At 46.3% G+C, this 72,089-nt stretch overlaps 3 protein-coding genes and 2 pseudogenes across 3 annotated transcripts; 2 read left to right on the forward strand and 3 right to left on the reverse strand.

The window, feature by feature from the left end:
- Positions 1-933: 933 nt before the first annotated feature.
- On the reverse strand, positions 934-8,131 carry LOC125518210 (bisdemethoxycurcumin synthase pseudogene; annotated as a pseudogene).
- Positions 3,328-6,651, forward strand: LOC147957363 (uncharacterized; annotated as a pseudogene).
- A 33,647-nt stretch (positions 8,132-41,778) lies between the features above and the next one.
- LOC125521084 (aspartyl protease family protein At5g10770-like) lies at positions 41,779-43,826 on the reverse strand. The gene is made up of 2 exons (XM_048686136.2): positions 43,527-43,826; positions 41,779-43,432 (listed from the first exon to the last, which is right to left on the reverse strand). Exons 1-2 carry the CDS (start codon positions 43,663-43,665, stop codon positions 42,147-42,149), a joined length of 1,425 nt encoding a protein of 474 aa, XP_048542093.1. The 5' UTR covers positions 43,666-43,826; the 3' UTR covers positions 41,779-42,146.
- Positions 43,827-55,806: 11,980 nt separating this feature from the next.
- On the reverse strand, positions 55,807-56,707 carry LOC125522396 (uncharacterized). The gene has a single exon (XM_048687457.2). The coding sequence runs from the start codon at positions 56,609-56,611 to the stop codon at positions 55,973-55,975; it is 639 nt and encodes a 212-aa protein (XP_048543414.1). The 5' UTR covers positions 56,612-56,707; the 3' UTR covers positions 55,807-55,972.
- Positions 56,708-58,420: 1,713 nt separating this feature from the next.
- LOC147957364 (uncharacterized) lies at positions 58,421-59,370 on the forward strand. The gene has a single exon (XM_087536617.1). It carries the CDS (start codon positions 58,606-58,608, stop codon positions 59,182-59,184), a length of 579 nt encoding a protein of 192 aa, XP_087392743.1. The 5' UTR covers positions 58,421-58,605; the 3' UTR covers positions 59,185-59,370.
- Positions 59,371-72,089: the final 12,719 nt, after the last annotated feature.

Raw genomic sequence — 72,089 nt, forward strand, 5'->3', positions numbered from 1 at the left:
GAGGCTTCCTAGAGTGCCTAGTTGTAATGTATCTAAATAAGAAAGAAGGTTCATGGGGCCTATGGATCCTTAGCAATTCATGCAATGTTGAACACCGGAAAATACAATTTCTTTTTCTTTTCTAGAGCTATAGGGGATGATACAGAGTTACCGAATAAAGCAGATTCATTAACAACTGAATTTACAGATACAAAATAAAAAAGGCATTGCCTTAGTATCTTCTAGACATTTTCTAGAACGATCCATGTTTCAAGGAACATGGAAAATTTTAGGATATTGTACCCTGGTTTTTCTCCGAGACAACAACTTTGTCTCGACTCCTCGTAGAGTCTAGAAGACCATGAAAGGTAATTAGATGTAAATTTTTTATTACTAGGAAAAGGCTTATAGTCGGGGTCGTATTAGTGGCAGACATAGCCTAGGACCCGCCAAAATTATATTGTGAAGGTTCTAGTGGCGGGTAAAACAAGCGCACATCACTGCTAAATGCTCAGCAGTGGTGGGCAGTAATTTTCACCCGCACTCCTAAGTTCTCACAAATTATCCGTGGGATAGAAACACTACAATATTTCCCAAACTCACGCCCAATTTTTTTCTAAACAAATATCGAAGTTATCAGTGGCAGGCATAAATAGGCGTCTGCCACATATCTTGTAAATAAGGAAATTGCTTGAACAAATCATGTTTATTAATTCAGAATAGTCCAAGTGCGAGCATGGTGCTATCAATGGTTTATATTCAACATAGAAAAAGTTCAAAGGGAAATGCTGCAAAAAACTTCAGTTCTATGTGGAAGGCAACTATCTCCGTTCGCTGGAGAGTGTTTAGTTTGTACATGAAGTTCATCCGTTTTCCCATAATACTTTGAAATTTTTACTGTGCCCAATAGGGATCATATGATGAACCCATGCCAATTTTCGAACATCTCATAGCTCATTTGTATTCAAACAGCGGGCGCTCGTGGACGTGGGGGTCGGCACCCACGATGACGGCACCGGCGCCGTCACCGAACAGCCCCTGGGGGATGAGGGTGTCGAAGGTGTCCGTCTCGTGGGGCGCGCAGAAGGCGGTGACAGTGAGCTGGACGCAGGCCACGAGGACACGCGCGCCACGGTTGTTCCCAGCGAGGTCATTGGCTAGGCACAGGGCTGTGCACACGGAAGCGCAGCCATTGAGCTGGAGCACGGTGCGCAGGACATCATGGCGGAGGCCGAGGAGGGAGACCAAGCGGACATCGGTGCCCGGGGCGTGCGATCCCGTGTTGGTGTTGACGATGAGATGGGTGATGTCGCCCGCTGGACGGCCCCACTCGGCGATGGCGTTCGCAGCAGCCGACGCGGTGAGCTCCGGGGCGGCGGTAGCCACGACGTCTAGCCGAGCGTCGAGGGACAAGTCCGGGTGCGTGGCGAGCAGTTTGTCTATGTGGTGGAAGAAATGCCTGCCGATGCCTGTCATCCCGCATAGCTTGGCGAAGGTGGGCTTGAGGTGGGTGAGGTGGTCGCTGTTGGTGACGCGGAAGTAGTAGTCGGTGTAGTCGCCCTGGGGCACGCAGTGGGGCGGGTTCGCCGTGCCGATGGCCAGCACCGACGCTGGCTCATCCGCACGCTGCGCAACACGGATCTCACGGACGGCGGTGTTAACCTGCATGTGTGTATGTATGTGTATGAGGTGTACTGCATGTAACGTTGTACTCTAGTCCTAGTCTTCAGGATCATAACCACCACTCCACGCACAAGGCCTGCATGCCTATGCATGCGGGAGGGCACTAGTAGAAAAAGGGTCAAACGTGAAGCACATTAGTGCCGGTTTGAATTTGAGCCGGCACTAATGATACCATTAGTGCCGGTTCAAACGGCTATGCATTAATGCCGGTTCATGTTGAACCTTTAGTACCGGTTCGAACGGCTATGAATTAATGCCGGTTCGTGTTGAACCTTTAGGTTCGTGCCACGAACCGGTACTAAAGGGGTGATGGCAGGCTGGCGTCAGGCCGGGGCCCCACGATCACCTTTAGTACCGGTTCGTGTCACAAACCGGTACTAAAGGGCTAACCTTTAGTACCGGTTTGTGCCACGAACCGGTACTAAAGGGGTCTGACCTATAGTACCGGTTTGTGACACAAACCGGCACTATAGGGCAATTTTCAAACTCTACCCCCCCCCCCCGGGTGTGTCGCCATTTCAGTTCTGAAAAAATCAAAAGAAAATGATAAAAACTTCAAAAAATAAAATCCTTCGAGAGGTAGTTATATTACTACATCTACTAGTTAGGAAAATTTGAAAACTTAAATTTGGACATGTTTTGCAAAAAGTGTAGGGAAAATGTAAAACGGCTATAACTTTTGCATACGATGTCGGAAAAAAAGTATAATATATCAAAAAATTTAGCACGAAAATCCGCATCCGATGGAGACCGCCTCGGCCTGTTTGCAATTTTTTAGAATCCTAAAATTCCAAAAGGAAAAAAGATATGGTCAAATTTAAGTTTTTTTTAAAAAAATTGTTAAATCTGGTCAAACTACTTATTCAAGAAGTATTAATGTTACTACATAATTATTCAAGAATATTAGTGTTATTAAATAATTATTTCAATTTTTTGAATTTTGGTCAAATCTGGTCAAACTATGGTCAAACTATGGTCAAACTTATTCAAGAAATATTAGTGTTACTAAATAATTACTGTTTTTTAGAATAATAGTTTCAAACTCAAATAGTGAAATGTGTGACTTCATGCTTAAGCTAAACTCCTGAGGGTTAATAGGATTGGCATCTTACTATTGTCAGGAAAACAACAAGTGCAGACTTGGAAACGAAGGAGAATAGAACCCAAAAGTTAAGCGTGCTCGGGCTGGATTAGTGAGAGGGATGGGTGACCGGTCGGGAAGTTAGATGATTTAGAATGAGTGATCCACACTTGAGCAGTTAAGAGAGGTGATTAGAGACTAAATCACCAAATAATTCAGAAAAATTAAAAATTGAAAAAATAAAAATAAAATCCAAAATTTTCAAAAAAAAACCTTTAGTACCGGTTGGTAACACCAACCGGTACTAAAGGTCCCCTATACCAGGGCGCGAGCTCACGCCACGTGGTGGCACTTTAGCGCCGGTTCGTGCCGAACCGGTACTAAAGGGGTGGGGCCTTTAGTGCCCACCAATTAGTGCCGGTTATGGAACCGGCACTAAAGGCCCTTACGAACCGGTTTTAAAGCTCCGTTTTCTACTAGTGGGGCATGGCTCACGGCCTATATAATGTACCTGTAATCTCTCTGACTGAATATACAGAGTGTGTGTGCGTGGTCATCCGATCTCTATCTTGGTATCAGTCGCCATGGCCTTCGAGGACCTCTTTGGCGATCTCCCCCTCCCGGCTGCTCACTCCTCCACCCAGTCTTCTCCTCCGGCGACCTCCCCTTCCCTCCCGGCTCCCGCTGCCTCCACTGCCCTCGCCACCGTGCTCGCCCCCTCCTTCCCCCTCCCGCCGATCCCCTCCTTCATAATTTCCACAACGACCACATCTCCAATCACATCAAGTTTAAACTTGATCCTGCCAACAACAACTACATCAAATGGCGCACCTTCTTCACCTGCGTCCTCACCCAGTACCGCCTTCAGGACCACATCGCCCATCCTCCTCCCCCCAACCCCGACGCGGCCTGGCTCGCCATCAACCAGCGCCTCGTCCTCTGGATGCTTTTCACCTTGGCGGATTCCCTCCTTGAGCTCATCATGGGTGGCGCCGTCGACATGTTCACGGCCTGGCAACGCATCCGCGACTACTTCCTCGCCAACTAGGGGGCGCAATACCTCCACCTCTTGCACCAGTACCGGAACCTGAAGCAGGGCGATCTCACCGTCATGGAGTACGCCCGCCGTCTCAAGGCGCTGGCGGACGGCCTCACCGACACTGGTCACAAGGTATCTGCTGATGATCTTACCATGCAGTTTCTCCATGGCCTTGACGCCCGCTTCGACACCATCGGCACCATCCTCGGCGACACGGTGCCCCTTCCTCCCTTTGAGGTCGCGCGCTCCCGTGTGGATCTCGCGGAGTACACCATCAACCTGCGGGCTGCTGAGGCCAGTGCCGCTGCCCTCACTGTCTCCGGCGGCTCCTCCACCACCAACGACCGCACCGATCGCGGTGACCGCGGTGATCGCCAGCCTCCGCCTGGCCACGGCGCCGGGGGTGGACGCGGCTCTGGTGACCGTGGACGTGGCCGTGGTCGCGGTGGCGGCCGCGGTCGTGGTCGTTTCGACTCGGCTGGCCGCGGTTCTTCATCTCAGCAGCCGTCCCCGTGGATGGGCTACTTCGCCCCGTTCGGCATGGCTCTACATCAACCTCGCCCTGGCTGGATCCCTCCCAACGCTGCCGGCGTCATTGGCCCTCGCCCCGGCGTCCACTCCCAGGCATACCCGCTGATGTTCCCGGGCTCATCGTCTTCGCCTCAGCCGCCACCTCCCGTGGCGTATGGTGCTCCTTCCTGGGATCATGTCGCGCTCTTCAACCACGCCTACGGCCAGCAAGGTTTTCCCGGCACCAGCGCTGACTGGATCCTCGACTCCGGCGCTGCCACGCACGTCACCAGCAACCCTGGTAATCTCTCCTCGTTTTGTCCTTTACCTAAGCATTTTCCGTTGAGCATCATCGTTGGCAGTGGTCACCGTCTTCCCATCGTAGGCACTGGCACTACTTCTCTCCCTCCCACCAATCTTTCTCTCCGTGATGTTGTCATTGCACCTGGCATTATTAAAGATCTTATTTCTGTTCGTAAACTTTCTTCTGATAACAACGTTGAAGTCGCTTTTAACCCTCATGGTTACTCTGTGAAGGCACTTCCCACGCGGACACCTCTTCTGACGTCCAGTAGCCCGGGCCCGCTCTATCCATTCTACGGCACCTCCGCCTCCACAACCTCCGGCGTGTTCGTCACCAGCTCCGGCGACTTGTGGCATCGACGGCTCGGCCATCCTAGCAAAGCCACCTTAGCTTCTTTATCCCGCACCCTTCTTCCCGATTGTAATAAACAACTTAGTACCATTTGTAGTTCTTGTCAGCTCGGGAAGCAACCCCGTTTACCTTTTTCTTCTCCAAATAATTGTACCACTGCACCATTTCAATTAATCCATTGTGATCTGTGGACCTCACCGATTGTGAGTTTTTCGGGCTACACCTATTATCTCATTATTCTTGGCGACTACTCTCACTATTCCTGGTCCTTTCCCCTCCGCCACGAGTCCGAAACGTCCTCTACCCTACAACGCTTCTTCACTTATATCTATACCCAATTTCACACGTTAATCCAATGCATGCAATGTGACAACGGTGGCGAATTCACAAAACCTCCCTCCGCACCTTCTTCTCTACGTACGGCATCATCTATCGCCTCTCTTGTCCCCATACGTCTCCTCAAAATGGCAAAGCAGAACGCATGCTCCGCACGACCAATGACGTCGTCCGCACACTTCTTCTTAACGCCAAGCTACCTCCCACCTTTTGGGTTGAAGCTCTTCACACCGCTACACACCTCCTCAACCGTCGTCCCTCCACCACAACGGCCTCTCTCACGCCCTACTTTCTTCTCACCGGCGTGCACCCCTCGTATGATCATCTTAGGGTTTTTGGGTGCCTTTGTTTCCCTAATCTCTATGCCACAAGCCCTCACAAACTCGCCCCTCGCTCCACTCGGTGTGTTCTTCTTGGCTATCCTCTCGAACACAAAGGTTATCGGTGTCTCGATCTCCAGACTCGCAAAGTTATCGTCTCCCGACACATCATTTTTGATGAGTCCACTTTTCCCTATGAGCCACCCACACGCTCGGTCACTTTGCATCCTGCCACACCGGATCCCACCACGGATCCCGTGCCCCACCTGCGCGCAATCCCCTCCGGGATTCCCCCTCCCTCCAACGGTGGCCTGACGACCCGATCCGCCTCGCGCTCCGTCCCACCAGCCACCCCGCGCCGCGTGCTCCCACGCTCCCCCACTTCCCCGACCAGGCCAGCCCCGAGCCCCACCTCGCCCCACGCGTCGCCCCACGAACCACCCAACCCCGATTCCCCTGGCCCGTCTGTTCCCGATCCGCATCAATCCCCACGAGATTCGCCTGCTGTGCCAGCTGACCCGCACCGATCCCCACCAGATTCGCCTGCCACCTCTCCTGAATCCACTTCGCGTTCTGCACCCACCACTCCTACACCGCCACGTCGCCCAGTTGTTCCCGTAGCTCCACCAACTAACTCACATAAAATGACAACACGTGCCAAACGCGGTTTTGCCCAACCACGCCGTCTCTTTTCACACTAACCTCCTCTGCTGATATCTCCCCTCTACCTGCCACATATAAATCTGCTCTTAAGGACCCACATTGGCACGATGCTATGCTCGACGAGTTTAATGCTTTGATAAAGAACAAAACTTGGTGTTTGGTTCCCAGACCTGCAGGTGTCAATGTGGTTACTGGAAAGTGGATTTTTCGGCACAAATTGCATCCTGATGGCTCCTTGGCTCGTTACAAGGCCCGCTGGGTGCTCCGGGGATTCACTCAAAAGGAAGGCATCGACTACACTGACACGTTTAGCCCCGTGGTTAAACCAGCCACCGTTCGTGTTGTGCTCAGCATCGCCACTGCCCGCTCTTGGCCCATCCACTAGTTGGAAGTCAAAAATGCCTTCCTTCACAGCGATCTTGGTGAAACCGTATATTGCGCTCAACCAGCAGGCTTCATCCATCCTTCCTATCCCAACCACGTGTGTCTCCTCAAGAAGTCGCTTTATGGGTTGAAGCAAGCACCCCAGACCTGGTTCTTGCGTTTCCGGTCCTTTCTCCTCTCCTTGGGGTTTATTGCCTCCAAGTGTGACACATCACTTTTCATCCTTCAACGCGGATCCTCTATGGCCTACCTGCTTCTGTATGTTGATGACATTATTCTCACCGCCAGCACCTCCTCCCTGCTCACCTCCGTCATCGCCTCCCTCAATGCCGAGTTCGCCATGACTGACCTAGGTAACATACACCATTTCCTTGGCGTCAACGTCGCTTGCTCTGCATCTGGCCTCTTCTTATCCCAACAGCAGTACGTCCTTGAGATACTCGATCGGGCCTCCATGCTGAATTGCAACCCGATCTCCACTCCCATCGACACCTCCGCCAAGGTTTCTGCCTTTGATGGTGATCCCCTCCCCAACCCCACACACTACCGCAGCCTCGCCGGCGCCTTGCAGTACCTCGCCATCACCCGGCCTGACATCTCTTACGCTGTCCAACAAGCCTGCTTATTCATGCATGCTCCCCGCACAGCTCATGTTTAGCTCGTCAAGCGGATCCTTCGGTACCTCAAGGGCACTTCTCACTATGGGTTGCAGTTCTACCGCTCTCTGTCGCATGAACTCGTTGCCTACTCCGACGCAGATTGGGCCGGGTGCCCAGACACACGCAAGTCCACCTCTGGCTTCTGCATCTTCCTTGGGCCCAATCTTGTCTCTTGGTCTTCGAAACGGCAACACACCGTCTCCCGCTCTAGTGCAGAGGCCGAATATCGGGCTGTGGCCAACTGCGTTGTCGAGGCCACTTGGCTTCGCCAACTTCTCCGAGAGCTTCACCGACCGCCATCCCGTGCGACTGTTGTTTACTGCGACAACATCTCCGCGACATATCTCTCCTCCAATCCCGTGCAGCATCAACGCACCAAGCACGTCGAGACTGATTTACACTTTGTCCGGGATCGTGTCGCACTGGGAGAAGCCCGTGTACTACACGTTCCCTTTGGCTCTCAATTTGCAGACATCTTCACCAAAGGACTCCCCTCGGTCGTCTTCATGGACTTCCATACCAGTCTGAACATCCATCCAGGCGGTGTTCCGACTGCGGGGGGGTGTTAACCTGCATGTATGTATGTATGTGTATGAGGTGTACTGCATGTAACATTGTACTCTAGTCCTAGTCTTCAGGATCATAACCACCACTCCACGCACAAGGCCTGCGTGCCTATGCATGCGGGAGGGCATGGCTCACGGCCTATATAATGTACCTGTAATCTCTCTGACTGAATATACAGAGTGTGTGTGCGTGGTCATCCGATCCCTATCTGGCGGTGGCTGGGATGCTGCTGCTTGCCATGGTGACTTTCCTGCATGCAATATTAAGTAGAGTCAGTTTCCTTGAAAAGCGATCGATCTTTAGGTTCCAAAAAACCCTTACCTTCTACTCATATTCTACTTGATAGATAGCTGAACCCGAGAGTTGGATGAAGTGGAGACGATCGAGGGATAGTAGTAGTAGTAGTAGTAGTATGTAATCGGTGTCTCTGTGATGTCAAAAGATTGTGCGTTGGTGTGGATATGGTTGTGGTTGTTGTTTGCCAATCACTGTTTTGATCGTTTTAGTGTTTTCTCTCTCTTAGGTATAGATTTGATCTTATGTGACTTTGCTCTTTGCCGTCATGCTTTTTCCTTTTTCTTTGTGTATGTGCGTTGGTATTGATTGTGGGCATCCTTGCTATGGAGAGGTTGGGTGTGTCTTCATTGTGTTTGTATCCGCTCGATGCTTCATTTTGAGTCAATAAAATTCATGTAGTGTTGAAAAACGGATGTGGTGCTAACCACGCTCTTGGCTGCCGAGCCACTCAATGTCGCGCCTTCCGACCAGCATGATGTGTTGACTGGTCGCGTTTGCTCCGGGTCGACATGAATGTGTTGCCAAAGGCAAAGATATGGTTGCAAATGACACATGGGAGAGGGTTTCCGATGGGACAGTGTTGTCGGACATGTATGAGGCGGAGGTTCGGAAGCCAACAAGTCTCTGGTTTGGTACTGGTTTGCTGGAATTCGGATGCGCGGATGCAGCCGCTGACGTATGTGGCACCATATTGGATGGTAGAAAACATTCACACACTGTGGTCCGGACGTTTATGATTTGATGCACTGCGGAGGTCCGGACGTTTATAATTAGTTAGGCCAACACAAGAATTTTTGTACTCCATCAATCTCTCTACTATTAAAGTAGAATCGAACGTCGTGATGGTTCGACCTCCTCCTTCCCATAGACACATCTTCTCCCGCTACCCTGCGATCGCTACTCCCCCATGGCCCCACCTCGTGCAATCCACGTTGCTTAGAAACAAAAAAACCCATGTACCCACATCCCACACCCATCGCCCCCAAACCCCAACCCCCTCAATGCCCATGCCGCCTCTCTCCCCAGAAAAATCGCAGCCGCCTGCCTCGTCCTTCCTCGCTCGACTCGGCTGATGCGACGAGGACGGACGACTCCTTCTATCCTCTCACCCACGACCTCCCACTTTCTCGCCGTCGACCCCTGCTCCGTCTCCGCTTGCCATCCTTCGATTTCTCGCTGGCAAACCCTACGCCGTCTCTGCCCGGCATCCCCTTTCCCCGAGATAACTTCCGCGGCAGCCAGGGAAGTTGGGAACCTCACCGATCGATGCTCATGGCCTGACTACACTTGCCGACCAAGGCCGTCGACTGCTTACAGCAGCCCGGCTAGGTTTCTGGTTTAGGTCATGATTTAGTACTACTATCTTAACATCCCTGCAAGGCCATGGGCATGAATGTCTAGCTCCACCTTGACCACTTCATCCCGCAGTCGTCGTCGTTCGCGACCATGCCAAATTCCGCGATTTGAGTCTGTTGCGGCCATGAACCACCCAAGGCAAGGTTGTCACCTTGGGAGGAGTATCTTATTGAGGACGCGATGTTACAGGTGCATCAATCTCCATCCTCTCCTTAGTTTTCGCCATGTTTTGCCCGTGCCTGCAGCGCGTGTTGCTCTTGCATTCTAGAATTTTTGGTAAGCTATGCCATTCTTTCCCATTACTCGGATCTTACTTGTCTTGTCCATTGACACAGCCATGATTCATTCGGTGTTTTGACTTCTGAGTTGTGTTGTGAGATTAATTTGGTGCAGATTACAATTTAAATGGAGCATGAATGATTTTTCAGATCAAGTGGAGAATAAATGATTCTTTAGATTTTTTTTGTTGTGACACAAATATATGACGTGGGTCTGATGGCAGATTGATTAAAACCTTTGTAAAGACTATACACTGAGAATTGCTATATCAATAATTCTTTCATGGGAGTTGAAATAAAATCCTTGGTAGTTATGAACCTGGAAAAGGCTTGCTCATTTTTATTAATTTACTTTTTCAAGTTCTTGGACAAAATGTTCGGAAACATGTTTGTGTTATCTGAAAATCTAAGGAGAGGATGATCCTTGGTCAAGATGTATAAACCACTAGCAGATACTGAAACCAATGTTTGAGTTGTCCCTCTTAACAAACATGGTAATGTCAGAGTATAAAATTCTGAAACCAATATTTCATCTAGCCATGCCTTTGGCAGACAGCAATACGTACACCTAGGAAATCTCACTTGCCTTGAGATGGATTGAATCTTATAAGTAGCTTAGGTAGCTAAAGCTAGCTCGAATCACTGGATTGATTGATGGATTAGCAAGATACACATATATGAAAGCTGATTGGATAGCCATGAAGGTAACTAAGGTGCCTTATATTCATATTTCTTCAACTCACGGTGGTTACAAGCTATGTTTATGTTTCTTCAACTCACAGTGATTACAAGCAAGGAGACACATGCATTTATATATGCTTATATAGCACCTCACTAAGTGGAATTAGGATTTCTATACTACTTGGGTAAGCAAACCGTGCTTACCTCTAACAATCAGTGAGATCTTGAAGCACCAAAAAGAGAGGACTAACTGATTAAGTTGTCTCTTTCTTGACACCATTATCTGCTGCAGGTAGTTCAATATATAACATTTTTGCAAGAGAGGAAAAAATGAATTGTGTTCGGGTGAGCCCAGACACAACACATGACACATCCCACATTTTGTTTTTCATATGATCTCTACTTAACTACAAGGTAACCAGTTGAAGGATGCTACATTATGATGTTTTTGCTTTGTCACTAAGCTTGAGGACTTCAACTTTACCGGCATTAGAATGAAACTTTAGTTATAGTGTTATATATGGGATATGAGGACTGTAGGAGTAATGTGATTCGTTTCTGTAGGTTGTGGTAGCAACTTGGATGCAGAGGAACAGTAATTTAATTTGGCTGCTAAGGTTCAAGGTAAGGAAAAAAGAAATATTGTCCCATCGTTTATCTTTTGTCTGGTTATGGTCATAGTGTATTTTAAGCCCATATGATTTTCTATGGTCGTGAATTATATATTCACATGTATGTAGAAACAGTAAGATTAAGTTTGTTTTAGCCTACAAATGGGTTCTCCAGTTTCTGCTTATGTTTGCTTGCCTATAAATTTTAAAAGACATGCTATTTTATCATTAGAAGCGTCCTCTTAATATTACTCATATTTGAATCATTTACAGCAGATAATGCCTTTGACATTGAAAGATATTGCATCTTATGAGGCTACTAATAGGAGAAATGTCGCTTTCTGTGTTGGCGAGCTATGCAAGAACGGTGGTGCTACTGCACTGAAGTACGTATATATCTCTATGCAAGAACGGTGGTGCCGCAGCACTGAAGTATGTATGTATCTTATAATGACAGACAGTCCATGGCCACATATATAGAAGCTCCTCTCTGGAAAAATGGGGAAATGACTATTACTTGAAACGTGTTGTGCATGATTTTTTTATTATGTTTCAAAAGCCTAGTTGCATAGAAATGCACATTAATTGATACATGTATCACTTTCTCCACTGATTCATATTCCATTATTTATATGAAAGGCAAGGGTAGATGCCTGGAGGTGAGGAGTAGTTGATGAAAACAATTTGGTTACCACAACTCTTATTAGTGGCAGGTTGTAGTATATGAATTGCTGCAGTGTTCTTTCATAGTCTTTCTTATTAGCTCTGTTTATTTCTCGTGGAGTGGTTGACCTATGTAGTGTTCTAAAATACAAACTGCCGGTAAGCATATTAGCATCTGCCGGTATTTCCATTCATCTTAGAAAGACTAGAAATGATGAAGAACTGTCATGCAAGCATATTGGCACCAGACTTCAGGTGAGACATCAGTTTACATCATCGAAGTGTTAAGATAGTTAGGTAGATTACTTGAAATTGGAAGAAATTGCTTTATGGAACAACACTCTACGTGTGATATGCTAATTAAACAGGTACATAAGTTCATTCAAGGGTTCGCCATCAAATTGCTATGGTTGTCTTAAGTCATGGACTACTAATGATATATAAATCTAGAGGTTGAACTCGTATTATACGCTGAGTGCTGTCAATTTTTTCGAGAGAATAACGAGGCACGGTACGTGCTCTATTCTTCGTGCATAACTACATATGCATTTGTACCTTATCATATACGGTTTTAAAAAGCATACCTTTTTTCATTTCTCATCACACTGATTTATACGCTGTAATTATGCTGAAATCGGTTGCGCCAAAGAGAGCCACCAAATTGGGCCAGTGGATAGAAACACATATTGATGTTTCTGAGTCAGCTGAGAGGTAAACAACATGGACAAGCAGTAATTGGGCCAGGCTGGTACTCGCTGGGCTGAAGAGCCATGCCACCCTTGCTGCGTATAATTTTGATTGCATCGACGGGACTCAACGGTCACCGCGCTGTGATGATTCTTCACTAGCCAAATTCTTTGAGATGCCCGAGTATCTGCTGCCTATCAGCATCGCGAACGGCATAGCCAAGGAGAACAAGAAGAAGAACGAGAGCATGAACACTCGACAAAGTGGCTACGACTGTAAGGTGACAATAGTAAAAATATTGTATGAGAATTTTTAGTAGACATATGAGTGAGAAGAGCTATGGATTTGGAGCAATATTCACATTGGGTCATGTAGCCATTGTGAAGTGTGATGATGTGTATTGTACCCACCAGGAGGGAGGGAGAGGGGAGGGGAGAAGGGGAGGGGGAGAGAGAGAGGTTTGAGTGGTGAAAAGATGTTCCATTCGTACTCTTGGGGACTTCGACATTTTGTTCTTTGGGTATCCTTTGAAGAGTTATGCACTTAACAATAAATGCAATGTCAGTTTTACACAAGTTCTTAGTTTTCCTTTTAAAACTATATATATCTTTTGAAGTCAAAATTGAATGTTAATCACAAATAGGAAGCGGAACACAACAACTTTCCTACAAAAATGATGGAAGGACCAACGATTTGAGATGGTATGAGTGCTTGGGGCAAGAACCGGGAAAGATGGCAGCCATGCGGACATCGCTAGAGAGGGTCGGGGAGGATAACAAAAAGGAGGGACGATAAACATCACACTCACATGTTCCGCGACGATAGGGGAGCACGGGGACAAGATCTCCATCATTGAAATCAATTGGCAATCAACTAGTACTAGTAGTATGTGCAATTTTGAAGTAATGGCCAACAAATAACCGCTTCGGGTGGAAACAATAAATGGGGCGGTTGGGCGACTTGCTGTCCAGAAAAATCTCACATTGGTGAGATGACCTAACAATCCAGTCCGGGAGAGTGCAAAACTAAACGGGCCTTAAATAGGACTTCACAATTTTTTTTAAAAAGGCTAAGGAGCATCTACAATCGGAGTCGGGCGCCCCAAACCCTTCTCAAACGCTAGGGCGGCACGCCCACTCACCGGTCGGTCAAGATTTTTCGACCCAGACGGATACCTCAAACGGGCCTCAAACGCCCGGGCTGACCGGCACCCCCCTCATATCTAGCCCAAATATGGGGTGTATATGGGGGCTCCCGGGCCTGGGCACGCCCGTCACGTCGGGTCCAGCCCATACTGGCCCACCCGGCCCCACATATATTCGTCCCCATCTGCTCGCCAGAGAAAACCCTAGCCACTTCACTTCACTCCCCTCCGCCACCCGAGCTCACCTCAGACGGTTTTCGGCCTTCTCCGGCATGGCAGGCAATGAATCGGACTTCAACCAGTCCAAATCCGTCGCGTGTCATCCCGAGCGAGTTGGAGGAGGCAATGGCAGTCCGCATTGCACTCCGTCGCTCCCGAGAGGACAATGCCCGGCCGACGGACGGATCTGTTGGCTGGGACTCCATAGCGTCGGCTCACTAGGCGCTCGGGTCCTCTAGGGCTAGATCCTCGCGGTCCCGGCAGCCAGAACGCGGACTATGAGTTCCATCGAGAATGGGCAGCCCACCGTGGGAAGGAGAGGATAAGGGCCGCTGAGGCTCGTATCGCGGCGAAGGAGGCGGCTGATGCAGCGGCGTGGAGGGCCGCAGAGGAGGAAGCTATTCGCGCCCGCATTGTGAAGAAACAACAACGGAGGAACACACGCGCCCTCCCCCGAGAGCAGAATTGGGTGGTCCGTGCTAGTGGCCGGACTGCCACCGAAGGAGGAGAAGGCGGACAGTGACGACAAGGACAGTTCCAACAATGAGCAGATGTGGCTAGATCCTTACTGTGTCTTCGACCGGTACTTCCTCAAGAAGGATGGCAAGGGCACCGGGAAGGGCAAGGACGGTCGTGGATGAACTCCACCATAGCCAAACATGCTAAATTTTGGTAGTCCGATGCCATGTTTAGTTAGTAGTGATGGAGTACTCGGACGATGTGTGTGCATCGACGTAGTTGCATGAGTTTGTATTGATTTCAGATATGATAATTGAAGTGTCAGGATATGGATTACATTATTTGAAGGGTGCCCAGCCAGTGCTCGCGGCCGTGCCGAAGCGTGTCTGCAGGCGTTTGAGGGGCCAGATCTACAACGTATCTATAAAAAAATTATCGTTCCATGCTATTATATTATCCATCTTGGATGTTTTATATGCATTATTACGCTATTTTATATCATTTTTTGGGACTAACCTATTAACCTAGTGCCCAGTGCCAGTTGCTGTTTTTTTGTTTTTGTCTTTTATAGAAAATCAATACCAAACGGAAGGAAACATTTTGACGATTTTTCTTGGACAAGAAAGACATCCACGAAGCTTCGGGAGGAGGCTAGAAGAGCTACAGGTGGGCCAAAAGCTCACTAGGCGCCCTAGGGGGGCCTGCAAGCTTGTGGCCCCCCGTAGCCCCTCTAACCCGAATCTTAGCTCCATAAATACCAAAATATTCCCCGTATACCATGGGCACACCAAAAATACTTTTCCGCCACTGCAAGTTTTTGTCCTCGTGAGATCCCATCTTGGGCCCTTTTCCGGTACTCTGCCCGAGGGGGATTAGATCACGGAGGGCCTCTACATGAACCTTGCTGCCCTTCCGATGACGTGTGAGTAGTTTGCCACAGAGCTACGAGTCCATAGCTAGTAGCTAGATGACTTCTTCTATCTCTTTGATCTTCAATACAATGTTCTCCTCGATGTTCTTAGAGATCTATTCGATGTCATCTTCTTTTGCGGTGTGTTTATTGAGATCTAATGAATTGTGAGTTCATGATCAGATTATCTATGAATATTATTTGAGTCTTCTCTGAACTCTTTTATGCATGATTAAGATAGCTTTGTTTTTCTCTCCGATCTATGAAGTTGGTTTGGCCAACTAGATTGATTTTACATGCAATGGGAGAGGTGTTTGTGATGGATTTAATCTTGCGGTGTCCTCACCTAGTGACAGAAGGGGTAACGAGACACATATTTGTATTGTTGCCATTAAGAATAAAAAGATGGGGGGTTTCCATATTGATTGGATATATCCATCAAAATCATGTCATCTTGCTTAAGGCGTTATTCGGTTCTTGTTAACTTAATACACTAGATGCATGCTGGATTGCGGTCGATCTATGGAGTAATAGTAGTAGATGCAGACTGGAGTCGGTCTACTTGTCATGGACGTGATGCCTATATTCATGATCATTGCCGTAGATATCGTCATGATTATTTGTTTTTCTATCAATTGCTCAACAGTAATTTATTTACCCACCATATTCTTTCTTTTAAGAGAGAAGCCTCCAGTGAAAAGTTTGGGCCCCGGGTCTATTCTTATCTTATTATTTTCAGATATATAAAACCAAAAACCGAAAAACACCTTCCTGCAATTTATTTACCTTTATTTTATTTTGCATTTTTATTTATCTTTTATACCTATCTCTATCAGATCTCATCCTTCCAAGTAACCGTGAATGGATTGACAACCCCTTTTATCGCGTTGGGTGCAAGTATTTGTTTGTCTGTGCAGGTGCTATCATGGAAAACACGGTGTCATGGATCATTGTTATCTCATATAGTCTTTGCTCCTCATAGACACTAACACTTGTCACCTGGAGGTCATAGATTCCCTAGATAACCCGGTGTCAATACAAAATAAGACTTACACATCCTTCTATAACATGATGTTGTCCTTGTACTTGCGTATGAACGGGTACAAGTCCACGGAGATGTCACGTCTGTTGTTCTGCTTCGTTGGAGAACTCTAGTTTGCATCCATGGCATAGTTGAGCTACTTTAGTTTGGACTTGTTTTGAATTGTGGCACGCCAATGGCTTCATCTCATGGGATTTTACAGGGAGATTTTCTTCATCCGCACATCCTTTACTAATTAGTATATTATACTTGATTATATTGTATTACCCCTGTTTATGTCTTATATTTGTTTACAAAGTGGGATTACTTGCAACCACGTAAAAATATGCACCATTAGATACATATATGGGTTGTGCTACAAGTTTGTATGTATGATATCGTGGTTTATTAGTGGAATACTATCGTAGAGAAGATACAACACAGACACATATGTGAAGAGGACACCGTCGAGGTTGTGTGTTGGCGTCATTGTCATCAGTTGTCCACAAGCAAGCAACTCTGACTTTGCCGCCGAAAAAGCACACACCGCAAGAGCCGTGAGTTGCACACAAATATCCAAGCCATGCAATCAACCACACGCCAGCGGTAGGGCAACAATGAATCTGCAAGTCTAACGTCGTGCTGGATCACCGAGTTGGGCCACCAGCCTCTTAGCATCGTTTCCATATGGACCTGGCTCATAGAGCGCCAAATCGTTGCCAGGAAAAATGCCCCTGAAACATATCGCATGAGCAATGATGACATAGCTGCTCAGGAGAAAACTGAAGGAGCCTAGCTACGCAGTCATCATTCGATCCGGTGAAACAAGGATATGAGGTTTCCCAAGCAGCCTTGTAACACCCCGGATATGACTTTCCCAATATGTATTCCAACTCTTGCCGTTTCCGGCCTTAAGTTATTTTATTTTCTTGGGTTCGGGTCTTTGTCTCCGTGTGTTGTTGTCATTGTCATGCATCTCATATCATGTCATCATGTGCATTGCTTTTGCATACATGTTCATCTCATGCATTCGAGCATTTTCCCCGTTGTCCGTTTTGCATTCCGGCGCTTCGTTCTCCTCCGGTGGTCATTTCTACCTTTCTTTCGTGTGTGGGGATTAAACATTTCCGGATTGGACCGAGACTTGCCAAGCGGCCTTGGTTTACTACCGGTAGACCGCCCGTCAAGTTTCGTATCATTTGGACTTCGTTTGATACTCCAACGGTTAACCGAGGGACCGAAAAGGCCTCGTGTGTGTTGCAGCCCAACACCCTTCCAAAGTGGCCCAAAACCCACCAAAACCCTCTCCATTATCTAGAGCGTTCGATCATGATCGCGTGGCCGAAAACCGCACCTCATTTGGACTCTCCTAGCTCCCTCCACCTTTATATAAAGACCCCCTCCTCCAAATTCGCGGATCCCCTCTCCTAAACCCTAAAAAATCGGATCTCGCCGTCGCCGGACACGTCCGGACGAAGCCGGACATGTCCGATCCGCCCGCCGCCGACCAATCCACGGGCGCCACCTGTCCCGGGCGCCCCACATCGCCGTCCCGCGCCCGTCAGGCCCGCCGGGGCCCGAGGCCGGCCCCCGCGGCCCGCCTCCCGCGCCCTTCGCCACCTCGCCGCCCTCGCGGAGCTCCGCCACCGGAGCCGCACCGCCGCCGCCGCGCCAATGCCACCCCGCCTCCTCGTCGCCGGCAGCTCCTCGCCGGACGGCGCCGCCGCCCCTCTGCGCGTCTCCATCCGCCTCCTCCGGCCGCCGGCGCTGCAGATCCGGCCGGCCCCTTCCATCTCCGGCGGACCTTGCAACAGTAACTCCGGCGAGCTTGCTTCAGAATCCGTGCAAATCTCAGATCCAAAAATAACTCGGTTGACTTTCTCCCGAAACCCTAATCCATATGCCCATGTTCATCGTGCCATAACTTTGCATCCATAGCTCCGTTTTGGGCATATAGCATATCAAAATGTTCGTCTCAGAGAGTACATCGTTTCATCTCATTGCATCATTTTAATTTGAGTTCATCTTGATGCCCGAAATGCTGTTAGAAGAGTGCTACTTGAGATAATTGTCAGATCTGCTACCCCATTTAGATATTTGTCATTTTTGCCATGATTATTGTGTGCCTGATATGCCCTTGAGCTCTACATATGTTTTGTTAAGGGTTTTGCCATCTTTCTAGAGGTGCAACCCATGTATTTTTGTGATGTGTGTGGTGACTAGCACAAGCTTGCAAAGTGAGGCACTTGGTAATGCTGATTTCAGGGACTTAGCATTTCCACTAAGTCCTTGACCTGTTTATCTCATATGGCCATATGTTCATGTTGTTTCTGTTGGGTTTCATAGTAATTTCAAAAAACTTCCTACGCACACGCAAGATCATGTGATGCATAGCAACGAGAGGGGAGAGTGTTGTCTACGTACCCACGCAAACCGACTGCGGAAGCGATGACGCAACGTAGAGGAAGTAGTCGTACGTCTTCACGATCCAACCGATCAAGCACCGAAACTACGGCACCTCCGAGTTCGAGCACACGTTCAGCTCGATGGCGATCCCCGGACTCCAATCCAGCAAAGTGTCGGGGAAGAGTTCCGTCAGCACGACGGCGTGGTGACGATCTTGATGTACTACAGCAGCAGGGCTTTGCCTAAACTCCGCTACAGTATTATCGAGGACTATGGTGGCTGGGGGCACCGCACACGGCTAAGGAATAGATCACGTGGATCAACTTGTGTGTTTCTGGGGTGCCTCTGCCTCAGTATATAAAGGAGCCAAGGGGGAGGGGGGCGCCGGCCAGGAGGAGGGCGCCGGAGGAGTCCTACTCCTTCCGGGAGTAGGACTCCCCCCCCCCAATCCTAGTTGGACTAGGATTCCCCGAGGGGGAAAGAGGGGGAGGGGGGCCGGCCACCTTCTCCTAGTCCTAATAGGACTAGGGGAGGGGGGAGGTGCGCAGCCACCTTGGGCTGCCCCTTTCTCCTTTCCACTAAAGCCCATTAAGGCCCATATGGCTCCCGGGGGGTTCCGGTAACCTCCCGGTACTCCGGTAAAATCCCGATTTCACCCGGAACACTTCCGATATCCAAACATAGGCTTCCAATATATCAATCTTTATGTCTCGACCATTTCGAGACTCCTCTTCATGTCCATGATCACATCCGGGACTCCGAACAACCTTCGGTACATCAAAATGCATAAACTCATAATATAACTGTCATCGTAACCTTAAGCGTGCGGACCCTACGGGTTCGAGAACAATGTAGACATGACCGAGACACGTCTCCGGTCAATAACCAACAGCGGGACCTAGATGCCCATATTGGCTCCTACATATTCTACGAAGATCTTTATCGGTCAGACCGCACAACAACATACGTTGTTCCCTTTGTCATCGGTATGTTACTTGCCCGAGATTCGATCGTCGGTATCCAATACCTAGTTTAATCTCATTACCGGCAAGTCTCTTTACTCGTTCCGTAATACATCATCTCACAACTAACATCTTAGTTACAATGCTTGCAAGGCTTATGTGATGTGTATTACCGAGAGGGCCCCAGAGATACCTCTCCGACAATCGGAGTGACAAAACCTAATCTCGAAATACGCCAACCCAACATGTACCTTTGGAGACACCTGTAGTACTCCTTTATAATCACCCAGTTACGTTGTGACGTTTGGTAGTACCCAAAGTGTTCCTCCGGTAAACGGGAGTTGCATAATCTCATAGTTATAGGAACATGTATAAGTCATGAAGAAAGCAATAGCAACATACTAAACGATCGGGTGCTAAGCTAATCGAATGGGTCATGTCAATCAGATCATTCAACTAATGATGTGACCTCGTTAATCAAATAACAACTCTTTGTTCATGGTTAGGAAACATAACCATCTTTGATTAACGAGCTAGTCAAGTAGAGGCATACTAGTGACGCTCTATTTGTCTATGTATTCACACATGTATTATGTTTCCGGTTAATACAATTCTAGCATGAATAATAAACATTTATCATGATATAAGGAAATAAATAATAACTTTATTATTGCCTCTAGGGCATATTTCCTTCAGTTTCCTAGTGATCCGTGCCTCTTTTGAGGATGATCAGTAAGGATGTTTTGTTAATCTTGTAGTGATCTATCCATTCATGTCTTTGTTTGAAATTATGGAGCACCCTAGCTTGAGTCAATCGAGCTCTACTTTTGCTATTTCGTGATTCTGGGCAGATTGTCTACTTGTTAGCGATTTTGCCGATGATTTTGTAGTTGATCCGTGCATGCTATGCTAGTGTTCTTGCCATGTCTAGCTTGAATTTTGTGTATTCTTGATGGGTGTATGCTTAGTTTGTCATGACTTGCTCTGTAGTGAGTGCATCGAGCTCGTAAACATGCCTACTTGATATCTGTTTTCAGCATGCTCCAGTTTTCACTAAGTCTGTGATCTGATTATGTTTTTGCCATGTTCACAAGCTTGCAATTGTATTTTCTAATCCCTTTTGGCTCAAGGTCACTAAGGGACTTTTGTTAAGCTCTTTGAGTAGCTCCATGCCATGCTTTACTTTGCCATGTTCAGGTCCTATAGCATGTAGTTTTGTTGCTCCGAAGAGTGCTATCTGATCTGAAATTCCAGACAAGCGTTAATTTCACAAAGTCTGAAATCTGTTTACCATATGCATTTTTGCCATGCTTGTTTGAACCTGTTAATGGATGAATTGGCCGTAGCTCAGTGCTAGACTTTTGTTAAGCATCATGAATGCATCCTTGCCATGTATTTTGTTGTCATGTTTGAGTGCTGTAGCATGTTCATCTCGTTTCATTTAGATGGCTACTTGCTGTAAATCGCAGAACGTGGTCATATTTGAATCGCTTGCCATTTCCAAACTGTAACTCCGATTCCGGCGTTCTTTATATCGTTTTCAAGCGATTTCATCTCATCTTTCCAGTGGCACACATGGATTTCCATGTTGAGGCCATGTTCATGCATCCCTCGTCAAATCTTGCATATGCATCCCGCATCGCATCCCGCATAGCATACCATCTTTGTATCATATTGTTTGATCCTTGCACGTGGTTGATTGTGTCCTTGTTGCTTGTTTGTCTTGTTTGGGTAGAGCCGGGAGACGAGTTCGCTAACGAGGAGCCCGTTGAGTTTGCTTTCGAGGATCCAGTCAACTCTGACAACTTTGCAGGCAAGATGATCATACCCTCGAAATCACTACTATCTTTGCTATGCTAGATTGCTCGCTCTTTTGCTATGCCAATGCTATGATGCCTACCATTTGCTTTTCAAGCCTCCCAAATTTCCATGTCAAACCTCTAACCCACCATGTCCTAGCAAACCATTGATTGGCTACGTTACCGCTTTGCTCAGCCCCTCTTATAGCGTTGCTAGTTGCAGGTGAAGATTGGAGACCGTTCCTTGTTGGAACATTTATTTACTTGTTGGGATATCATTATATTGCCATGTTATCTTAATGCATCTATATACTTGGTAAAGGGTGGAAGGCTCGGCCTCTCGCCTAGTGTTCTGTTCCACTCTTGCCGCCCTAGTTTCCGTCATATCGGTGTTATGTTCCCGGATTTTTGCGTTCCTTACGCGGTTGGGTTATAATGGGAACCCCTTGATAGTTCGCCTTGATTAAAGCTTTTCCAGTAATGCCCAACCTTGGTTTTACCATTTGCTACCTAGCCTCTTTCTTCCCTTGGGTTTCCGGAGCCCGAGGGTCATCTTATTTTAGCCCCCCCCCCTGGGCCAGTGCTTGTCTAAGTGTTGGTCCAAACTAGAGTCCTGTGCAGCGCCCCCTCGGGGAAACTCGAGGTTTGGTTTTAGTTGTATGGAGAGCTCATCTGAGTGTGCCCTAAGAACGAGATATGTGCACCTCCTATCGGTATTTGTCGGCACATTCGGGCGGTGTTGCTAGTCTTGTTTTAACCTGTCGAAGTGTCTTGAAGAACCGAGATACCGAGTCTGATCGGAACGTGTCGGGAGGAGGTCTATTCCTTCGTTGACCGTGAGAGCTTGTCATGGGCTAAGTTGGGACTCCCCTGCAGGGATTTGAACTTTGGAAAGCCGTGCCCGCGGTTATGGGCAGATGGGAATTTGTTAATGTCCTGTTGTAGATAACTTGAACCTTAACTTAATTAAAATGAATCAACAGTGTGAGTTACTGTGATGGCCTCTTCTCGGCGGAGTCCGGGAAGTGGACACGGTGTTGGAGTAATGCTTTCTTAGGTTGCCCTCTAGTTTCTCGCTCGCGCTTTGCCTCCTCTTCTTGTTGGAAATATGCCCTAGAGGCAATAATAAATAAGTTATTATTATATTTCCTTGTTCATGATAATCGTTTATTATCCATGCTAGAATTGTATTGATAGGGAACTCACATACATGTGTGGATACATAGACAACACCATGTCCCTAGTAAGCCTCTAGTTGACTAGCTCGTTGATCAATAGATGGTTACGGTTTCCTGACCATGGACATTGGATGTCGTTGATAACGGGGTCACATCATTAGGAGAATGATGTGATGGACAAGACCCAATCCTAAGCCTAGCACAAGATCGTGTAGTTCGTATGCTAAAGCTTTTCTAATGTCAAGTATCATTTCCTTAGACCATGAGATTGTGCAACTCCCGGATACCATAGGAGTGCTTTGGGTGTTCCAAACGTCACAACGTAACTGGGTGGCTATAAAGGTACACTACGGGTATCTCCAAAAGTGTCTGTTGGGTTGGCACGAATCGAGACTGGGATTTGTCACTCCGTGTGACGGAGAGGTATCTCTGGGCCCACTCGGTAGGACATCATCATAATGTGCACAATGTGATCAAGGAGTTGATCACGGGATGATGTGTTACGGAACGAGTAAAGAGACTTGCCGGTAACGAGATTGAACAAGGTATCGGGATACCGACGATCGAATCTCGGGCAAGTATCATACCGATAGACAAAGGGAATTGAATACGGGATTGATTAAGTCCTTGACATCGTGGTTCATCCGATGAGATCATCGTGGAACATGTGGGAGCCAACATGGGTATCCAGATCCCGCTGTTGGTTATTGACCGGAGAACGTCTCGGTCATGTCTGCATGTCTCCCGAACCCGTAGGGTCTACACACTTAAGGTTCGGTGACGCTAGGGTTATAAAGGAAGCTTGTATGTGGTTACCGAAGGTAGTTAGGAGTCCCGGATGAGATCCCGGACATCACGAGGAGTTCCGGAATGGTCCGGAGGTAAAGATTGATATATTGGACGAAGGGTTTTGGAGTCCGGGAGTGTTCCGGAGGTACTGGGTGATGACCAGCATGACCGAAAGGTGTTTCGGGAGCCCCGGCAAGTGTTGGGGGGCTTCATGGGCCAAGGGAAGGGGGCAAACCAGCCCACTAAGGGGCTGTGCGCCCCCCTCACCTATTCCCACGTGACCAGGGCTTTGGGGCGCCCCATCTAAGGGTTCCCACCTCCTGGCTTGGGGGCCAAGTCACCCAAGGGGTAGATCCCATCTGCCCTGGCCGCCGCCCCCCCCTAGGGGAAACCCTAGGGCGCCTCCCCCTCCCCCTTGCCCCTATATATAGTGGAGGTTTTGGGGCTGCCCAAGAGACGAGATGAGTTCCTCTCCCCGTTGGTGCAGCCCTACCTCTCTTTCTCCTTTCTCCTCTCCCACGGTGCTTGGCAAAGCCCTGCAGGATAGCCACGCTCCTCCATCACCACCACGCCGTTGTGCTGCTGTTGGATGGAGTCTTCCTCAACCTCTCCCTCTCTCCTTGCTGGATCAAGGCGTGGGAGACGTCGTCGGGCTGTACGTGTGTTGAACGCGGAGGTGCCGTCCGTTCGGCACTAGGATCTCCGGTGATTTGGATCACGACGAGTACGACTCCGTCAACCCCGTTCTCTTGAACGCTTCCGCTTAGCGATCTACAAGGGTATGTAGATGCACTCTCCTTCCCCTCGTTGCTAGTCTCTCCATAGATAGATCTTGGTGACACGTAGGAAAATTTTGAATTTCTGCTACGTTCCCCAACAGTGGCATCATGAGCTAGGTCTATGCGTAGTTTCTATGCACGAGTAGAACACAAAGTAGTTGTGGGCGTTGATTTTGTTCAATATGCTTGCCGTTACTAGTCTTATCTTGATTCGGCGGCATCGTGGGATGAAGCGGCCCGGACCAACCTTACACGTACGCTTACGTGAGACCGGTTCCACCGACTGACATGCACTAGTTGCATTAGGTGGCTGGCGGGTGTCTGTCTCTCCCACTTTAGTCGGATCGGATTCGATGAAAAGGGTCCTTATGAAGGGTAAATAGCAATTGGCATATCACGTTGTGGTTTTTGCGTAGGTAAGAAACGTTCTTGCTAGAAACCCATAGCAGCCATGTAAAACATGCAAACAACAATTAGAGGACGTCTAACTTGTTTTTGCAGGGTATGCTATGTGATGTGATATGGCCAAAAGGATGTGATGAATGATATATGTGATGTATGAGATTGATCATGTTCTTGTAATAGGAATCACGACTTGCATGTCGATGAGTATGACAACCGGCAGGAGCCATAGGAGTTGTCTTAATTTATTTATGACCTACGTGTCAACATAAACGTCATGTAATTACTTTACTTTATTGCTAACCGTTAGCTGTAGTAGTAGAAGTAATAGATGACGTGACAACTTCATGGAGACACGATGATGGAGATCATGATGATGGAGATCATGGTGTCATGCCGGTGACAAGATGATCATGGAGCCCCAAGATGGAGATCAAAGGAGCTATATGATATTGGCCATATCATGTCACTATTATTTGATTGCATGTGATGTTTATCATGTTTATACATCTTGTTTACTTAGAACGACGGTAGTAAATAAGATGATCCCTCACTAAAATTTCAAGAAGGTGTTCCCCCTAACTGTGCACCGTTGCGACAGTTCGTTGTTTCAATGCACCACGTGATGATCGGGTGTTTGATCCAAACGTTCACATACAACGGGTGTAAGACAGATTTACACATGCAAACACTTAGGTTGACTTGACGAGCCTAGCATGTGTATAGACATGGCCTCGGAACACAGAAGACCGAAAGGTTGAGCATGAGTCGTATAGAAGATACGATCAACATGAAGATGTTCACCGATGTTGACTAGTCCGTCTCACGTGATGATCGGACACGGCCTAGTTGACTCGGATCATGTAATCACTTAGATGACTAGAGGGATGTCTATCTGAGTGGGAGTTCATAAGATGAACTTAATTATCCTGAACATAGTCAAAAGGATTTTGCAAATTATGTCGTAGCTCACGCTATAGTTCTACTGTTTAGATATGTTCCTAGAGAAAAATTAGTTGAAAGTTGATAGTAGCTATTATGCGGGCTAGGTCCGTAAACTGAGGATTGTCCTCATTGCTTCATAGAAGGCTTATGTCCTTAATGCACCGCTCAGTGTGCTGAACCTCGAACGTCGTCTGTGGATGTTGCGAACATCTGACATACACATTTTGATAACTACGTGATAGTTCAGTTAAACGGTTTAGAGTTGAGGCACCGAAGACGTTTTGAAACATCGCGAAACATATGAGATGTTTCGAGGGCTGAAATTAGGATTTCAGGCTCGTGCCCACGTCAAGAGGTATAAGACCTCCGACGATTTTCTTAGCCTGCAAACTAAGGAGAAAAGCTCAATTGTTGTGCTTGTGCTCAGATTGTCTGAGTACAACAATCGCTTGAATCGAGTGGGAGTTGATCTTCCAGATGAAATAGTGATGGTTCTCCGAAGTCATTACCACCAAGCTGCTAGAGCTTCGTGATGAACTATGATATATCAGGGACATATATGATGATCCTTGAGATATTCGCGATGTTTGACACCGCGAAAGTAGAAATCAAGAAGGAGCATCAATTGTTGATGGTTGGTGAAACCACTAGTTTCAAGAAGGGCAAGGGAACAAAGGGATACTTCATGAAACGGCAATTCAGCTGCTGCTCTAGTGAAGAAACCCAAGGTTGAACCCAAACCCGAGACTGAGTGCTTCTGTAATAAGGGGAACAGCCACTGGAGCAGAATTACCCTAGATACTTGGTAGATAAGAAGGCTGGCAAGGTCGATAGAAGTATATTGGATGTATTATGTTAATGTGTACTTTACTAGTACTCCTAGTAGCACCAGGGTATTAGATACCGGTTCGGTTGCTAAGTGTTAGTAACTAGAAATAAAAGCTACGGAATAAACGGAGACTAGCTAAAGGTGAGCTGACGATATGTGTTGGAAGTGTTTCCAATGTTGATATGATCAAGCATCGCACGCTCCCTCTACCATCGAGATTGGTGTTTGCGTTGAGCATAGACATGATTGGATTATGTCTATCGCAATACGGTTATTCATTTAAGGAGAATAACGGTTACTCTGTTTATTTGAATAATACCTTCAATGGTCTTGCACCTGAAATGAATGGTTTATTGAATCTCGATCGTAGTGATACATATGTTCATGCCAAAAGATAGTAATGATCGTACCACCTACTTGTGGCACTACCACTTAAGTCATATCGGTATAAAACGCATGAAGAAGCTCCATGTTGATGGATCTTTGGGCTCACTCGTTTTTTGAAAGGTTTGAGACATGCGAACCATGTCTATTGGTGTATATGCATGAAGAAACTCCATGTAGATGGATCGTTTGGACTCACTTGATTTTGAATCACTTGAGACATGCAAATCATACCACATGGGCAAGATGACTGAAAGCCTCGGTTTCAGTAAAATGGAACTAGAAAGCAACTTGTTGGAAGTAATGCATTTTGATGTGTGCAGTCCAATGAGTGCTGAGGCGTGTAGTGGATATCATTATGTTCTTACTTCACAGATGATTTGAGTAGATGTTGAGTACATTTACTTGATAAATCACGAGTCTGAATTATTGAAAGGTTCAAGTAATTTCAGGGTGAAGTTGAAAGATCGTCGTGACAAGAGGATAAAATATCTATGATATGATCATAGAGATGAATATCTGAATTACGAGTTTGGCACAGAATTAAGACATTGTGGAAATTGTTTCACAACTAATACAGCCTGGAACACCATAGTGTGATGGTGTGTCCGAACATCATAACTGCACCCTATTGGATATGATGCATACCATGATGTCTCTTATCGAATTACCACGATAGTTTATGGGTTAGGCATTAAAGACAACCACATTCACTTTAAATAGGGCACCACGTATTTCCGATGAGATGACACCGTATGAACTATGGTTTAGAGAAACCTAAGCTGTCATTTCTTAGAAGTTTGGGGCTGCGACGCTTATGTGAAAAAGTTTCAGGCTGATAAGCTCGAACCCAAAGCGGATAAATGCATCTTCATATGACACCCAAAAACAGTTGGGTATACCTCCTGTCTCAGATTCGAAAGCAATAAGGGATTGTTTCTAGAATCAGGTCCTTTCTCGAGGAAAAGTTTCTCTCGAAAGAATTGAGTGGGAGGATGGTGGAGACTTGATGAGGTTATTGAACCGTCTCTTCAACTAGTGTGTGGTAGGGCACAGGAGTTGTTCCTGTGGCACCTACACCAATTGAAGTGGAAGATTATGATAGTGATCATGAAACTTCAGATCAAGTCACTACCAAACCTCGTGGGATGACAAGGATGCGTGCTACTTCAGAGTGGTACATAATCCTGTCTTGGAAGTTATGTTGCTAGACAACAATAAACCTACGAGCTATGGAGAAGCGATGGTGGGCCCGGATTCCGATAAATGGCTCGAGGCCATAAAATCCGAGAGAGGATCCATGTATGAAAACAAAGTGTAGACTTTGGTAGAACGGCTCGATGGTCGTAAGGCTATTGAGTACAGATGGATTTTAAAAGGAAGACGGACAATGATGGTAAGTATCGCCATTAAGAAAGCTCGACTTGTCGTTAAGATGTTTTCCGACAAGTTCAAGGAGTTGACTACGATGAGACTTTCTCACTTGTAGCGATGCTAAGAGTCTGTTGGAATTATATTAGCAATTACTGCATTATTTATGAAATCTTGCAGATAGGATGTCAAAACATTGTTTCCTCGACGATTTTCTTGAGGAAAGGTTGTATGTGATACAACCGGAAGGTTTTGTCAATCCTGAAAGATGCTAATAAGTATGCAAAGCTCCAGCTATCCTTCTAGGGACAGGAGTAAGCATCTCGGAGTTGGAATGTATGCTTTGATGAGATGATCAAGGATTTTGGGTTTATACAAAGTTTATGAGAAACTTGTATTTCCAAAGAAGTGAGTGGGAGCACTATAGAATTTCTGATGAATATATGTTGTTGACATATTGTTGATCAGAAATGACGTAGAATTTCTGGAAAGCATATAGGGTTATTTGGAAAGTGTTTTTCAATGGAAAGCCTGGATTAAGCTATTTGAACATTGAGCATCAAGATCTATAAGGATAGATCAAAACGCTTAATGGTACTTTCAAATGAGCACATTCCTTGACATGATCTTGAAGGTGTTCAAGATGGATCAGTCAAAGAAGGAGTTCTTGCCTGAGTTGTAAGGTATGAAGTTAAGACTTAAAGCTCGACCACGGCAGAATAGAGAGAAAGGACGAAGGTCGTCCCCTATGCTTAAGACATAGGCTCTACAGTATGCTATGCTGTGTACCGCACCTGAAATGTGCCTTGCCATGAGTCAGTCAAGGGGTACAAGAGTGATCCAAGAATGGATCACAAGACAGCGGTCAAAGTTATCCTTAGTAACTAGTGGACTAAGGAATTTTCTCGATTATGGAGGTGGTAAAAGAGTTCGTCGTAAAGGGTTACGCCGATGCGAACTTTGACACTAATCCAGATTATTCTGAGTAGTAAACTGGATTCATATAGTAGAACAGTTATTTGGAATAGCTCCAAATATAGCGTAGTAGTTGCATCTACAAGATGACATAGAAATTTGCGAAATACATACGGATCTGAATGTTGCAGACCAGTTGACTAAAACCTCTCTCACAAGCAACATGATCAAACCCAGAACTCATTGAGTGTTAATCACATAGTGATGTGAACTAGATTATTGACTCTAGTAAACTCTTTGGATGTTGGTCACATGGCGATGTGAACTAGATTATTGACTCTAGTGCAAGTGGGAGACTGTTGGAAATATGCCCTAGAGGCAATAATAAATAATTTATTATTATATTTCCTTGTTCATGATAATCGTTTATTATCCATGCTGGAATTGTATTGATAGAAACTCAGATACATGTGTGGATACATAGACAACACCATGTCCCTAGTAAGCCTCTAGTTGACTAGCTCGTTGATCAATAGATGGTTACGGTTTCCTGACCATGGACATTGGATGTCATTGATAACGGGATCACATCATTACGAGAATGATGTGATGGACAAGACCCAATCCTAAGCCTAGCACAAGATCGTGTAGTTCGTATGCTAAAGCTTTTCTAATGTCAAGTATCATTTCCTTAGACCATGAGATTGTGCAACTCCCGGATACCGTAGGAGTGCTTTGGGTGTGCCAAACGTCACAACATAACTGGGTGGCTATAAAGGTACACTACGGGTATCTCCGAAAGTGTCTGTTGGGTTGGCACGAATCGAGACTGGGATTTGTCACTCCGTGTGACGGAGAGGTATCTCTGGGCCCACTCGGTAGGACATCATCATAATGTGCACAATGTGATCAAGGAGTTGATCACGGGATGATGTGTTACGGAACGAGTAAAGAGACTTGCCGGTAACGAGATTGAACAAGGTATCGGGATACCGACGATCGAATCTCGGGCAAGTATCATACCGATAGACAAAGGGAATTGAATACGGGATTGATTAAGTCCTTGACATCGTGGTTCATCCGATGAGATCATCGTGGAACATGTGGGAGCCAACATGGGTATCCAGATCCGCTGTTGGTTATTGACTGGAGAACGTCTCGGTCATGTCTGCATGTCTCCCGAACCCGTAGGGTCTACACACTTAAGGTTCGGTGACGCTAGGGTTATAAAGGAAGCTTGTATGTGGTTACCGAAGGTAGTTCGGAGTCCCGGATGAGATCCCGGACATCACGAGGAGTTCCAGAATGGTCCGGAGGTAAAGATTGATATATTGGACGAAGGGTTTTGGAGTCCGGGAGTGTTCCGGAGGTACTGGGTGATGACCAGCATGACCGAAAGGTGTTTCGGGAGCCCCGGCAAGTGTTGGGGGGCTTCATGGGCCAAGGGAAGGGGGCAAACCAGCCCACTAAGGGGCTGTGCGCCCCCCTCACCTATTCCCACGTGACCAGGGCTTTGGGGCGCCCCATCTAAGGGTTCCCACCTCCTGGCTTGGGGGCCAAGTCACCCAAGGGGTAGATCCCATCTGCCCTGGCCGCCGCCCCCCCCTAGGGGAAACCCTAGGGCGCCTCCCCCTCCCCCTTGCCCCTATATATAGTGGAGGTTTTGGGGCTGCCCAAGAGACGAGATGAGTTCCTCTCCCCGTTGGTGCAGCCCTACCTCTCTTTCTCCTTTCTCCTCTCCCGCGGTGCTTGGCGAAGCCCTGCAGGATAGCCACGCTCCTCCATCACCACCACGCCGTTGTGCTGCTGTTGGATGGAGTCTTCCTCAACCTCTCCCTCTCTCCTTGCTGGATCAAGGCGTGGGAGACGTCGTCGGGCTGTACGTGTATTGAACGCGGAGGTGCCGTCCGTTCGGCACTAGGATCTCTGGTGATTTGGATCACGACGAGTACAACTCCATCAACCCCGTTCTCTTGAACGCTTCCGCTTAGGGATCTACAAGGGTATGTAGATGCACTCTCCTTCCCCTCGTTGCTAGTCTCTCCATAGATAGATCTTGGTGACACATAGGAAAATTTTGAATTTCTGCTACGTTCCCCAACACTTCTCGCTCTCTTTTGCGAACAGGATAGCCACCATATTTGCTAGTCGCTTGCTGGAGCTCCACATATTTACCTTGCCTTACCTATAAGCTTAAATAGTCTTGATCGCGAGGGTGCGAGATTGCTGAGTCCCTGTGGCTCATAGATTACTATTACACCAGATGCAGGGCCTGATGATTCCGCTTCAGGTGACGCGCTCGAGCTCAAGTGGGAGTTCGACGAGGACTCTCAATGATACTACGTGTCTTTCCCTGATGATCAGTAGTGGTGCCCAGTTGGGGGTGATCGGGACCGTGTCGCTTGTTGGGTTATCTTTTATTTTGGCGCCGTAGTCGGGCCATGAGTGTTTGGATGATGTAATGTTATTCATGTACCTTGATTGACGTGGCGAGTGTAAGCCAACTATGTTATCTCCCCTTTATTATTTATATTACATGGGATGTTGTGAAGATTGCCTAACTTGCGACATATGCCTTCAATGCGATTATGTCTCTAAGTCGTGCCTCGACACGTGGGAGCTATAGTCGCATCGAGGGTGTGACAAGCCTAGAGCATGTGAAAAGGAGAGGAGCACAACACCACAATGATGCTTTCAAGAAGGTAAGGACGTCCGCAGGCATCGTCGTTGCCAACTCTGACCATTGCCAGGAACGTACAAGGCATTTGCGCGGCACTGCTCGCACTTCCCCGCACCGGATCCAGTTGGTCCACTGGATCCTCCCCACACCACCCACCACCATCCAAAATCATTCCCACCGGGCCCATGATGGAGTAAAGACTATTAGCTTACCAAAGAGTAAGTCAATAAAAAGATGAGTTAGTTGAGGCGGTTTTAAGAAAATTTGATGCGAAAAAAACCAAATAAGAAGGAAAAAATTAAAATAAGGAGGAGGCATAGGGAGGTTGGACTAAGGACAAAACCAAATAAGAACGAAAAAATCAAAATAAGGAGGAGGCATAGGGAGGTTGCACTAAGGACACACTTAAGACTGAACATTGGGTTCTTTATAAATAGTAGAGATGATAATAAGTTAATAGAAAATTTGGACAGTTGAGGGATTTTTGGGCAAAATTAGTGGGGGGAAATCAAGGATGGGAGAGAGATAAACAAAAACAGGCACGAGGAAGTAGAAAGGATGAACGAAGGACAAACGTAATAAAGAACCTTCATTCTTTTTAGATAGTAATTATAGAGATAGATGAAATAATAAGTACACAATTACTTTCTTCATATATGAAATGTTACCAAAAACTTTGAAAGTATTACCTTAGAATTTTCTTCAAACATTTCGTGATGTAAACGTTGACTTCTATATGATTATCATCTCTTGATTAGCATTAGTTTGTTCATCCACAATGATCTCCTCTGTGATACCAGGAACTCATCTAATCATTTTCTCATGTCTTTTTCTCACCACTGGATATAGTAGTTCTGTAATTTAAAAGATACAAGTAGTAACTAAAAACTTCACTCGCAAAAAAAAAGTAATTAAAAACTTAACACAGAGGTCTTATGGTAAAATTATAGGGCAAAGATAAAACAAAATCACTAAGACATAAGCTATCTTATTTGAAATCAGAGATGATGTGTATGGCAAGCACCGAGATAGCATGTGCGCGGTGGGCATTTTGCGTTGGCTGGTGGCCGAAGGCCTGCGCTCGGTGGCTCAGGTGACTTTACAAATCGCGATTAGTGGAGATAGAGACGAGGTCCCCAAGGCAATCCATACCTAAACCTAGATCCATCGGATGGATAGATAGTATACTCATACGGTTAGGCTGCCAAAGCACGTACTTTGATGGTTCCACTAAGCCCAACTAGTAGAGTGACCGTGTGTTGCCACGGGCTTCTGAAATAGTTTGTTAAAGTCGTATAAAGATAATGCATGCTGAATATCGCGGGTAGAGACAATATAACATGACCACAATTGCATAATAATTGAAGTCCAATTCACTTGTAATGTAAACACATAACAATATATCAAATTGAGAACGTATACGTATAAAGTAATGATCCAAATAAAAATATGTTATGGAATATTGAGATCTACTTGATGCGCTTAAGAAATTCTCTCACAATATCAGGCAAGTTGTCTTTAGCTTCATTCGCACGATATTTGAGCAAGTATAATAAAAACCGCTTCCTCAACTCATACCCATCCTGCAAAAGCAATATACGTAGTTAGCACGAATACTTCACACGAAAGATTTAAAAACATGTGTAACGCACAATACTCACCGCACAAACCGGCTGCGCAAGGTCTTTACCATTCCACCAGAGCATAAAATGAAAGACATAAAAGCCTAACAAATCACTGCACTTTACTAAATTGTTATTGTATTAAATATGGTGATAATAAAATTAAAGTGTGTATAATAAATTTATTACCCGTCTACGCTCGTTGGAATACCATTAGGAAATAAACGTTGCCACTTTGATATATCAGAATGCCATCCTGGTTGCTTTATTTTGAGTGCTTCTTTGAATTCCCTCGCAAAACTTTTTAATTTCACTAAGTGCCTCAAAATTTTCATCTCCGGCATTTGTGTTGTACGAATAGGGTCCAGAATAGATACACGACATGCCTCGGACATCTAGTAGAATGCCCGTGCGTTGCTACGGGCTACAGTGTATATAAATGAATCAAATAAATGATTAAGATATTTGACAAGCTCGAAGCTCATTTCTTCTTCCTACGTTTGGGCGTGTTCGAACATCAAATGGGCGCCAGTGGGTTCCTCAAAACTCAATAGTGTGGACAGTTCAGGCTTCCTCAAATCAAGCTGCACATCAAGATGCCCTTCACCAATCTTTTCATATAATACACTAGAACATGAGAGCGCGCGTTCCCGTGCCCGTCCATACTAAAATTCAGTTGATTAAATAAATGAACAAACAACAACTTCAACTGTTTATTCAATATATGGTGCTACATTAAAAAAGGAATTTTTTGTAGTTTTTTCCTAATTGAAATTGAGTTGATATGCAAAATATTTTCTAATACAGCTACCAAATATGTATGAAATGAATACATTACACATAAAATCGACAAAGATATATACATCTAACTGTACCATATAAGGGCAGCTTCACCATATGGATGTTGTCTATTAGCTTGGCATCACTCCCAAACTACGTGAGGGGCACAACAATGTCCATGTGAGTGTAAGCAAGCACATCGAATAGGTCTTGTAAAATCTACACAAGAGCTGGGAGGGTGGCGTTAATTGGGCAAGAACGTCAAACCGGTGTCGACAATGTAGTGCCTGAGGGGAGATGTAGTTTATTTGCTGTGATGACCAAGATCTCCGATATGATTTACTTGTCATTCTTCACCTTGATCATCCTGAAACATCACCAGAGGCATCAGAATGAGGATCCAACCACCATCAAACCATAGGGCCAACTTTACAGTTCAATTAGCAGTTTAGGACTGAAACAAATCAACAAGACGGGAAAGAGGAAAAAGAGCAGCATATATATAGCAATCCTAAATGACCTTCAGCACCTCTGCGGTTCCTAACAAGAAAGATGAGCAAAATAGAACAAGTTTTTTTTTACAGGCAACACGTAAGAGAACTCTAGAAAAATGAACATGAAAGATGAGAGATGAGGCAGGTGATGAACAACTTGATGTTGTGGTCCTGCGTAAGCACCATACTAATGCAATACTGAACCTTCCTGAAGTGCTTCTCTAGATTCACGGTTCCTTTGTAAAGTAGTGTGCTGCAGCCATAGTAAGAATGAAATCAAACATGAATCAATCATCATATTCGACTTCTTTTACAGACTCCTCTCAAAGAAACCTGTTAGCTGTGTCGCGCACATGTTAGCTTAACCTGTTCCCGAGTCATTCGATCAAACATGGTGAGAGTTGAGTGTGGACGGCGTCACGTACGACTGTCATGGACGTGGGGTAGAGGAACCACCAGAGGTCCACCGGCACCTTGGCGCCGTCCGCTCCTGCTGCTAGTGCAAGAGCGCGTTAAGGTCATGAACTCTCGTGTTTTTCTTTTGAGGGGTTCATGAACTCTCGTGTGGGAGACAGGGGAAGGGGCGTTGGCAAACCCTATTTGGCGAACTGAAAAAAGAGTGGGCGCGGTAAGAACTCGAACCCGCGATCTCCTGGCTCAGGGCGAGATGCGGAAACCACCTAGGGGTGTTTAGTTTGTCCCCTTTGCCCTTTTTGTTCTTTTTTTTCGATTTCCTGTTTGTATTTTCTATTTTTCCTTTATTTTTTGTTTCTTTTCTTTTCTTTTTCTATTTCAATTATGCACAAACTTTTTAAATTCAACGAACTTTTTCTTCAAACCGATGAACTATTTTTCGAACTTCATGAACTATTTTCAAATTCGATGAACTTTTTAAAATTTTGACGAACTTTTTTCAAATTTGATGATTTTTTTCAATTTTTGTGAACATTTTACAAATTTTATGATTATTTTTTCAAAATTAATGAACTTTTTATAAATTTGATAAAAAAAGTTTCCAAATTTGATGAACTTTTTCCAAGATTGATGAATTTTTCCTTCAAATTGGTGAACTTTTTTCAGAAGCGATGAACTTATTTTTCAAACTCGATGAAATTTTCATCAAAACTGATGAACTTTTTCAATAACGATGAACTTTTTTTTGAAAACGATGAACTTTTTCAACTTTATGTCTTTATCATAAAGTTTTTTCCAAAATCGGTGAACTTTTTTAAGTTTGTGAACTTTTCTTCAGAAATGATGAACTATTTCTCAAAATCGTTAAACTTTCTTGAAGTTTTTGTCTCAAAATCGATGAACGTTTTAAATTCACAATTTTCTAAAAAATAAATAGATAAACTGAATGATAAATAAATAGCATGGGCATGCTAGTTCATGTACAGTTGCCACTATTTAAAATCACAAGTGACAATTGGCTGTGGTGGCCAGTTAAGGTCGAACAAGCCTTGGCTTCGCGAGCTCGCGAGTTCGATTGCTGCAGCAGTCACCTTTGGGTCATAATAGCCCCATTTTACTGTTTCTTAATATTATATTACTACAAATGCTTCCACCCCATGATGGTGCGAGTCAGTCTATTGCTTTGTTTAATATGTTTTATATAACACAAAACAAAGAATGAAAGATAATACATTTTAATAGCATGATCAACATATTTCGCCATGAATCAAATGCAATCAGTGCATACAAATTGATCTGTGCTCTAGCAAAAATCTGCCGGATTTTCAAAATCCACCATACCTCTGCATATCGACTATTTTGTCACATTCTTCTCGGCTAATATTACAACCAGTACTATGGTGTATGGTCCTTCTTGAATCCTCGACAGCTACCATCTTGTCCTCCTCCATGAATTAAAGAAATGATTAAGTGGCATGAATAAGTTGGTGGTAAAAGTAAATGGAGTCATTTGCTACATTCTCCCTCCTCTATCCCAAGGATCTCATAGAAGAAGATGAATGGAAGCACTTACACATGACGATGGCTACATCCGAAACCATCGGCAATTAAAGAGGAGACACGTGTGTGTTTGTGTGTGTGTGGAAGGCGGTGACACATCCGGACCATCCTAGGCCCCGCCCTACATTCTGCCTACTTTAGCCACCCAAATAGATCTCTAACATGGTTGCACATATTTCTTCTGTTTCTACAATTGTCCGGGATGAATTATGCAAATGAAATGTTGCAACATGTAGTTGCAATTACCACATAATAATAATGTCTTCCTCCCAATGGTTCCCTCTTCCTTCATTCCACCCTGGCCATCCCTCTAAACTCCACCTCCACTTTTTACGCTAGTGATCTCGAGCACCCTTCAACCCGTCCACCTCCACCTGCCTAATCGTCTGTCGCCGCTGCCCCGCCCCAGCATCCGCCCGTCGCCAATTCCTCTAAACCCTCCCACCATCTCTAATGCTGGTGATCACCTATACCTGCCTAATCGTCTCAACACCGCCCACCCAAGACGCCACAAACCCCGGCCATCCCTATAGGCCCCACCACCATCTCCGATGTTATGGTGACCTCCCGCACCCCTCACTCGAACCCAATAACCCCCGCATCTCCACCGGGTGTTTCCAAACTCATCTTGATAAACGCTAGCGGCCTCAAGCCTGCTAAGCTGCAACCAGATCTCCATATATATCATGTTGAACATTGATGGTTTTATTTAGAGAGATGAAAATGATAAACTGAGACACACTTACTAGAAGTCTTGAATTGAGCATCGAGAATTCATGTAGCTTCATGAACGTATTGTACATGTATGTTATATAGAAATGCCAAAATCATCCTTGTCAACATTGAGAAGAACAAAACATATTTGATCCTCTTATAGATTGCAAAAGTGTATTTCTAAATCTCTACAAATTCTCAACCAACTTATGCTTGTACTCTTCCTCGACTACTATATGTTATAAGCCGCGATAACAAATTGTCCTCCATCACCTCTTGCAAATCTCGCACCCTCCAATCCTTGATGCACTAAATTAACTTTCAGCACGACCATTTCTTTTCCCTCATCACCCCTGCTCGGATGAAGAGGTGACTGAAAAGAAAATGATTTAAGTACATCAAGCAATCAGATCAATGCCATGAGTCATACTGGTATACATGAATAACTAAATGCCATTTACAATTATCCTGAAGGGTATAAATAGAAAGTTTAAACAAAGTAAATACTACAACATCATATTAGAGGTTAGATATCTTTCATGCTGTTTTACCAAAATGATGAACACTCTTACAGTGAAGGGAGTCGGTGGTGACAACGGGAGGCACATGTGTAGTTGGCGACAAGTGCGCATATGAGATGGGGGCGGGGGGGGGGGGGGGGGGGGGGGGACTTAGTTTGTGCTCCTGTAGCTGCATGACGGAAGAAGTAAAAAACTCAGTGTGCTTAGTCCATGCAACATTAAAAGTGCATCCCCCCCCCCCAAAAAAAAGCAAAAACTCAGCTTGTTCTCATGGTTCTTTACTCTAACACTTGCTTGGCCATGTTGCTCTTTCTCCTATGCCTATTTGCTGGACATCACAAATACACATGCGAAAAGAAAATCTGGAATATAATGACTATAAAAATTTGGAATATAATGCCACAAGACTTGCGAATTTTCTTTTAATTATGCATCTCTACTCTCCCCCGTTCACGAAAATATGTTGTACTCTAGCTAGCATATACAGATCATACACGTTTTATTGATTAGGGGGTCACTAATCAGTGGAGAAATAGGTATAGAGAGAGTTATGGGCGAGAAAGGCGCAGGCACCATTGCATATGTAACGTATTAGTGTAACAGGTATCACTATTATATACGTTGAAATGTACAGGTACAAGTCCACATTGCAGACCACCCAAACGTGTCACAATCGCTATATTGAGCTGATAAAGCAAAAGAAAACCAGTCAGAACTTGTAGCAGGGTGCGTTGCAACGGGCTTTTTAAAATTTGTAGTACAAATGTAGTGCTTCTAAAGAACTATATGATCTTGGTATCTATAGAGGTAGAATAAATAAATACAAATAATTAGAGGCATGGCTATCCCGTGTAAAGTTAATACAATAATCCTCATAATATTTTGCTTCTAATAAATTTGCAGTAGGCTTTTAAGCTACTGTTTAAGATCTCTGATAGGAAACACTGAATCTCACCAGCAAAGATCAAATGCATGCTTCCTTATCGGAGGTATAAATAAGTGTAATTCTAAATTGATGCGCTTTTGAAATCTTCTAGCTCATAACATCATAATTCCAGTGATTGTACCACGTATTTTTTAGAACTTATACATAAGCACTTATTCACCCAACAACATTTTGTAGGTGGTCAAATTTAAATCAAAACATACTCTTATGACAAAAACTGTAAGGTGAATGAGAGTAAATGATGAACCTTTGCTTGGAGTCTTCCACCGATCTACTTCAAAAGTTATGATTTCAGCAACATAATAGTATATGATATACTTGCAGATACTCATGAGTTTTACTCTATATGATATAGCAACAAACACGGGACAAATTTTCTTACCTTAACATGGATCAAATATTGATAATCTATCCAATATTTTCAAAAAATCCAAATTTTCTACATGCAACGTATAAACTAAATTGGTCATGTCAAATTCTGATCGGCAAGAAATATGGGACAAGTTTTCAAACAAGGAACATGGGTACACGCCACGCCGAGGGCACCATCCGAATCGGTCGCAAAGCGAGGCGAGCGATAGGGGAGAGGGTGGGAGTGCCACAGGGTGAGGTCGAGTGGGGCAGTTGTGTATGACAAGAGGTAGATGTGGGTATGTTTCAACCGGCTGGATATAAGAAACGAAAAAACGTTGTTGCTTCCACTGCCGGCTCCCCACCTTTCACTGTGGCGAGCATTAGGGGGCATGGAAGGTCGTCGAGTGGGCGATGCCGTCAGCTCCTCAGCGCCCATGAGCTCGGTCTTATCCAAGGTCTCGCTAACGTGTGTTCTCAGCCTTCTCTGCGGCCACCACGCCTGCCTCCCGCACCATCCTCTTCAACCCCACCCACGCCCAATCCATACTCTTCGATGTTGCAACCGATCCAATCCAACAACACTGGCGGCACCGCCAATAGCCGCCGTCCTGATTTACCATGCTAGGGGGGCGCCATCGAGATCGGTTGACGGAAGAGAGCATGCACATAGCTCATTATGCAAGAAAGGGTCTATAGAAGTACAGTCCGCAAGCCATTGACCTTAGAAGAGCAGTTACATGAAAAGCTCAAAACAACATACTCACTTGTATGCCATCTCGCCTATGCCAAATCATAAATCTTGGTATTGAATCTCCCTGCATACAAAATAAAATGAAGTTAGATAAGAAAACTGGTGCAATTTAACATGAGGATTGCATAGCTCACCATGTGAGAACAATCAATTAAGCAAGGTTACATGTCATTTGCATTTCTTTATAAACTTAAGGTGATGGAAGCTTTGCCCACAATAGTAATTACTGTTGCTATGTGTACAATGGTTTTCTTATAAAGAAGCCGCAAATAACTACGATATCATAAATGTAGCGTATTTACTATTTACAGTGATTAGGCACACACACACCTCCAAAAAGCAGTCACAAGGATCAACAAAAACACCTTATCTTCTTTTATTCCATCAAATTCCATTTATTTTGGCACAAGCTAGCGAGTTCTTGCAGTTTCAATAACAAGCAGGTAGCTAAAACTCGCATCAAACTAATGTTCCAACTATGCAAATAAGCAACTAAAAATAAAAAATGGAGATGCATATGCTTGTTCAGATAAAAAAAAGTCTCCTAAACTAAATTTTCCTAATAAAACCTCCTTGGATAGCTTATTCTAATTAAAATGTTGAATATCAAGTGAGCAACATGTTCCAGAATAATGATAATTAAATGAAAGCAATTTGCTAGTTAATACTCCCTTCGTAAAGAAATATAAGAGTGTTTAGATCACTACTTTAGTATTCTAAACACTCTTATATTTCCTTAAAGAGGAAGTACATACAGTTGCAGGAAGGTAAGTGTGCATCTACAAGACAAAAGAAGAAAATATTTATTGTCAGGGCTATGAGATTAACATACCAGCTGCATTTCCTGTTATTTCTAATTCAACAAATTTGGTACAAAGATTTTATAAAGCTGCCCTTAGGACCTCAAGGTTAATTATCCCTCTATTTATCACTATCCAGGGATTCAAATTCTCTAAAGCCCATCGTCTCTTCCTCTAACAAGTTTCTGAAAAATGTAACTATAACAGAAGAAATGAGAAGATTTGTTATGTAGTGCAGACTGTACTACCAAGCAAGCAAAGAAAACAAAGTTTGAAATTCAGATCGTTTCAGTACCTTCAGGCAAACCTCTTCAGCATGCATAATAAACCTTATTCAGCTTGGTACTCACAAATGCATTGATTTTGAAAGAGCAAAGCTTTCTTGCATCGAACTTGAATTTCTTTAAGATGCGATTGGGAACACTTGCTAGTGTCCAGCATAGCCTATGTCAGGTCTGCACAAGACACCTAGCCAGACATCGAACATGAATTGGCAGAATCAGCCTTTTCTCGTCTGATGGGTTGTAGTTTATTCAGTTTTTTTCTTTTCAAAATGACATCGCTCAGTACAAATTTAGCCTGGCCAAACTGTTAATCTGTGCCCTGCACGCCAATTTATCTATAAAAATCCTTTAGAAAATCAATATTAACAAATCACAAGGAAGCAACAATGTGCGCATCTTTGACATGCATGAATGGATAAGAAAGCTATTACAGGATCACTAATAATAAAGCACGAGGAAGCATCCATATCATTTTCTTTAGATACATCGATATCAGCGTCAACCTGTCTTGGGAGGGCAGTCCAAAATCATCCAAAGATGGCGAAAAACATATTTGGCCAAAAATATTTCACGAATCATATTGCACTAAATATATAAAATACTCCCAAATACAAAAGAAGAAAAGGTGCATGACTGACAGCCCCTATCTCAATTACGAAGCATTTTCATCTGCCCCACAATTCAAGTTTCTAAACAGAATATTAACTTCCATATATAAAGTTTATAGCTCCCAAAGTATCTTGACTGTTGAGTAGATAACTCATTAATCACAACTACAGAGAAGAATGAATAATCATGTAATTAGTGTAATAATTATTGCTCCGAAGTGCCTTGACTGCTGAGTGTTAACTACTAAACAAATTTTCCACATGGCCAAAACAATATACAGGATAGAGATATGTGCATTCCTTAAGTATAATCAGATTAAACAAATAATACAAGAAGTGGTTTAGTCTGAAGAGGGGGCACTGGTACCTTATGCTGTTCAAGAACCACAGAGGACTTGCAACGGCAGTGGAGCACGTTCCCGTCCCCAACTCAATCCAATGCAGTAAATTGTTGTTCCCGGAGGAAGGAACATACATTGAGCAACCCCTACAACTACAATGCCGCATGATTATTACTGGAACTCATCCCGGCAGCTAGCCTACTTCTACTACGCTACGAGAACGAGATACAACGGCCAAGCACACGATGCATGGCTCTTTAATTCACTAGCAAGACAGCTTAAGCAAACGGCAAAGGGATTATGTCGCCGACGAACACTAACATGCGCCACGGCGGAAGCCGACGCCCCCGGCGGCGACGTCGTAGAGCACCTCGTGCGTCTGCTGCTGCACGTTGCCGATGAAGCCGAGGGCCAGGTCCGAGGAGGTGGCTGTGAAGGCGAGGCATCCCCCGAGCATGACAGCCGGCGGGTCGAGCACCACCACGGCGCCGCCGCCGAACACCAGGGAGACGGCGGGCACCCTCACGTTGGTGAGCCCCAGGAAGTCGTAGCAGGTGTCCAGGGTCCCGGTGGCCCCGCTCCTCGGGTACGCCCTCATGGCGTTCCTGAAGGCCCGGCGCAGCGCGCGGTACGCGGTGGGCGGCAGCTGCGTGATGACGGCGCTCGAGTCCATCACCGCCCCGGCGGAGAAGACCACCGGCGGGATCCTGAGCTGGCGCCCCGCCACGACGATGCCCTGGAGCCGCACCAGGTATAGGCTCGGGTTGATGGCGCTCCGGACGAGTGGCGTGGTGGCGAATACGGTGGTGGAGTTGGTCGTCACCGGCCCGCCGATGGAGAGGAAGCCGGAGGCGCTGGCCTGTGGGACGCAGTAGGAGAAGGCGTTGCCCAGGGAGCGGGCCGTCTGGGCGAGGAGTGACTGCGCGCCGCCGCCGAGGGACATGGTCCCGGCGGTCAGGTCGCTGAACTTGCCGCGCACGGCGTGGCTGCATCCGAACCGGAAGCTGCGGACGGCGGTGCTGCCGCTGATGGTGAGCGTGTCGGTCATGTACGTCCCGGCGGTCGCCCGGTCGTCGCTGTACTCGATCAGGTACCGGCAGTCGGCGTTCGCGGACGTGTTGGAGCAGCCGTTGCCGTAGGAGCCGAGGGAGCGGCAGGCGGGGGAGCGGCAGCGGACGGCCGCGGCGGTGCTGGACGTGCTGGGGTCGAACAAGGGGATCCGTTGCGGGTAGCACTGGGGGATGGGGCAGGGGACGCACTGGATCCACGGCACGTCCACGGTGGTGTCGATGGCCATGGTCTGCTGAGACACGACCGTGGGGTCGCCGTCGGCGTTGATCCACGCCGAGCTACCGGAGCCGGAGCCGATGCCGAAGGTGGAACTGGGACCGAAGTCCACCTGGGTCATCAGCACGTGCGGCTTGGCTGGGTTGAGCACGTCCTCCGCCCCGCTGCTGGCCTTCCTCCGGACGTAGTCGGTGCGGACCTGGTCCCAGCGGAGCATCTCCAGCAGGGACGGCACCGGCGCCCTGCCGGCGGACGGCGAGCAGGGGCCGAACGGACGGTGCAGCGGCACCCACGTGCCCTCCGCCGATGGAGCCACTGCATGCAAAGAAAAAACGAACAAGCTAGCATGGTTTAGCGCATACATGGACGCTGATCGATTTGCATCAATGGCTGCATGTACCCTACGTACCCTTGAGGCCAGAGCAGAAGGTTTTGGGCTCCAAGTGCCCGGTCTCCACCACATGGTAGCGCTGGCGACCTGCTCCGGCGCCATGGGCAACGGAGGAACTAATGGAGAAGAGGAGGATGACGACGAGGGAGCACACCATGGCTGACTCTGGTTGCTAGCTACAACACTACGTAGATACTGAATGTTGTTCCGATTTGGCTCTATATATAGAAGAGGTTCGTCCTCGATCTCAACATGTAAGAGAAGTGGTTGTTGCTACTTGCTAGCCATGCATCGTGTGGACGACCAGGACGCGGTGTCATGTCCAAGGATTGATGTATACCACCAGCAAGATAAAGGGCTGAGTTATAAACAATGTGCGTGTGTGCGCGCGCGTGTGCGTGCGTGCGTGCGTGTGTGTGCGCGCTCGCGCAAGATTTCTACGTGTAGATGTTGATTTTACAATCAATGTTGATTGGTCAATTGAGTACCCAAGTTGTACATGGCTTTCCCAATCAGTTTTGCTAAGGCCCTGTTTGGTTCATAAGTCCTAGGACTTTTTTTTAGTCCCAACTTATAAGTCCCAAGTCCCTAAAAAGTCTCTACCTGTTTGGTTCCTGAGACTTATAAGTCTCTATAAGACCATATTACAACTATAAGTCCCTATAAGTCCCTCCTTGAGAGTCTTATTTCATAAGTCCCAAATGCCCACTTTAAGTCCCTATAAGTCCCTCCTGTTTGGTTTAGATGGGACTTATAGGGACTTATTTAAGTCCCTAGACCAATAAGTCCCTGGAAACAAACACCCTCTAAGTCTCAGTCGACTTAGACTTCATTATGTCTCAGTCGATGTTGTATTCCATTGATATTGCATTGAGATTCGTACAAAAAATTCTTTTCAGTTTTTCCTTTTTCTTCCCATATACACTATCACTTGATTGGGACTTGGTTAAGTCTCAGTCGACTAACACCTAGACACACCCTTTCCCAATAGCCACGGTTGATCGGGGCGTCCCCGTTTCGAGTTCGAGCTCTGTTGAATGCGAGTGGTGTGGTTGTTGTCACCCCTTTGTAGGCGATGTCGCAGGATGATGCGGCATCCCCGTATCCAACGTGTTCCTGACGACGAGCCTCATCGAGGACAGCGCTATCGACCGTTCTACCCTCGTCTCTGTGTTCGTGTCATGTTGCTCTTATGCCGAAATGGGCTAAAACACCCAAAAAATCAGGCAACTGTGTATTAGCAAACACGACAACATATACTATATCATATAACTAAGCTTCCTAGGAATGAAGGCTTCGCATTCAATTGAGGTCACCAATTTGGAATTGGATCAGCGATGTTGACTAGGTCAACAATATCTCAGTCGATTCTTTTAATTTATTATGCTCTCTAATTTTGGAGCTCTCTCATTGCATCGAGAAATTCAATTGGATTTGGTTCATGATTTTAACTGAATTAACAATTTTTCAAGTCAATCGGAAGTAGCCGCCCTATAAAAACATATCAACCCCGCCCACCCTTTCATCACCTAGAAAAAAGAAGGCTCAACATGTGATACTTGTGCACCAATATAGTATATGCCGCCACCACCGCAGAAAATTTCCTCACGTAAGTATGAGTTGATTAGCAGATAACACAAAATTACACCGCGAAAGGCTTACCAAAACACCGCGTTATATGAATAAAAAAGAAAACACACTCCATCATCTTCCCCACTAACCAAACCAAATACTCACTTCGTTCCAAAATACAAGGTGTATTAGTTTATTGAAAAGACAAATTTCTTTAACTTTGACCAAGTTCGGAGCCAAAAATATCGACATCCATAATATTAGATAAATAAAATATGAAAATTCATTTCATGATGAATCTAAAAATAAGATTTTATATTTTGGATATTGATATATTTCTACACAAATGTGGTTAAACTTAAAGAGGTTTGACTTTTCAAAAAACTAATACACCCTATATTTTGAAATAGATGGAGTAAATAAATTATAAAAATCGAATAACATCAACGGCGCAGCAAAGCGCGGCCAACCATTCTAGTAAATACTATTGTTGAAATGATTATTGAATACGAAGAAACATAAGGACTTGTCATAGAACAAATCTCATTGGGTAGAATTCAAATAATATTTTTTTTTCTAATTGAGGTGTACATATCTCAATTTCATTCATCATGAAACTGATAATACATCTGGAGGGGGAATCGTCCCAAAGGTTTGATCAAGTTCAACATATAAAAATGAAACAAAGGAAAGCAAAACATGAAGCACCAGGCTCTCAGCACCAAACTCCTAACAACATGCTTTTAGACCATACAACCCCCTGGACGATAGGCTGCTCAACCTTTTACATCATCATCTACAAAATGTTCGAAAACAGTAAATCAACAAAGACGCCACACCCCTAGCATGCCTGGGGGCTCAACAAGCCATCCTTAGCACTAGGGTCGCCAACCACTCGTCCTACTCGTAAGCTCAGCCGCAACCTGCCACAACAACTTTGGTCCTTTGACATGTAGCACGCAAAGTCCTCGTCTAGATGATGATCCACAACAACGGAAGCGGCTCACTGGCTCGTGTTTTGATCAAAACACAAGCCAGTGAGCCGCTTGAGTTATCACACGACTCAGATCATAAGCATAAATATTCCACGTGCATTATTACTAAATTTGCAAACGGTCTAGATGATTGCAGTAACCCCTACAACTACAATCCCTCTCAACATGTCAGGGATATTCATTATCCAAGCACACAATTCATGTACATAACTAAGGTTTCATATTGATTCCAAGAACACACTTGGCTACCCCCCCCCCCCCTCCCCCCAAGTGATCTATTTTTTTATTATGACCACAAAAACGACACTTATCACTACCTAGCCATGCCCTCTTTAACAAATCACCTCTACTGTAAACCTAAACGGCAAACTCAAACTCAAACCCTAAACAACAACCTATTGACCTAGACGACAATCCATAAACAAAAACTCAAACCCTGAATCTAAATGACAAAGACTAACCCTAAATAACAAACCCCAACCCTACGTTCTAGATGGAACTTGTGACCTCGCGGGTCGCGCTCGGCAGGAGGATGTGGTGCGTCCCACTTTACTTACGTCGTCGTATGGACACGCTGCAATCGATGTGAAACGCACGGTACTGCATGCACCACGCTCTGCAGACTACGGTGCACTGCAGCAGCGGGGCGAGCTGCCGGCCGAGTCTTCTGCGACCATTTACTACACGCACGTTGCTCTATAGGCAGTAGTACATGTGATAACAGTGTAAAGAAGTTAAGAGAGGAGAGAAGGTGAGAGCCAAGATGGCAGTGCGCCTTGAGCAGTGTACAGTCTGTGGATTGAAGAAGTCCCCACTTTCCTGCGCTTGGAGACACATTCACCTGCCTGGTAGATAGTTGTCTGACAAACATAAATAGCGGCACGAGGGGAAATTGGACGGATCAGGCTATCAATTTTATAGACATGTTAAAATTACATAGTAGTACAACTCATAATTGGCAAAACCCAGTTTTAGTAAATCAGGCCGAACCACAAAGCAAACTCATGTACTCAACTCAAAGCAATGCCCTCTTTAGCAAAAGCACCTGTTTGTAGTAATGTTGAACTTACAACCAGGCTTGTACAATTAGTTGGTGATAACTGCTCGATCCGTTGCCATGCCTAAGTATATTGTACTGTATGTAGTATTTGTGATTATAAAAAGTAAATAAAAAGGTTAGTTTTTTTCATGTAGAAATACAGCTGCTAGGTAATTTAGTTAATTTATTTTCGATGTAGATATACTACAACTGCTAGTATTACTTGCATTTGTCATAATAAAAAGCAAAAAGGTAACCTTATCCAACTTATTACTCCCTCCGTTCCATAATGTGGTGGACATAGATTTTACCAAAAGTTAAACTTTACAAACCTTGACCATATTTATAGAGAAAAATAGATACATCTAGAATACCAAATACATATCGTTGGATACATCATGAATTATATTTTTCATAATGTACATGATTGGTATTATAGGTATAGATAGTTTTGTCCATAAACTTGGTTGAAGTTTGCTAAGTTTGACTCTGGAAAAAATCTATATGCACTACATTATGGACTGGAGGGAGTACTATTCAATTTGTTTTTGACTATTTTTCCAGGGTATCATTTGTTTTTTTTCTGATTTCGTTGCTAAATTTCTCAACAGCTTATTATGAAATAAACTGAACATATATATCACACTCCATCAGATTATGCAACAGTGAGCTGTGAGCATACGCGAGTGCCATGACGTCAGACAATGTGACGTAGGCCTTTGATGTCGATGCGGAGACTCTTCACTACGCGGTACGGGTGCGCTACGGTGTACATCCATAATACACTGCATGCAGTGCACGCACCATGCTGCAGTACAGCAGCGCGACTTGCCTTCCGAGTCCTTCGGGCTGCCTTCTCCATTTAGGCCAAGTCCACCGCGCGACCCCAAATAGACGTTCATTTTGTTCGGATTCTGTCCGTTTGGATAGCAATTTGGGATTGTGTCCGGGCGTGTCCTGGGATGCGGTGGCCGTGCGTCCAGCGCGCGGCCGCATCCATTTGCCCTATCCTGTCCGCGTCTATTTAAAAAACCAGAAGTAACGTTTCAAATGCCAAGCCCTAGTTCAGGCCAGTGGCCCCGGTTCATCAGCAGAGAAACGGGTGCTCGTGCTTGCTTTCTATGCATCTCGACGGACAGCCGCCCGCCGTTGCTGGAGCCAGGCGTGATGTTGAGGTCGGTGACGGTCGCGGGGCGCGGTGTGGACGGCGCGAACAAGCCCACGTCCGGCGACGCCGAGAAACAGGTCTGGCCGTCGTGCCTTGGCGGAGGAAAGCCGGGCGACATGGGCGCGGCGCGCGACGTCGGCGACTGGCAGTGCGTAGGCCGGGCGACCGACGAGTCTGTGCTCGCCGGGCCGACGGGTGCTGCAGGGAACTCGGCCGGACGGCCCATGCCGCCAAGCATGAGGATGGCGTGCGCTTTGTTGACGAGGTTCTCCTTCTCGTCGGCAGCGGCCTTGCGCCGCGCAGCCTCCAGCTCCTCGCATTGGGCGACGAACTTGGCCGCGGCGGCATTGACCTTGACGGCCGCTCTCCGTTCCCTCCTCTTCGCCGATTCCGCGTCCAACTTGGCGATCTCCTCCGGCGTGCACTCCACCGCGGCTTCCTCGGAGCCTTCTTCTTCACCTTTGTGGGCGGGTCGACGGCCAGGCCGCCGGAACTCGGCGGGGCGTCGGCCATGGCCGGGGGAGAGAGGGGCGGCAGGAGGGACGTGGAAGGGTTTGGGGGAAATGGCGGCAAATAGGCGTGGGTGGATTTTGGTTTCTCCCATCGACAGGCGGGCCAGGGGAGGACAAGCACGCGCGTCCCGCCCGTCCGTTTCACCCCAAAACCGGCGCAAACTTGAACCGGGGATGGGTCGAAAGCGGACACAAAGCGGACAAAAGTCCGTTTGCGCCCGCGCGCTGGGCCGTTTCATTTGTCCGTTTTATCCCAAACAGACGAGGACGGACAAAATAGGGTCGCGCGGTGAAGTTGGCCTTACTCCCAGTACCATGGCTACTCCACCTCGGCTGCCATGGATAAGCTCGGTCTAGGGCTGATAACAGAAGCGCCCAGCTTTTGTCGTTAGGAAATTAATTACTGGAAGCCCACTTACCTCTCGGAAAGTGGCCTGACCTACTGCACTTTGGTACTAGTACTATCATCAGCTGCACGTCAAGTACATATACATCTGCCAAGTGGCCTGATCGGCTCCTCTACCGCACCCGATTCCAAGTTTTCAAGACAGAGGGAGAGAGTGCGTGTATTATTTTTTAATATGGGCTAATTAACACCGGTTCGAAAGATTAGAGATGATTAAAGACGTTATCGGTGCATTATAGATTTGCTCTCTTCTCATGTATGACTGCCGGCTATCCATCCATGCATTGCTGCAGCCTGCCTGCCCACCGGCCAGTATGAGTTAATTGCAGAGAGTACATACATACCCTACTTTCATTGAATCAACTGTGTATGAGCGCAGTGCAGCAACGCCACCTGCTCGCCATCACACGCGAAGCTAGCTAGAGGATGCACAGGCTAGGGCTAGGACTAATGGTACAAGTAGCAGCTCAGCTTGGGAGCTATGGAGTAATGGAAGCTCTCATACCTGTCAGTGGAGACAGCCCACTTGCCTGCCATTGGAGGCACAGGCACCTGACCTGCCCCTCGCCAAGTGGCCTAATCAACCAGTCGCATATGAGTATAATTCAGTGTATAGTGTACACACAGACTGTGACCCGGCCGTTTTTTAGGCATGTGCTTGGTTTACTTAGGACAGGTTGAGTACCAATACGACAGTATTATTTACTTATCCCGCTTCACCAATCATCATCATCTTCTCCTGCTTTTGCCGGTTGTGGCAACTTCTATTTTCAATTTACTTTGGCGGCTCTTGTAAGCTTGTACCGAATATCAGACTTTTTCAGACCTTTTGCTTAATAATATGCCTGCGTGACTCACATTCCCTCATTTATTTGATAGCAGTATATATTGTTCTATATACACGAACTTATACGTGATATCCAAAATGTTTGTCAAAATAATGAGTCTACACTTGTACACTCATGAGTGGCCAGTAGTGGAACTCTGCTGGCGGACCAGCAGGATTAATTGAGCATGCAATGCAATGCAAGTGTAGTCACGTCGACCCACGACGAGCGCTAGCTGCAGCGGCGCGACCTGTCTCCGTGTTTCTTATATAGATAGACCCGCCGAGTCTTTTCCGGTGCCATTTACTACTAGCTCTGTTGCCCATCTCGACGAACAGCGACGAAACAGGTGGAGTAATTAGGATGGCAGCAGGGAAGGAGGGCCAAGATACATTGGCAGCCAGCACAACCGGCCAGCAGGGCGCATGCGTAATGCAAGCTGGGACATGGGGCAGCAGAGAGCCGTCAGCCATGAGTAGTGAAGACGATGGAGGAAGGCCTCTACACTTGCACGCGTGTACGTACTCTGGATGAAAGTACTCTAAGCCTGGTTGTAACAGGGAGTATCATATACTAGTATCATGCATATGATACTGTGTATGATACTACCTCCCTAATGCATAGTATCATATATTAGTATCATGTAGTACTCTATTTATTGTCATGCATGACACAAAGTAGCATAACATTTATTATGATACAGTATCATGATATGATACTACATCCTCTCTTTCTTCATTTAATGCTATGACACCTCATCAAAATTGCCTAGTTGGCATGCATGATACTAGTTATGATACTACCATTACAACCAGCCTGATGCAGGATGGGTACCACTATTCATTGCCTTCATTTTACTGCGACATCAAGTCATTGATTTTGTAACTTTCTGTTGGTAGTGTACCAAGCTGCATGCTTGGTCCTGTGGCATCAAATTCGGTAGTAAGTAGGCCAATGGTATCGCCGGATTAATCCGAAGACAAGGGTTGATAGTACAATGTCAAAAAATATCTTATATTAAGTTATAGAGGGAGTAATTCTTTTGACGGACGTAAAATATTTTACCTAGTTCGTTAATTGAGTAGAAGAGAATTATCTGATTAATTAGCAACAGAACATAAATCTTTACAAACTTGTTCTAGGAAGACGCATAAGTAACAACCCGACATGTGGACTACCCTCAAACCATGAAGACACACGGCCACAAAGGCAGACTGACAAACGCTCCAAACATTGGGTCGATAGTAACCTTTTAGGACTTGTTGATGATGTGACTCTCAAATTGATTAATATTATGTAGACCTTGTGCTAGACTACCCGGATGATCTATTCCGCAAAATTTACCTTTTTCCATGTAGGTTCAATATGTCAATGCTGATCAGCCGGTGCACTTCAAAAATCATGGGTTCTTCTATGGAGAAAGTTTAAATCATGGGACAATTTATGGATGGGAAAAATCTCAGGACTTCTGAAGCTAAGCTTAGGCTTAAGAAGATGATAAATGTGTTATTAAAGAAGGAAAAAAAATTATGCAGTTTTTGTTGGAGTGATCTTAGTTAGTGTGTTAGTGGGTTTAATATATGGAACCATGTTTTGTAAGAAGCCGGTGCACTTAATGCCACTAAAGCTAAGCTTATATTTAAGACGATGAGAAATGTGTTACTAAAGTGGGAAAAAGTGATTGTTGCATGCCGTGTCTATTGGAATGAGATTAGTTATTGCGCTAGTGGGTTTAATATGTGGAGCAATGTTTAGTAAGAATAATTTAAAATAATCCGGTGACTTTCATACATACTCATTGCCTATGCATGTGGAGGTACAAGACCACTAAAGCTACGGAAATAATGTTTTCCATGTGCATGTTTCATACTATATAGATCCTGTTATGTGGTACTATTCTCTCTCAGCTAAATTATCATGCTCCTTTGTTTGAGTTACCAATATTAAGTATGACATTAATGAAAAACCTCACATACCACGGGCATGTACCGAGAAAATGACAAAGTTATGTCATTTCTCTAATGAATTAAATCAAATCCGCCAAAAGAATTGACCCACCTCGGGAGGATGGAATGCACAGACCATCACCTTTGGGGGTTGTTTTTTGCACATATTACTTATACATGGTGTTTGTTATAGAGAACACAGACTATTTGGTGCAACCAGTTGCCAAGAGGTCAAATTCAGCGCTTCGCGTAGTTGAAATAATTTCTGACATGTGTGCTCCATAATTGACCAAACTCAGAATATCCTTAAATATTATAGAAGAATAATGTTTCATAAAAAATTGGGAAATTTTGTGTGGATGCATTTTAGGCTACTAGAGTAAGGTACGCATGCATTCTACATAGGATCTTAGATAACCAAAGTATTAATGAATATTGACATACCACATCATAATAGGTAAAAATACCAGTTTGAATTATATATGCATGATGCAGATGTAGATTTAATTATCGTAGTTCATCCCGTTGAAAATCATATTGTAGATACAACATATACAAAGGTTGTATGGTACAATACTACACACAACTCATCTTAATATATCCAACAAAATTGTCTGAAGTATCTAAGTAGATAGTATTGCATCTTTAAAGACAAATGAAACTTATGAACATCTTTCATAGTCTTGAATACAAAATCGTAAAGCAAAAATGAATGAAAATTCTTTTAGAAGACAAAATAATTGGGGCACTAAAGTATGGAAGATTCTAGAAGAAATGAGAAGGCCTATTATACGTGATCTTTGTGAATTGTAAATCATGAACTAAAAAAGAAATGGCAATTCATTTGGAAGAAAAAGTTTGGATTTAATTTATGGAATATTCGAGGCCAAAGAAGAAGTGCTTGTGTTTTCAAGTTTGTGCATGTTGTGCATTGCGAACCATAAAGTACATTCTTTAGGTTTGTTCATTCTGCTGGCTCAACCATAGGATCTTCCAGATAGTACATGTGGCAAAATCTGATGGAGTGAAGATGATATCATACAACCAATAGTGCTTGGATTCATGACCTTTGTACCATTGGACTGGCTTCATCCATTGACCAATACTAGACAATGCCCCACGCGTTGCGGCGGGATTTTGTATGAATCAAAAATTTCTCGTGTAGTAAGATAACTTTTTATCAGTATTCTACCAAATCTCTATGTATAAGTTTAAAATTAGAGGAAAATAAAATAAAATATGCATGCATGCCTCACTTGTCATTCATAGGCTATAAGCTGCATGCATGCGTCAATGTTTTTCTTGATTAAAACACTCGTAGACAGCAGTTACTACATGCACTTGCATGCATGCGCCAGTTACTGGCTTACTGCGTGTGGTTGATGCAGCAGCTCTCAATGTGTAGATCGGAGGCATATTATTGACTGATATCCAACGGCTAAATTAATTTAGGTGATGTGGCTTAAGGAGAAGCGAGAGAATTCCTATAGTGGAGGCTAGCTATTTAGATATAAAAGATTCCAAGTTATTCATACAACTATATACAGATATAGCGTCGCCGAGTGCTCCTATGCAATTTCGTATAGGGACCCAAACTAGGAGCACACGGAGGCGCACCTCCCTGTAATCCAGGCCGCGCAATGCTATCTGGAGATGCATGCATGTTTTGCTCTAATCATTTCCCATATGCGAATACACCGCCAAAGAGTACATGGGCACAGTGCATACCTGTGCATCCACATTTAATTGGCTAGTGGGACACAACAGTAAAGGTTGGAGATGTCTGCAAATAATAAACCGCGAGCCGCTGCGGCCATGGCACCTAGGTATCCTGGCGAGCTGCGGCTGGACTTCCGCCAAAACGGACGGGCACCACCACGGTTGACGGCTGCAAGTACCTCGTGCTTGTGACGTAAAGAGGACTCGCGGACCAGATGTTGGCCATGGCAGCCTGCTTCTGCAGGTCCATACAAAGGATAAAACTCCAACGAGTATACATCGGTGAGACTGGACCTGGTGATTCTTCTCTATTGGAGCGAGGTGTATTTCTAGATCATAGCCCGTTCTTTGGGAACGACTAGCTGCTGGGAAGAACAGTGGCCTCGTTAAAAAAACTAACCGGGGGAAGAGGGAGAGAGGGACAGATGCCCGACCTCTCTTGCTAGCCGTTCCCTGGAACTCGTGGCTGCTGCTGCAAGGTGAGAGAGAGAGCTACTGGAACCTGGTGTGGGAACACAGGACATGGTGCTAGAAGCCAGGGGATGCGGTGTCGCTAGTTGAGACCTCGTAGGATGCGGCAAACTCGGCCTGGGACGGCTACTTTGATTTGGTGGTAATGGATTTCATAGTCTTCTTCTTGGTTTTTTCTTCCCAAACGTTTTCACTGGCCGCCGGAACGCATGGCTTGGTGTCGACGTGCAGGGCGGACATGGTGTCGCTGACCGTGGCAGTGCAAGACGCGGCAAGCTCGGAGTTCCTCTTGGCTTTGTTCCACGCTAGCTTGGAACACGGCGAACAAGTGGAGCTGTGAAAGACCCATCATTGAACCATTCCATTGCCACAGAACGAGCAAACCATGAGTGCAAGCCGAGGTTGTTCATCTAGTGCCACTGGAGCGCTGGAGCTTGACATGGTGGTGAGAACCATCTTGAGAAAACACGAAGTGGAGGGGCTCTGTAGTTGTGTGTGCGAGATTGAGCTAAAATGGTGTAAGGAGGGGGTCTCCTATAGTTGTGTGTGCCAGAATGTAGAAGACATATGGTGTAAGGAGGAAGAAGACCCTTGGGTAGAAGAGAGGAGGGGACCATTGGAGGACTAGTAGCATCAGTGCATTTAACTGAGTTAGGTGGTTGGCGGGTGTTAGTTGAGTTGAGCTCGTGCTGTCGAATAGAAGAAGCAGACACTGTGGGAACAGAAACGCGTGGACTTTAGGACAGATACGAGCCAAAAGCAAATGAGAATACGGTGTGGCTAATATAGTGATTGCAGATCCCGAGACAAGTGGGTGGGCAGGATTCCGGTGGGCAGCGTCGCCGAGTGCTCCTATGCAATTTCGTATAGCATAGACCCTAAACCCATCGTGCAAGTAATTCACCTATTATACATGAAATGCCAATGCCTACATAATTGTGCTACAATATCTGAGGTCAAATCCATCTATAAATATCATTACAAAACGTCAAATATTGTTTTTGGCAGATTTTTAAGTAATATTTGTATTTTGTCAAAAGTATATTAGTTAAACCTTAACAAGCATCCACAAAAAGTGTGATTTTTGGACATGCAATTGGTTTTGTTTAATTTTGGTGTTTATTCAGCCTTTGTCCGGATGCCACATAATTTCACAATTTTTTTAAGTAAACATCAATCATTCACAAAACCAAAATTGGTGTAGTACTGCTTAACAATGTATCCACAGGAAAATTCATAATTTTTGGGTGAACAATTATTTTGCCAATATTGAAGTGTTTTTTATCACTCGTGGGACCCATGATACATCGATCCCATCAGTCATGCTAAACATTAGGAGCATAATTGGTTTGCTGCCAAAAATTGGCATGCCAATGTTTGGCATTGTGTCAAATATTGGCAACTACTTGGTTGGCTACGAGTTGTTTTGCCTCTCTCACATAAAGTTGCCAATGGTTGATAAGTCTCGGTATTGCCAATAGTTGGCAGTGCCAACATTTGGCAAGCCAAATATTGATAGCAAACCAATTATGCTCTAGATTATACCCGATCGCAACTTATTACACCAATAGCTGGTGTTCACTGCAACAAAGAGTAGTAAATGTCACAACGAGAGACTCGGCAGGCAGGTAAATATATGTTCGTAGTCACGCTGCTGCACTGCAGCTAGAGTTAATTCAACGCAAATAACTCGGCATGGCAGGCATCAACGCAAATAACTCGAGCTTACTACAATACAGTTTACAGATAGGTACAGTAGGTACCAAGCTAGCTAGGTCGATCTGTAGCCTTGCCCGCCCGCTTGATTGATCACACATGGGCCGGTGCGTCCAGCTTGTCGAAGCAGGGCACGTCGGCGGCGGAGTCGCCTGCGACGACGGCGATGGTCACCGGCCAGCAGTAGTACGTGGTGAGGACGCTGGTGGTGGCCATCGCCGTGTGGGTGGACAAGACCCCGCTCAGCTCCATCTCCGCGCCGGCCACGCCGCGCCCCTCATAGAGCGTGCGCACGTACCTCATCGGCAGGTCCTCCCCCGGCTCCAGCCTGGCCACCGCGGTCGCCTCGTGCGCCATACGCTGCGCCACGTCGATGCGCTGCGGCAGGTCGAACTCGGTGATCGTCGCAGCAGGTCCCGCCGACGCGTCCGTGAGCCGGACGGTGACGTTGGCGTAAACAATGGTGGCGCGCCCGCCGGGGTTGTTGGCCCTGAGGAGGACCGTGAAGACCACGACGTTGCGCGGTGGCGGCAGTGACGGGATGTAGTCGACAGCCACGCGGCCGCCGGCGAGCTTCAGCTGGAGCTTCTCGGGGCGGAGCATCACCACCACTGCCCGAACGATCACTGCCACGGCCACCAGGGTGACCACGCACGCCACCGTGCACCGCGCCGCGTATAGCCACCGGAACCTCCTCCACCAGCTCGGCGCCTTGCTCCCCTGCTCGGCCATCCGATCTGGATTTACTTATTTTTGGTCGGGGAATCGTGTACTGGCTAATGAGCTAGAGATGGACCTTTGTGTTCGTGGATGATAGAGAGATCCACTTCCGGTACCTATTTATAGAAACTTACAAGTAGAATACACTACTAGCAAGTTCCTTGGGCTAACTCCAATGCGACGACCCATTTTATCTGTCTGCATCCATTAGTTTAACTGTAAACGAACAAAAATCACGGTCCAACGCACTGACGCAAACAAACAGGTCAGCTCCAACATATTCGCGAGGGAGTGATGATGTATGATGATTATTTCAAATGCAAGTATGATGCCCTTGGAAATGCAGCCACGAGAGTGTAAGTCAAAAAGAGAGGCTAGTATTGATTTATACGTTTAGTCCACTATTGTCTTTTGAAATTTAACTTGATGCCCCGTTTGGCATATGTTTGTTATTTATTTATTTTTCGCGAAAGGGTCAAAGGTGAAATATTAAGCATCACAAGTCTTTACAAACACACCTTTACAAAAACATAGCATTGTATTAAAAAAATTAGGGATGACAAAGTCTTCTTCTTCCTGCATCCACCGGTGGCGTGCCGTGAGCATAGCTTGACGCCGCCTCTGGGCCTCCGCCTCACCGGAGCAAACTTGTTTAAATTCAGGATCTTGAAGAAGCTATGACCGGGAAGTCATCGATGCAGATCAGGAGAGGCCCGCGACCCCGATCTACAAGCAGATTGTCGTCCCGTAGAAGAAAATATTAAAAAAAAGGGTATGTAGAAACTTCGAAGACCACGAAAGTCGTCTAATCCAAATGGATCCACTGTAATTAATACTAATCGAATTGCGGATGATCCGACGGAGATACTACTCCGCACTCCCTCCTCCAACGACAAGCACACCAGCGGAACAAGGAAAGGGGCGGGTGGGTGCAATGATGGTGGTACAGAGAGGGGAGGACCAAGGCGGGTGGGTGCAGAGAGGAGATGAGAGGTGCTTTTTTCAACGTCAACGCCTTGCTTAAATATCCGGAGCATGCAGAGTGACGCCATTTTGATATGCGCAGCGGCTGGAGTATGCTTCTTGGTCTGTGCGTCCCCATTGAAGCAGCGCCGCTCATCGGCCGTTCACGTCGCTCTGGCCGGTATCGTCCAATCCTGTCCGCTTTGGCTGACTAATTGGCATGAATGCGCTGCAATGACTTTGGGTGGAGCCGAGCGGGCGGACGGACACGTACCTGTTACCACTTTGATATGCAAGCACACAGAATTCAGTTTTATTATTATTATTATTATTATTATTATTATTATTATTATTATTTAGTGATTTACTGTTTATTAGGGAGCATATGAGCTTGGGAGCCCCATACTCCAGGTCCGGCTAGTTCCCATTTGCGCGCTTTGATTACCCGTTTAGCCTATGTTCGTTATTTGCTATACATTTATTATTTGTGGATCATAGATCTTTCGATAATTTTATGTGGCTATAGTTTTGAAAGTTCACAGATTTTTTAATTCATTTATATGTACATTGCTGCCTAAAGGTTCAATCTATTTTTGTTTGTCCCCAGCACCCTGATATACACTACCAAACTCGTTTGACATTGAATTTTAAAAAAAACTTGTTTGACATTTGCAAATTGTGCCGCTGATTTAATTAATTATCTTTTTTTTGTTTTCAAGAAAACAATATTATTCTCATGTTTTTGTTTCTTCATCTGTATATCTTTTTTGGATCACTCTGTTTCTCTCTCTTCGGTTGGTATACACTAGTTTCACATTTTCAAAACTTGCAACGTTGTGTATTTGTATTGTACCACTGACGCGTGTCCTTTGAATTTTCAGTCGAGTGTGGAAAAGTCGGACCGCAGAAACTAAAAGAAGTCATGCATGCAGATATATACAGCGGCAGGCAACTGGACCGAGAGCTTCAAAGCTACGCAGGAGTAGCAGAGTGCGGTAGCAAGCCTTCTCTCAAAAAGAGGTAGGAGAGCATTTTCGCCGGCCATGGTGACCAGCGGCAGTGGGCAGTTCAAGAGTGCAGGCCCCGTGTGGAGCCCGAAGCAGTACATCCTGGCGGCCACCACCGTGACCCTCGCCGTGAGCGCCGTGGCCCTGGTGACCACCGTGGTCCTCAGGCCCGCGCGCATCGCCTTCTCCGTCACCGGCGCCTCCAGCAGCAGTGTCGAGGGAGCGTCGTTGGTGGCGCTGAACTTCACCCTCGACGCGGCCAACCCGAGCCGCCGCGCCGGGGTGGAGTACAGCTCCGTCACGGCCAGGCTTCAGCTCTACAGCGCGAGGCACGCGGCGGCCGCGTGGCTGAAGACGGACGTCCACCAGGCCATGCCGCTCCAGCAGCCGCCGGCGAGCTCGCGCAGCCTCCGCGCGTCGGTCCTCTTCGACTGCAAGGAATTGGGGTGCTGCGGGGGCGCGCCTCCGATGACCGTGCTGGTGCTCGCCCAGGTCCGGTTCAAGGTCGGGCTGGCCTACTCCCGCCAGTACGACGTCCAGGTCTCCTGCCAGCCCGTCGACTTCTTCGCCGCCACCGCCGCCGCCGCCGCTACAAGAGTTGTATGCGTTGCCTGACCTCGTCGCCACCGCCACTGCATGTGATATGTCGATCTAGATTAGTAGTAGTAGTAGTATATATGTATGATGTATCCCCAAATCGATTATATGATGATTTTCTGTGGCAATTCTTTTGGTTCTTCTGATCCGGCCGGCAGGATTTCGAAAATTACAGGATCAAGCTATCTTGGACAAAGAAACCAGGGAAAGTGGCTCTGCAAGTAGACCGGTCAGCGCGCAACAATGAGCACGACAGTTACACATAATGAGAATTAGAGGCCTACGATGAGTACATTCAGTCTGGTAGGCTGTCACCTCACCACATCGCCGTCAGGGTCTGTTTGGTTCTGATCCTGGAACATGTACCATTCTAGTGGTTGCCAGGCACATGATTAGGGTAATTTGCTGCTCATTGCGGAAAGTTGCCGGCGAATCACACAGAGGAAGGGAGTGAGACTTTAGCTGGGCCGACCCGTTGTAGCTAGGTTCTGTTTCGGCGTCTTTGCCGAATGTATTGCGCCAGGGACCCGGCAAACAGGTCTTGCCGAGTGTCATTGAAAAAATACTCGTCAAACAAGCGAAACTCGGTAAACATGTGCTTTGCCGAGTGTCATGGACAAAACACTCAGCAAAACAGTGGAACACACACAAAAAAAATCTTTCCCGAGTGCTACACTCAGCAAAAGGGTATCTTTCCCAAGTGCTACACTCGGCAAAAGAGGGTGTTCACTGCGCTGCACTGTCTTGGCTGTCGAAATTGCATACATTTTACATTTTCACGAGATAAAGTTGATCCAAAAATTAAAGTTTATGACATTTGGATAAAGTTTTTGATATTTTACATTTTACATTTTCACGAGATAAAGTTTATGATAAAGTTGATCCAAAAATTAAAGTTTTTCATTTTCACGAGATAAATAATTTTCATGTTGAGATCTTTGACAATTTAGGCCATATTAATTACACTTTCTGCCATGCCAAAATATGGTCTCAAATGACGAAGGGAGTGATCATATTTATTGCATAGTTTATGACAATGTGCCTAAACTGGGCACTTAGGTTCCAACCTTTTTGTACAAAAAATAATTTCCATTTTCTAAGTGTAAAAAATCGATATGTTTGTGAAGCGGGTACAAAAATAGGGTGCAAAATGGCACCACCCCGTTCACATAAAGTAGACCATTTTTTGTCAAATCCCCAAGTTTTGTAGATTTTCTACATTCCTAGCGATTTTTGCACATTTAAATGACTTTATATTGATTTCATGAAAGTAATTAAAATTTTAACTTCAAGTGTGTGATAGCTCTATCCTAAGAATTAGCAAAAAATATTTTTGTGTAAACAAATAGTCATTATATGGAAGAACCCTTAGAGTTTTTAGAGATTCAACCCCTTGCCATGAATAGCCATGCTGCCATTTTGACTCCGCTTTGGAAACAAATAAAAGTAAAAAAGACTACAAGTTCAAAAAAAATGCAATCCTTTCGCATGGAGTCATGTTATGTGACCTAGTTACGAGAGAAAAAATACCAATGTTTTAATATGAATGTTTTTTTAAATAAATTCCTTCACAAGACAGGCTATCATGTGAGAACATTCATGGCTTTCAAGTCAAAAGACCAAGGTGATGATCATATTCAGTGCATAGTTTATGATAATGTGCCCAAATTACACACAAAGGTGCATCTTGCACTTAGAAACAATGTTGCCAAATGGAGTTTTCAACTTTTTTGTGTGAAAACCCCATTTTTCATTTTATTAGTGTAAAAAATGGGTATTTTTTGTGAAGCAAGTACAAAAAACAAGGTGCAAAATGGCACCACTCCAATTTTCTCAGTAAGTAAACCATATTCTATGCACAATTCCCGAGTTTCATGGATTATCTAGATTTATAGCTACTTTCTCACATTTAAATTATTTTATGAAAATTTCTTGAAAGTAATTCAAATTTGAACTCCAAATGTCTTATAGCTCTGTCGTAAAAATTAGCAAAAAATATTTTTAGGTACACTAGTAGTCATTACATAGAAGAACCATTTACATTTTTTTAGAAATTCAAGCCCTTGCCATAAATAGCCATGCCGGCCATCTTGACCCTGTTTTAAAAAAGAAATAAAAACAATACAAGCTCAAAAGATGTAATCCTTTTGCATGGAGTCCTTTTGTGTGTACTAGTTGCAAGGAAAAATATCAAACTTCCAAAATCATAAATTTGAAGAAGAAAAATCCTTCAGAAGGGCTATCATGTATGAACACTCTTGGATTTCAAGTCAAATGACCAAGGTAATGGTCATATCTAGCGCATAGTTTATGATAATGTGCCCAAGTTGGACACAAAGGTGCATCTTGCACTTACATACAATGTTGCCAAATAGAGTTTCAAGTGTTTTATAAAAAAATCGTTTTCATTTTCGAAGTGTCAAAATTGACAATTTTGTGTGAAGCAAGTACAAAAAACAGGGTGCAAAATGGTCATGGAGGCAGCAAGGTTGATGAAAAAGCCTTTGGCAGTATATTCGCCATCCGTGGAGTGCCGAAACAGGCCTCCAGATTGGATCTTCTCATAACAGTAATTTGCAGCAGTGGAAAAAATCGTAGAAAATTGGTACCGAGGGTTTAGGAAATTCTGGAATTTATAGGCAGAAGAATGGCGGTAAGGTGGTGCTTGTCGGCCCTAAGTGGCCATGGGGTGCGCTCTAAGCCCTGGGCTGGCGCACCACGAGGGCGTGTTGGGGACCCACATGATCCTCTCGCTTCCCTCCAGTGCTTTCTGGAACATTTGTTGCCCGAAAAAATCACCTTAATTTTTCACGATATTTTGGCCTCAATAGATATTGATTTTCTAAAAAGTCAAAAATATGCGGAAGACATCAACTACCGCTAGGCACTAAATTAATAGGTTAATCCAAAAAATAATATAAAATACTATAAAAAAGTATGCAAAAGTTATAATATAATAGCATGAAACAGTGAACAAAATACGTTTGAGATGTATCAGACGTTTCTGTGGTATAATTGAATTTGGGGACGAAGAGAGGTGTACATGGCCACTTGGGCCGAGCTGCTCGCAGGCTAAGCCGGATCGTCTGGGCAGCTACCCGGACTACTCGGGCATTGGCCACATGATCTGGGTAGGTATCCGGATGGTCCGTCTGATTCGTGATGTATGGGGATGTCAGGACGTCCAGAGAAGTGGTCGTTTTGTTCGGCTGATGGACGGATGATTCGGGCTGGAGTCCGGATTGGCTGACTTTGGTGATGAAGTTCCTAGTGTCCTAGCCGGACATCCGGGTTGGAGTCCGGAGGGTCCGAGCATGGCCCGGATGCGTTGCCAGGATGCTCGTCCAGGGGTGCGTTTCGTCGGCTTGATGGGTGCTACATGAGCTGTGTTGGGATTTCCTTGAACTTAAAATTTGATGTGCCCCCGTGCGGAATCCAGTAAATCTATGGATCGCAACGCAAATCGGGCGGCGGGGCAAGTTTCAACTACTAAAACTTGATGAGAAAGATGAAATTTTTAGTAAGTTTCAAAAACTAAAGCTTAAACCCTAAACCTTAACCTAAACTATAAACACTATTACACTAAGCCCTAAAGCCCAAAGCCCTCAAACCCTAAAAGTATACGAAGACGGTGTCTTTGCATTAACCTGGCAAACCGGCCAACCAACAAGTACCATCGACCTACCTACCAACTTGACGTCGCAGTAAAACGAAGGCAACCATACCTCATCCCAAAATAAGTCTCTCAAGTTTGTACTAACATTAATATAAAATTGTATTAACCTTCAGACACTTAAATTGTTGGTCTCGTTGGTTAAATTTATGGTCAAAGTTGAACCTCGAAAAGCGCGAGCGCATTATATTTTAGAATGGAGGAAGTATTAAGTTTGAGACACTTATTTTAGGACCGAGGAAGTAGTAACCAGTCCCGCGTCACCAGAGGGACATACAGGGCTACAGGCGTGCAAGTGGAGAGGGCTTCCTTGATCGCCTTCACACCCTACGTGCTCGGCCAGCATTGTGTCCTTGTTCCTCGACATGCCAACAGAGCTGTAGTAAATGACACCGCAAGACTCGACGAGCAGGTCAATATATATCCATATAAAGAAAGCCGCAGGCCCAGGCCAGCTGCCCTAGCAAGCGCTCGTCGCGGGTCGACGTGACCACACATGCTTTGCATTGCATTGCATGCTCAATCAATTCTGCTGGTTCCACATGACCCTACATGCAATCGATTCTGCATCGCATTCAATCGGCATAGGACAAGTGGAGCCGTGACCATGCTTGCAGGAACAACAATACCACGGCATCTTCTTCTTTAAATGGTAGTAATACGTATAAACAACTAAACAGTACAGCATAGTTGATGAGGCCACTTGGCGAGAGGCAGGTCTGGTGCCTGTGCCTCCAATGGCAGGCAAGTGGGGCTGTCTCCATTGCCAGGCATGTGAGCTTCCATTACTCCATAGCTACCGAGCTGGGCGGAGCTCTTAATTTTCTGAGAAGACAAGTCCCGGCCGCTTCTACCATCAGCCCTATAGCCCTAGCCTGTGTGTAGCAGCCGAGCCACGTACTCTAGCCAGCTTAGCGTGTGAGGCGTGCAGCTCGCCTTGCTGCACTGCACTGCACTCATACACAATTGATTCAACGAAATATACGGCACGTACTCTCTACAATTAACTCATACTGGCAGCCAGCCGTGCATGCGTGGATCGTCATCCATGTAGCCGGCCGGCCTCCAACCAATTCAACAACGGTCTCAACGGGCTCTCATGGTCTCGACTCTCAACGCATGAGGTGTCGCTCACAACTAATGGACGGAGATGGTCTGTAATCATATCTAATAATCTTTTGAACAACCCATGTTATTAGCATTTTGTCAAAAGATAAATGAGTAGTGTTTCGGCACACTCAATTTGTTTCCAGATTTTTTTTAGAATTTAGAAATGTGTTTTTCAAAGTGGGTTCATATGTACCCGGGTTCATCCATGCACTTCTCTACACTCACGCTCTTTCTTGAGACGTTAGAATCTAATTGGGTGCGGTGGATGTGGTTGCCTTCCAGACCACTTGGCGGAGTGTATTGAATTTTACTAGCGACGGCCTAGTACGTGCACCGTACAGGCCACTTTGTGAGAGGCAGCTCAGGACCCTGTGGCTCCAATGAAAGACCAGTAAATGGGCTGCCTCCATTGAGGGAAAGTATCCTGTACTCCAGCCGATTGGGTGCTCCGGCTGCACCGCAGTCAGCACAGCCGTTAGATAAAGAATATAAGGACATGATGGAAGCCGAACGCCACAACATTGAAATTTTGCAAAGAGACCCCATGTTAGCACAGAATAGTTATAATGGCCCCATTAGTTAGCTCCAAGATGTACTATCCCTAGTTTGGATAGCACGTCGGCGGTCCGGCAGCGGACCTGGCCGTGGGCTGCGCTGCAACGTCGACGGAACAAGCTCGCCAGGCGTACTATGCTCCGACCACCAGCGGAAAACTCGCCCCACCCCTGCCCCGCCATTCTCCACCTCAATGTTATCCTCTCCACGCAGCAGCCGCCTAGCTCCCATCCGCCGACGTCGGAGAAGAGAACTCCCAGGCTTCAAGTATTCTTTTGGATGTTACGATTTTTTGTTATTATTTTTTCGTTTGGATCTAAGCTATTGTTCCCTTTATGCTGATTTCTTTAGCTGTAGCCAATCATATCTTGAGTAGAATACAGTGATATCTCTCTGTATCGGGGCACGGCTAAATAAATGATAGAATGCTTTATTTTTCTTAGACTGCATATTCTAGCAATTATGAGTATACATTCGTACGAAGTAATTTTATCTACCCTTTCAAGTACTGACCATCAAGTGATTGTTGGAACAAAGAGTGAGATTCTGCTTGAACGCACAATACTGATCAGATTCATTAACACTTCTAACATGTGCTGACAGGAGTGGAAAATGTTACTCCCTCCGATCTACGATGGAGTCAATGGAAAGTATTGCTCCAAGTGTCGGGTCAACTACAGCAATGGTAGTTGTTGATGATCTTTGTTAATTTGACATGAGTGTTTCATACACCCGACGATGTTTTCTTCTCATTTGTGGTTCAGATTTTTTACAATCTTGTTTAGACTCTTCCATCACATCAAATAAGTTGTAACTTGTTAAATCACCTCCCTGAACATTCCTTCTTCAGAATGTGCACTTGCTTTGGAATATATGTTTCATTTTGTATATCATCTTGGAAATTCCATGTCACTACCTGTACAATATTTATATGTGTCGGATGAAGGTGAAAGCTTGTAGGAGCCCCTGTGTTTCCTTTTGGAATTTAAGTTTTTTGAACAACCAAATGACTCCAACGAAATACTGCCTTCCGAGCAGCCAGTGGCAACTTATTGATGTTGCACACGCTCCTGCTGATATTTGGTGTTGAGCTTTAGAATCATTTAAATCAAAATGTGAAAGAATGGGTAGCTGAAAAAAATACTGGATAAAATCTTGTGTGGTATCATACTGATGCGAAGTTTATGCATAAATCTAATCTTGTGTGGTCTCATACTGGTGCGAAGTCTTCTACAGTAAGATCTTTTCAATTGTTTGGAGACAAAGTGAGCAGCACATACTTGACAGAAATTACACATTCAGTTCAGATGATACTCCTAGCATAAAAATCAATGGTGCATTTAAAAGAACAAATAGCTTGGCAAGAAATACTGTACACCTTGAAACATGTTGACAGTCAAGGCACACCCCGAGTCACCGGAACCTCGAAGCCACATAGTAGTCGTGTTCTTTCCAGACTGGGGCAGCACATGTTGACTGTTGCGATCAAAACATTACAGCTATTTAGTACTCATATGAGGTTCTTTTTGCAAATTTCACAGGGTGGGGAGTCTGGGTTCCATCCTGTCCCCATATTCTACTAGTAACTAGCACGTGCCATGCACGTGTTGTGAAACTCATATTTGAAGGGACGTATGTCAATTTTTTTATTTATTAACTTGTTTTTTAACTAAAATGAATACACACATATACATAGAATGATAATAAGTTTGCTAAAATCTCACACAGTTTCTAAAAAAGGGTGTACACACATGGGTGTGCGGGTGTGTGTGTAACATAGCTATCGTTATTAAAATTATGATGAACCTATTCATGGAAATCATTAATTATTGTAAAAAAATAAAAAAATTGTAACAGTGCATTATTTGTTTTTGACATTAATCCCTCTAATCTTTTTCTTGATAGTACAATTTAATGAGTTATACACTAAGCATTGTAGAGAGATACGTCCCTTACTTATTCACTAGAAAACAGTTTGATCAATTTTTATACTGAAACATTGTTGACAGAAACAAAGAGAAAATCATGTCACAAAATTTGTAAAACAATCTGTGAGTAAATGTAAAAGACATTTAGTTATAATTCATTCATACCCCCCCCCCCCTCTCTCTCCCTCCCTTCCTCCCTCCCTCCCTCTCCCTCCCTCCCTCTCAGGTCCTACACTAAGCAACGAACATAGTACCTCTCTCTCTCCCTCCCTCTCTCTCTCTCCCTCTCTCTCTCTCTTTTAGAACAAAGATGCCAGGGGCATCCGGCTTTAAATTAATAAAGCCCTCAACATAGGCAGCGTAGCACAACCACATAACCCACACTATGCAACAGATCAAAAGAAAGTCCAGGAGAGCACAACTAAACCGGAGACGGAAATAAGTACGATACAGGGCGCGACCGGCCTAGCGAAACGAGCACGCAGGCTCGGCTGAAAGAAGAACCAAAAGGGGCTGCCCATCCCTATGAGCCAGCAGACGACGCGGACAACGGGGCGCGGGACTCGGCGTAGACAGAGTGGAGGCGGTTAATCGCATGACGATGAAGATCAGAGTCCTGTTGCCTTCCCAGCGGTGTCCATTGCTGCAAGAACACGATGCATTTGAAGATAACGTCAGCAGGGTGCGAGGGAAAAACACCCTCAATGGTAAGCTTGTTACGAATATGCCAGATAGCCCATAACATGGCCGCCGCACACGTCCACATGACCCGTCGCGACGAGCCATGAAGCGAAGACAAGGAAGACACCAGCGCGGCACGGGAGCGGGGGTCCCAATCCACCCCCGCGGCGTCGCGAACCGCACTCCAAGCGAAACGCGACAGAGGGCACCGAAAGAAGGCGTGATCCGCATCTTCCGGCACCCCACACAAAGCGCAAGGGCCAGAGGCGGGGCCATTGCGCTTGGCAAGGTTGATCGAGGTAGGAAGGCGGTCTTGGCAAAGTTGCCATAAAAAGACTTTGATCTTTAGAGGGATTTTAGCCTTCCATAGCCCCATGGCAGCCGAAGGAACCTGTCCGCGGGTAAGCTCTCTGTATAAGGACTTGACAGAAAATTTGCCAGAGCAAGAAAGCCTCCAAGAGACCGTGTCCGCGGAGTCAGACAGGGGAACATCCGCAATCAGCGCCCGAAGGCGATCCCACTCCGCCATCTCCGGCCCCGTTAGTTCTCTCCGAAAATTGATGTAGGGTGGAGATGAGCTAAGGGCCGAAGCAACCAATTGGTTGGGCTCAACAGCAATGGAGTAGAGTTGGCGAAATTCGGACCAAAGGGGTTGTTGGCCAATCCAAAGGTCAAGCCAAAACCGTGTGGAGCGTCCGTTGTTAACCCCGAACTTCGCACCCCTGGCGAAGAAGGGTTTAAGGGCTTGAATGGAGTTCCAGAAGGGGGACCCACGAGGGGCCGCCTCAAAGAAACTCCCATTCGGGAAGTATTTCGCACGGAGAAGGTCGATCCAGAGGCCAGTCTCACCCTGAGACATCTTCCAGATCCATTTGCACATGAGTGCAATGTTCATCAGCTTGGAGTTGATGACCCCAAGGCCCCCCTGGGCTTTTGGTCTGCAAACGGCCTGCCATTTAACCATATGGTATTTCCGTTTAGGACCCGCTCCTTCCCAAAAGAAGCGGGACCGCGGGGTATCCAACTTAATGTGTACCCCGTCCGCCAGCATGAACAAACCCATGGCAAACATAGGTAAGGATGAGAGGCTGGAGTTGGTTAAGATAAGTCTAGCCCCTGAAGACATAAATCTCCCTCTCCACGGACACACCCTATCCGCTACCTTGGAGGTGAGAGGTTCCCAATCAGCGATCGAACACTTCTTCGCCGCGATCGGGAGGCCGAGGTATGTGAACGGAAATTGGCCAAGTTTGCAATTGAGCAAGTTGGCAACCCGCTGGCTCTCAGCCATGTCCATCCCTATGGACATTACTTCACATTTGTGAAAGTTGATTTTTAGCCCCGACATGAGTTCGAAACACAGCAGAATGGCTTTGACCGTTGCAATACTGTGAGTGTCGGGCTCGAAAAGCAGGAGTGTGTCGTCCGCGTATTGCAGGTGAGACACCCCCCCCCCCCCCGGGATCAGGTTGCCCACCACTCCCCTGATGTGGTCAGCCATACGGGCTTTGTCTAGCATGGCGCCCAAGGCGTCGGCCACAAAATTAAACAGCAACGGCGAGGCTGGGTCCCCTTGCCGCAGCCCACGCTTGTTGCGAAAGAAGTTCCCTACTTCTCCGTTCACCGCAATCGCCGTTTGGCCTCCCGAGACCAATTGCATCATACGGTGAACCCAAACCGACGAGAATCCCCGGTCCAGGAGAACCTATCAGAGAAACTCCCAGTTCACGTGGTCGTAAGCCTTTTCGAAGTCCAGTTTCAGTAGGATCGCGGGCTGACGAGCACGTTTAAGGGAGTGCACAATCTCATTTAAGGCCAGTGGCCCTTCCAAGATGTTGCGCCCCCGAATAAAGGCCGATTGGTTCCTACTAATAATACGGTGAGCTACCGGAGTCAGGCGGGTCGAGCAAGCTTTCGCACAAATTTTAAACGGAACATTAATCAACGCAATAGGACGAAAGAGCCTAATATTATCCGCGCCCGGAATGTTGGGGATCAGAGAGAGAACCCCAAAGTTTAGGCGAGAGATATCTACCGTTCCCCGCATAAAACCATTGCAAACGTCAAAAATAGGCCCTTTGAGCACTTGCCATAACCGTTTGAACATCGCCACCGGCCACCCATCCGGCCCGGGAGCGGTGTCCGATTTCATGCCCAGCATCGCCTTGTCAATCTCTTCCGAGGTGAAGGCCAGGCCCAGGCCCTCATTTTCCGCATCCGTGACCCGCAACGCAGGGTCCCACACGTCCACCCTAAGCCAGGCACGGGATTCCTCCCTGGAACCCATGAGATGGATGTAAAAATCGTAAATGTGCCGTACGATATCCTGTTGCCGCAAAATGAGCCCCTGCTCAGATTGCAAGCGCAGGATTGCACATTTGCGACGACGGCCATTTGCATAGGCGTGAAAATACTTGGTATTCGCGTCACCCTTGAGCGTCCACTTGATTCCTCCACGTCTACGCCAGTACTCCTCCTCAGCCCGGAGGAGGGACTCAACCTGGGCCTCAAGCGCGTAGCGCTGAGCCCATTCTTGCTCCGAGAAGGTCTGCACGTCCGCCACAGCGTCCATCTGAGCAAGGTCAGCAGTCAAACGCGAGCGAAGCAACTTATCGTCGCGCCCCTGGTTAGCCCCCCACCCTTTAAGGGCCGCACGCAGGCCCGCGCCTGCAGCAATCCAGAACTCCATCGGCCCGCGTACGCGCCCGATCCGGGCAACGCAATTCTCCCAATTCGATAGGAAGATTTGCTCAAAGTCCGGAGACTCTAACCACACGGTTTCAAAGAAGAAACGAGGACTGCGTTTTAGCCTTTCCTCCCCCGAGGAGAGAATGAGGGGGACGTGGTCCGACCCTATCCTCGTTTCGGCGTGCAAGGAGCAAAGAGGAAACAACGCCTCCCACTCCGGGGACATAAAATCCCTGTCCAAAACCGACCGCACCGGTGTAAGTTGTTTGTTGGTCCAGGTATAGCGTGCCCCCACGCGAGCCACTTCCCTAAGGGCCATAGCTGCAATTGCACTATTAAACATGGACACCCTTGTCCAATTAATAATACCATTGTGTTTATCCGCTCCCGAACGGATTAAGTTGAAATCCCCTCCCACAAGCAGAGGAAGATTTTGCGTGCCCAAAGACGCAACCTTTGCCTGGAGTTCTCCCAAGAACTCGAGCGAGCGCAAGTGATTGGCCGGGCCGTAAACCACAATCACCTCCCACTCGCGGAGAGTTGCACGGTGGCGCACGTGGGCCGACAGAAAGAAGCGGCCAGCATCCCATGCCACCACCTCCAGGCAAACTAGGTTGATGCCTAGCAACATGCCTCCGAGTGCCCGACCGCCGGCACCTAATGCCAAACAAAACGCTCCAGCGGGTCAACAGTTAGCAGGTCCCGATGATTGAAATCGGTCTTAATTGTTTCCTGCAGGCCAACTACGTCGATCTCCTTGTTTCGAATGAACTCTTTTAGCTGGGTCCGCCTCCAAAATATGTAACACGTTAGATAATGCGATTGCGGAGGCGGATACCGCGAGCGGTCACCGCTTTGGCCACGCGCCGTGTCTTGGCAAGACGACGGTTGGAGGGGGACGACGCAGCCCCTGCTGCTCTGTCCTCCTGATCGGGCCGCGCAACAGTCACCAGAGAAGCCCCTGCTTCTTCTGCGACTGGCGCAACGCGGGCCAACGCTGCCTGGGCGAGCGCGGCCTGCGCGATTTCCTTAGCACGGATAAGAGAAAGAACTTCGCTCGCTTCCCCCTCGTCATACATCCGAACACCACTATCCGCTAAGATACCCCCCAAGCACTCATCAGAATAATCGTCGAAGATCGTAAAGCGGGGCACGTGATTACCTTCAGTTTCCAGGTTCTTCTGGGCCTGCAGGAGTTGGGCGCGTTGGAGGGCAGGCAGGTTGCCCTTAGCACCCTTCGGGCGGGAGCTCGCCCGCTCCTGCGTCGCCGTGGACGTCACCACCGCCTTGGAGCGCTTGGCCGTAGAAACGGACGCCACCTTTGCCACCTCCACTCGAAGCGCATCAGAAGCGGGAGGGGAGATGACCGACGGAGAACCACCCACCGGACCCCCTGGAGAGGCCAGCGCCATCACCACCGGCCGCTGCGGGGCAGGCGTGCTCCCACAGCCCGAGGGTGGGCTCGTCGGCGCCATGAAGGAAGTCTTGCGGCCCGCCGGCTTCTTGTGGAGCCGCGTCCCACCGACCCCGAGGCCTGACGGCGCCTTGGGAGAGCGCTCCGCGGTAGCCCGAGGCTCATCCACCACCATAGCCACCGGGGAGATGAGCATCGAGCGGCCCTCCGAAGCGCAGGACAAGTTGGAGCCGTACTGGTTGAAGCCCAACTCGTTGCTGCCCACCACCACCTGCCGTTCCTCCTGGTCAATCGCCGCGCCCGCCGGCGGCGGCGCGTCCTGCGAGTCCTTGTCCTTGAGCCCAAGCTTGTCCCAAGTGGCAGTGTCGATGGAGTCTTCCCCCATGCTCGTGTCGAGGTCCCTGTCCTTGTCGTTCGGACCCTTTTCCACGTTGGCTGGTGGCGGGGGAGGGGGAGCCGCGCCCTGCAACTCGCCCTCCTCGGCCTCCAGGCGAATGGTGAACCCCTCGCTGTTGAACCAAACTTGAACGTAGCCCTTGAGCTTGGTCGGCGCGCGACACGCGAAGCGCATCCGTACCGGGCCGAGCCCCGGCAGCGACGCTGGATCCACCTCCATGGGCCGCCCAATCATCACTGTCCCGGCCATAAGGCGGTCCACACGGCGGTGCTTGGGTGGCACACCCACAACTTGACCCACACATCCGGCATAATCTCGGCCTTGGGTTCCTCCTGGCACTGTTCCTTGATGTCTGCCATGATGTCGTTGAGGGAGAGGTAGAGCTTTCCGCTGCGGGTCGCCATCCGTAGCATGGCCTTGTTGGGGAAGACGACCGAGAATTGGTCGACGTCGATGGCCGACACCTGCCAATCCCAC

Source organism: Triticum urartu, chromosome 7A (assembly GCF_056163025.1).
Source record: "Triticum urartu cultivar PI428250 chromosome 7A, HENAU_Tu73, whole genome shotgun sequence".
NCBI classification, from domain to species: Eukaryota; Viridiplantae; Streptophyta; class Magnoliopsida; order Poales; family Poaceae; genus Triticum; species Triticum urartu.

What these genes read in the sequence shown, in the direction of transcription:
- LOC125521084 (XM_048686136.2), bottom strand. Translation starts at nt 43,665, where the DNA reads ATGGTGTGCTCCCTCGTCGTCATCCTCCTCTTCTCCATTAGTTCCTCC. An exon ending in CTTCTGCTCTGGCCTCAAGG is followed by an intron (nt 43,433 to 43,526) that starts GTACGTAGGGTA and finishes CTTTGCATGCAG; the next exon opens with TGGCTCCATCGGCGGAGGGC.
- LOC125522396 (XM_048687457.2), bottom strand. Translation starts at nt 56,611, where the DNA reads ATGGCCGAGCAGGGGAGCAAGGCGCCGAGCTGGTGGAGGAGGTTCCGG.
- LOC147957364 (XM_087536617.1), top strand. Translation starts at nt 58,606, where the DNA reads ATGGTGACCAGCGGCAGTGGGCAGTTCAAGAGTGCAGGCCCCGTGTGG.